The sequence below is a fragment of the Gavia stellata genome, chromosome 12, assembly GCF_030936135.1.
Source record: "Gavia stellata isolate bGavSte3 chromosome 12, bGavSte3.hap2, whole genome shotgun sequence".
Classification (NCBI taxonomy): domain Eukaryota; kingdom Metazoa; phylum Chordata; class Aves; order Gaviiformes; family Gaviidae; genus Gavia; species Gavia stellata.
Genome location: NC_082605.1, coordinates 20,606,365 through 20,657,526, shown reverse-complemented (window position 1 = coordinate 20,657,526; position 51,162 = coordinate 20,606,365). Strand labels below are relative to the sequence as shown.

The 51,162-nt window shown below is 45.0% G+C and overlaps 1 protein-coding gene across 1 annotated transcript; it reads left to right on the top strand.

Annotated features, from left to right (window-relative positions):
* Positions 1 to 11,590: 11,590 nt before the first annotated feature.
* On the top strand, positions 11,591 to 34,058 carry EIF4E3 (eukaryotic translation initiation factor 4E family member 3). The gene is made up of 8 exons (XM_059823125.1): positions 11,591 to 11,629; positions 11,684 to 11,730; positions 21,539 to 21,611; positions 24,412 to 24,506; positions 26,513 to 26,573; positions 29,629 to 29,695; positions 31,971 to 32,126; positions 32,658 to 34,058. Exons 1-8 carry the CDS (start codon positions 11,591 to 11,593, stop codon positions 32,702 to 32,704), a joined length of 585 nt encoding a protein of 194 aa, XP_059679108.1. The 3' UTR covers positions 32,705 to 34,058.
* Positions 34,059 to 51,162: the final 17,104 nt, after the last annotated feature.

Genomic DNA, 51,162 nt, shown 5'->3' with positions numbered 1-51,162 from the left:
TCAGGAACCAGGGTGCTACATAAACAAAACAAAAAGCTGTCCCTTTTCCAAGGGAACTTAAAATCCAACTGTGAGATGGGAGGGAGAGCTGATACGAACTCTAGAGAACAGGGAGGATGAGCGAACGGTGAGGCTGCAGCCTAGGGAATGGCATCGGCGTAACCGTGGCCATCACTCATCCCTGCAAAGGGAGGAGGGAGTGCAAAGAGATAATGAGGTAGGTTTGTGGGTGTTCACAAGGATCATGATAATACTTTGTGACAACGACAGAACAGAAGATGACACATTAAGGTAATGTTTGGGCACCGGCTAATATGAAAAGTGTGAGAAGTTTTAAGTCTGCAAAATTTACAGTACTACTCAAATTACTTTACACAGGAGTCACGGTTGCCCTCTGTAATCGGGGCGCAGCCATGGTACGTGCCAGTGAAATGAAGACAGATTTAAACCGGTGCTGGAAAACCCCCACCCTACCTCTCGCTTGCAGAGGGTCCACATGTCAGGTCGGGGATGGGACACTGGGGATTGCCATCGGACTGGGAAGAGCACAGGCAAGCAGAGGCCGGATCTGTGCTCAGCAAAACGCTAATGAAGCGTTTTGGATGTGTTTTTGTTCACGGAAGTATTAGAATGGTCGTGAAAAATGTACAGATGACACTGAAGCGGATGAGAGTATGAATGTCACTGTTGAATCCCGATTTCCTGGATGGCAGCAGAGGATCTGCAGGCGAACAGTCACATAGCTGCAGCTATCTGGCAGAGCGGTATCTGACAGCTAGCTATCACATTTTTCAAGGGCTTATTCCTAGCTGTTTAATACTTCATATGCTCTCTTGGGGAGGGAGGAGAGAAGAACGGAGGAGTATATTTGGCACAGCAGGGAAGTGGACTCAGGTCTTTTCCATCCCTTAGTGCTGTGCTGTTGCAGAGGGAGAGAAAGCCTCCTTCCACAGCGGTACTAATCCTCCTCCACAGCGAGCTGAACATTTTGAACTTGAACAACTCCTCTCATTTTTCCCCCATGTGATTGTGAGTCAGGCTGAGCTTCTCTATTCTTCTCCATAATTGAGTAGGAGATTATTTTGACTGGAAATAACCAGACACAGGTATCATGGCTGTGAATGCCTCCATGCATGCCACTTGCTAAAAGTTCTGTAGCCTTCTGCAAAGGGAGCTGGTCTTTAAAGACTCTGCTCAATGGAGAGGGAAGAAAAGCAGAGGGGAAGAATAGCTCCTTCCTGCTCACTTCTATCACTGGCTCTGCTAAACTTAACCCGCTGAATTGTTGGTGACACGCTGTTCTTCAGAAGCAGCTCTTTTGTGGAAGAGCTCCCCTGTCACACGGGGAATAGCCGCAGTGAGACAGGAAATATCCCTGACATGATGCCTTTCTACAGGAGCTTGTAGCTGCAATTCCAGTCCTACGGACATGCCAAGAAAGTTACGAAAAGCCATTCCTCTAAAATCTCACGGGGAACGTCCCCAGGCACAGATTTTCCTTTTCCTTCTCTTCCTCTCTCCGTAGTTCTCTCTCACGGGATACAGACCATCTGCTTGGGTTGCATTCCCACCCCTCTGCCCTGGAGGCAGTGGGTGACCAGAGGAGTGCAGGGCAAGGGAGAAGCATTTGCAATGTGAGGCCATGTCAGGGCATGTGGCTTCCTCCGCTGCTGTGGCAGGTGATGCTCCGAGATGCCATGCCCTGCCAGTTCTGGCTCTCGGTGGGTACCAGGGAGGCGGGTGCAGCCCCTCCTCAAGGCTGAGTTTTAGCTTTGCGCTCTCCTACTAGCAAAGCTGGATACTGAGGAGCGTTTCACAAGATCAGACTTTCTCCACTTTATACGTAAGTGGGATTGCTTCAGGCTGTTGAACGAGCCTGCTGCAGACTAGCCAACCCCAGAAGTTTTATCTGTGCTCCAGCAACCTCAAGCCAGTGCTGTTCTGCTTGTGCATCTCATGTCTCGGCTGCTTACTGAGGAGCTAATGAGCTTTTGGAGATACATGGGTGCTGTAAACTCCTTAGGCCAGAGATAAGCAGCTTATTGCCTTTAGGAGCACTGCCAGCCCTTGGCTCTGCTGCTGTGGTGCTTCTCAGGCCCCAACTTCTTCTTCGTTAGCAGGAAGGGTTATAACATCTTGCAGTAAGTGAGTGTATTCCTAATTATATGCGTACATGCATGTGCTGCAGCCATCTCCACGGGCTGAGGTAAAACCTGGCAGCAGGGCAAACAGGCAACAACAGGCTTTACACGCTGTGTTGTCACATCTCCCTGCATGACTGGCTTCAACCCTCGCAAACTGCCTTCCCTGCACAGGGGCTGCGCCATCTCGTCAGTACGGGATGACTCCACCGCCCTCGTCATGGTGAAATGGCCTTTGGCACCCAACAGCAAATTCACCGTGGACAGCGTGGGCAGCTTCAGAACAGAAGGTGACTGTTTTGATTATGAAACAACTTATTTCCATTGCTTTCCTTTGCTTTCGGATAGACCTACTATGAATGCCTGTCTAGAAAATTCACTGGGTAAAAAAAAAAGATTAATGCACAACTTAAAGTTCATTTTCAAAGTCACTGGGAAAGCAGGTTTTTACTTCCTTAGTATAAATTCAGACCTTGCTGTTCTCTGCTCGCTGTCTACATTGTCTGCCATCAAAAGCAATCCTGCTGCAAATGGTCAACAGGCTGCAGTTGCTACTCTTACTAAATGCTAGAGAGAGCCTTCAAATACAATCTGCTTGGCTAGTCAAAGCATCTTCATCTTTGTTGTGTATTTTACTTTTCCCCCCCTTTTACATATTACCCAGCTATAAATTAGCTCAATAGCACTCTTTCAAGGTAGAACTAGGAATATAATTTGGTATGCAACTCTCAAATTTTTGTTTAGTTGCTTTCCTTGGAGGAGTTTTGGAATTAATCTAATCATCAGGGAGAGTTATTTGAGGTGCTGGAAGTACCTTCTGATACCGTCTTTTAACTTGAGTAAATAAAATCTGAAAGCTGATTTCTTTGCTTCTCTGTTGTCCTTATATATTACCTTTCCTGTTGGTTTATACCTGTGCACAGTGTCGACTGAAGCCAGAACTACTCTCTCATTTTGTCACTCTGTGCAAATGGATATCCCCCCCTTGCCTATGGCTCCTTGCCCCCTCCACAGCTGGTTGAAATGAAAGGATGAGCAATGCAAAAACCTTCGATGTGACTAAAACTGTGAGATTTAATAATAAAAGAGAGTCCATGAACACTAGTTGAATGCTAAATTCTTAGTTGTCTGTTTAGACAAAGCCCTTGCCAAGGTATTGGAGTGGGATGCTAATCCAGCAGCGTATTCCCGTGACCGAGAGCAGCGGTTCGGAGGTCAGCTCAAGGCTCTCCACCACCACTGCTGAAGCAGTACAGACGGTTCAGCATTACATCTGGAATTCAAATCAAGCCATCACCGGCTTCATGTTCAAGGGCTGAAAGTCGCTATCTAACCCTTCTGTATTTAAATTACTTCTTCAACAAAGGCGTTCTCGCGTCATTTAATTCTGAACTATAGAAATAGCACGTAAAGAGGTTTTGCAGTTTAGAAGTGTTCGTGGGTCTCAACCAACTTTGTGGGCTAAGTAAAGCAGGAGAAACATTTTTTTACCATACTATGCTATCAACTGAGCTTTTAAGGCAGGCTGATGAAAAGGAATCTATTATTTTAATAGCGCTTTCTCTCTGGTAAAAGGTCTTGCTAACTTACTGAAGCAGAGCTTGAAATAACAGATTAAAACTGTCAGAAAAGCTGTGATGTAGTTCGGAGCTGCGTGAAAATTGTGACCAAAATCTGAGCCTACCCAAACCCTGAGTTAAATGCCAAAATGCCCCAGGATTCCTCAGATCACCATGCAAGCTGTTAAGGATAACAAACAGCTTATTTGTTTGGGATTGGGTTGGGGTTTTTTTAGTTGGTTGTTCCTTTTGTGCGAAGGGGTTTTCTTTGGGAGGATTGGGTGGTTTCATTTTTTGTTTATTTGGCCTTTCACTCTTGTATTTTATCTAATAAAGTTCACTTCAGTGATGCAGGGCTGATGAGGGAAAACCTCCCGGAGCTGTGCTAAACCTGAAGTCTTCATACCTGAGAGGAGCAGGGTATGGGCTTTTGGGAAAATCCAAGGGGATTTCACACGTTTTGTGATCTTGAAAAAAATTGTTGCGGTTAAACAAAAACAAAGCTTAGGAAAAAGAAAAGACATTGGTTATGTGCATGGTACAAAAGCCATGTAGAAAGCCTCTGTACATCATCTGAATGCCAGTTGAATTACCTTTACAATAAGGACATGGTGACTGGGATGACCATGGAGAGCTGTATGAATTTCATCCATGCAATGTGTGAGTCCAGCCTGGGAAACAAAATTCATCTGCCAAGTTCTGTAGGGCTGTTGGCAGCTTTTTTTCTCGAAGGAGGGACCTGGTTCTGCTACCTATAAAGTGAAAATTTTGACATTGATTTCAAAGGGAGCTAAACCGAGCTCCAAGAAAAGGGAGCGCTAGCATGCGATGCTGCTTTTCTTTTTTTCCTATTAATGTGACTAATTAAATGTTTGTATTTTTTAAGCACTAACTGGTTTTTGATGGTCGTTTAGAGACTTTGAGAAAGTCAATAATTTTGATGAAATAAGGCTGTAGACTCCAGAACAAAGTCCACATGGAATCCGTGATGTTGCTAGGATACAGCTATTAGTATTTTCAGTGGCTGGGGTATTTTTTTGGTGTGGTTTTTTTTAACAGAGTCGGCCTAACCTCTCTTACAAACAGTAGAAGAATACGTGACTGCCTGATCCCATTTACACGACGTTCCCTCAATTTACAGTAACGAGGCTAAACTTGACCCATTAGTTTCAGTCACTTTTATTTGTGGAGAAGAAACACAATGAGCAATTTTGACCTGCGCTCTAGGGAGCACATTTTATCTGAATCTTGATTTTTTTAAATGATGTGCAGGATTTTCTCCCTGTGGGTGTGACATTGCTGAAGTCAGTCTCCCTCTAGTGGTTTATTTCCAGAGGGGCCCTTGGCTTTCCTGGCTTGGACGGCTACAGAATTTGCTGGAGATTGATGCAAAAAATTGCGTGACACCTATGAGCTGAACCCTAGAGCAGCGCTGAACTCATAATTTGCAAGAGGTGAGCATAAAACCTATAAAGGTATTATTTTCTGTGTTTTTTTCTATTTAAGATTTTATTTGGTTTTTACAATATCAATAGTAGATGAGGCTCTCCATCCCAGGCTTACTCTGCGGTACAGGCTATCACGGATTGCTCCATGTGTGGGATGTGACTTTTGCACATTGTTTCCTTCAGCTGTATACTGGGATGCCTGTAAAAAAAGATCAGTATTTAAGCTCATGTTCCACATGAAAGCCAATGCCAGATGTGGTGCCAATAACATTATTTTTGATTTAATATAACACAGAGTAGCATTGTGGATGATGCTATTTTGGGATGCCCATGTTTGGGTAAGCGATATCTAAGTGAAACACTCTGCAGATATTTTACTGGGTGTGCTGGTTTTGGCTGGGGTAGAGGTAATTCTCTTCACAGTAGCTAGTATGGGGCTGTGTTTTGGATTTGTGCTGAAAACAGTGTTGATAACACAGGGATGTTTTCGTTATTGCTGAGCAGGGCTTACACAGCATCAAGGCCTTTCTGCCTCTCGCCACCCCACCAGCGAGTGGGCTGGGGGTGCACAAGAAGTTGGGAGGGGACACAGCCGGGACAGCTGACCCCGACTGACCAAAGGGCTATTCCATACCATAGGACGTCACGCTCAGCATATAAAGCTGGGGGAAGAAGAAGGAAGCGGGGGACATTCGGAGTGATGGCGTTTGTCTTCCCAAGTAACAGTTACGCAGCCCTGCTTTCCTGGGGATGGCTGCGCACCTGCCTGCCGATGGGAAGTGGTGACTGAATTCCTTGTTTTGCTTTGCTTGTGTGCGTGGCTGCTGCTTTACCTCTGAAACTGTCTTTATCTCAACCCACGAGTTGTCTCCCTTTTACTCTTCCGCTTCTCTCCCCCGTCCCACCAGGGTGGAGTGAGCAAGTGGCTGCGTGGTGCCTAGTTGCCAGCTGGGGTTAAACCACAGCGCTGGGAAATAAGGAAAAGCAAGCTGCTTGGAGTTTGTTTCCAACATATAACTCAGATTTGAGGTCCGTTAGGTTTCTTGCATTTATGCCTCTGACTTCGCCTTTGCTGGGCGTCTCTTTCTTTAGCACCTAAGATAGCTCCAGTGCCTTACAAGCATGGGGAATGGGAAGGTAGAAGGAGGAAAGCAGAAGCCTCGTATCCAAAGCTAAGTAAAAAAATTGTTTCTAATAACCAATGCATGGATTGGATACTGAGTTAAGTCATTTCAGCTCCCTGAAGATGGCTGGGTAAAGAATAAAGGTCTAATCTAAAGCACATTGAAGTCAATAAATGCCTTTACTTAACTGTAAAGGGCTTTGGATGAGGCTCAGCCTTCCTTCACAAGCAATGGTAACCAAAGAGAGCTGTGATTCTGCAATGCATCAAAGATCCTGAAAGACATATCTTTCAAGCTAGCACACTAATCTGAGGTAGGTAGAGGGGTGGTACTGCCTTCTTTGTGTTCACATCTGGCAGAAGTCCGTCCTGTGATTTGCTTTTTCATATACCAGAGGAGATATTTGGCCTTGGTTTTTCCTTTATAAACTGTAAAGAGAGAAAGCTTGGAGAAATTTAGGATTACCAGCCCCAGAAGTGAGCAAGCTCCCATTCCGTTTTCACAGGCCCCTGGACCCAGAGATGCCATCACCTTCCCATGAAGCATTTTACAGTGTGTTCAGTTATGTAACAACTTTAAGGGTAAGTTTTTACTTTTGTTTGACTTTTACTTAATGCTCAGCTTCTATTGGGCAGTCAGGAATCTTGATCCCTTGGGAGACTGCTTAAAACACTTTCCTTTGGACGCTGCTCTGTAAAAGCTGCACAGTGGTTCCCAGGATAGTGATTTTGGACCCAATTTTGTCTTTCATCTTTGTTTTCACTTTTCAGGCTGAAGTTTCCACACAGTGTCCTGGCCAAAGGCAATTTGATTTTAGTTTATAACCTGAGCAAGGACTATCCCATTAATTTTGTTTATATAAATAATATGCATTTACTCCTAGAACATGGATCAAAATTCTTGCACTTTTTAACAGCTCCACAGCTAAAAAAGCAGACGTACAAATTCAGTATGCACATCATCCTCTCTGAGATTTGTTCTAGCATCGCTCACAGACAGTGAGTTAATAGGAGTCCTATGTTTACGAGGAGGTCGTGGACACTTCTGGGATGCCCATGAATGCATGAACTGTCTTTACTTTTATGTAATTGCATAGATTTCTTTTTTTAGACTTGCACAATGTGTACGTAGGAACTTTTTTAGTAAGGAAGGAAAGGATCTAGTTGAACTGCACTTCTTTTTGGACCAGTGAATGGTTATGTCAATTGTACAAGCTAAGGAAAGTTTCCTCTGCTTGTTTGACTTTGGTACGTTCACGCATTTGAAGGAAGACTTCAATGAACGGGAGCTTGCAGGAACCAGCTGTGTGAGGAGCCTTTCCCAGGGAGCGGTGCTCAGTCCTGTGCATGAAACTTTCCGTCCCAGGCAGGACTGGACGCCAGCCTGCCAGAAAAACAGGGGCAGCGAGCCAGTTTGTTTTCAACAAAACAAAGTTATGCAGTATCATTTAGTTCTGACATGTTCCCAGTATGCAGCAAATGAAGAACTCACTAAATACAGTATATCTCTGGCCATATCATTTGAATATAACTTGTTTCCATGACAACCTCTGCTTAACAGCTTGGCTGATATGAAATCATTCCTAGATGAGGGAGCTTTTGCCAAAAGCACTGGGATTCAACACTTCGATATCATGTTTTAGGTTTTAAAAAACATTTATTTAAGCCTCTGGAAGCAAATATCAAATAAAATCCCTTCATCCTCACCTCTACTTCAGCTCTCGGTTGATCAGTTTATCTTCCTGGGAACCTTTCAGAAGCAGCTCTGGTGTTACTTAATATGCTTCTGAAGTCCCAGGCAGTGTTTCAAGAGCAAGTGATCGTGACACCAGCGTTTGGTAGAGAAATTACATTTCATGGCTGTTGGCTCAGTCTGCGAGGCAGCGGGGCAGCAGCGGTGGCAGCTGGGCACAGCAGCCAAGGCTTGTCCTCGAGCCATCCTTCAAGTCCGTGAAGGTTTATGCTCCAACTGGCTCTGCCTCGGAGTGAAAAAGAGGAGCTTCAGCTGGAGAGAGGTCTAACCCAACATTTCCCGCACTTCATTTTGTATCAGGAGCACTGAACAAACAAAACCCAGTTATCTATTAAATGTTTCCAAAGGTGTCATACCTATCGCCTCGGAAATAGCTGTGGAACACTTCCAGTGTGGAAATAGATATGACTGCTCATATGGTGTTTGTTCCCTTCCTCCCTTACAGGTGCTACATTGCATTAGAATATAGCTAAAATAAGCCTAATGCTTTCCTAATATTTCTCATGTACGCAGGCATTGCAGTTGCCACAGTGATGGTACACAACTGTCAGCGGGAGAAAGGATGGTCCTGACAGTTTTAAGCAGTCTGCCCCTTGAACGGCCGTTGATTTCACGGGGATTCCCCACAGGGGCTATGGGAAAAGCTACCAGAACAGTCAAATAACGTTCCAAGCACACGTAACGTACCCATTGCTGTCAAGATTTTGGGATCAGCAAGGATTATAAGGGTAGGGATTTAAATCTGAAGTAAAACCATGGAGAGATTTATGAAGTATTCATTGTTTCTTCCGGCTATAATGTGCCTGCTTCAGCTCTAATTAGCCCCAATGTGGAGCTATTTGGGCCTTTGCTGTGGCAAAGAGGTTCAGGTGCTTGAAACTAGGTGCAGAAAAGCAGTGCTAGGAGCACACAGCATGGGGCAGAACAGTTTTTCCCACTCCAGGTTTTTCTTTTCCCCCACAATTGTTACCTGGAAAATTTTCAGCTGTTACCCATCTGAAATGAGCTGAGCTAATCTACTGGCTGACTCCTGCTCTCAGACACACAGCCCTGCTTTATAAGGCCTTAGCAGAAAATTACCTGTTTACCTGGAGAATTCTGCAAGGAAAAGGAAGGGATGCCTGGGAGAAGGTGTAAGGAATGGAGTCAGGAGCCTCTTCCATGGTGGTGAGCTTTAAGCAACTCATTTCACCTTTACAGCATCTTGTAGCATAGGACTGTACCATAACACAGTTTGTTTACGGTAAATCTGCTTGAGAAGGTACAAAAGCATAGCAGAAGGCATCACCAGGGTTTCTTTAAAAAGGCACCTTCCCGATATATGGCAAATATCAATAAAATAAATTTTTAATGAAAGCCATATAAATATCTCTCTGAAAATGCTAATAATTTCCTGGGACTTTTAATCTCTGAACTGATTTTATTCAAGGTGTGCTGGCAGCAGGAGGTGGCTAAGCAGAATCAGGAGGCTGTTCTCACCATCATTTTTCCTTGTGAGCTCTATCTCAGGAGACTCATTTTTGCTTCTGTGTCACGACTTCTTAGAAATATCTGTAGGCAAAGGATGTGCTAATTCAATGCATCCTGTGATTGCCCTTCCTCCACAACCAGATTAATTTACTGTTAGTTGAGATTCCCACAACGTACCTTGTGCCACTGTGAAGCCTGGTACTTACTGATGTAAACAAGAAATAAATGGAGGCTTTACATGTCTCATTTGGAATAATGACAGGCTCTGCCGCCTGGTACTCGCTCCGTGTCTCGGAGGTGTAGGGATTGCACTTCTGTATTGTTCCTTGCAGCTCAGATTGTTTATAACAGAATAATTTGTTTTCAACCTGAGCTATAATGTTTTAAATGATGAGCAGCTCTCTGATAATGGATTCTGGAGGTTTTCACTGAAGCGTGTGGTTCCCGTCAGAGGCAGGTGCTGGAGTCAAAGTTAGTTAGTTTTTATAATATACTCCAGTGGGTTTGGCCTTAGTTCCAGAGCGATGCTGCTGCATAGCCAAAAATTAGTATTTTGTTGATAACCTCAGCAGAAGACACCAAAAATGTGTTAGGCATGGAGGCTGTCAACGGCAGGCATGGAGGCAAGCCGTGGCCCTTCAGGGTCACAAGAAATTAGCACTCCCCTCCTCTCCTCCTGTCTTCTCCAGCTCTTCTGAGAAAATCTGTGCCTAGATACAGCCATTTACTGTGGGTTTTTTTCAGGATTAACATTTTTGCTGGGCTCACCATTAAAATAGAGAGAGGAAGCTTGGAGTGGGCATACCAATGAATTTTTAGATTCCAAGCTCTCCCAAACGGTCATTATCTTGCCTTCTATTTAAAGAGGAGTAAATTAAATTGCAAGAGATGGTGCCACTCATTTTCCAGATCTTATTTAATTTGGCTTAGCAGTTAGCATTTTCCATCTGCACAACATAATCATTAACTTTTTTGTTTCTTCATTGTCACTGTACAGACAGCTTCTTATGGGTGATCTCTGCCCTTTCTTACTGCTAGATTTTTATTTCTTTAAAGGAGTGTGTCTTTATTGATTTTTCTTTTAGGATGAAGTATATATAAAATTATTCATCCTACTAAATGTGCTTGCAAGAAAACTTATGTGATTCATGGTCTTTGATCCTGCTATCGCTTATGTGGGTGTTTAACTTTACTACTGTGCATAGTCCCACTGGGGAGAATCTTAATTTAAAAAATACTATTATAAAAATAACGTGGGGTTTTTAGCACATGTCCGTGCTGGATTATGAGGAATATCTCCTATAAAATCAAGCATGTAAATTAAATAGGCTGTAGAGAAGATGAGAAGACAAATAAATTATCCCTCCCCAGGTCTGGGAAGGTTCATTGTTGCATTACTGTCTCCATCCATGGTCAGTTTGCACGGTACTCATCCTTTCATTTTGTGAACGTGCAAAGGTTTTGTGTCCTGAAACTTGGATTTTTAGAGCGATTTAGTTTTCCGGTCAGCATTGCCAAGCCAAACTGAGCCTGAAAGGTTATTCTCTTAGAAAGGCAGCCCCAGAGCCTCATCAGGTCTGCGGTGCGATCCATGCATGTGCGGAGAAGGGCCCGCTAGCAGCGTGCTCCGTGCAGGATGGTGGCATTGGGTACCCTGCCCGCCTAAACGCCTTACGGCCGTGGGTGCCCGTGAAGGTGTAACGAAGCAGATCAACGCTTCCCCTCTGCTGTGCCCCCCAGGAGGGGCAGAGACGTGGCTGGGGGTGAGTCCATGTGCTGGGTCAGGGCCCCTTCTTGGGCCACCCGTGCTCCCAGATGGGCCCTTGGCCGTGTCCATGGCTCCCTCCTCCCCTCAGCCAGCCGTCTGTCCGCTCCCTTGGCCCTGTGGCCCCCTTGTCCCTGCGGATCTGTCCCCTCCCCTGCCTGCGGCTGTGTCCCTCCCCTCTCCCTCGTCCCCTTGCCCGAGCCCCGCTCACCCCTCTCCAGCGTCCCTCCCCTTGCCCGGCTCCCCGTCCTCCCCTACCCCCTCGCTGCGTCCCTTCTCCCCTCCCCGCCTTCCGGCCCGCCCCTCGCCCCCCCCCGCCCCGGCCAGGGAGATGGCGCTCAGCCCCCCCGAGGGCCGCGAGCGGGAGGCGGCGGGCGGCCGGGGCCGGGGCCGGCGGCGGCGGCGGGGCGGGCAGGCGGCCGAGCCGGCGGGGCTGCCGCTCCACTCGCCCTGGACCTTCTGGCTGGACAAGTGAGTGGGGCCGGGGGGCGGGCGGCGGCACTGCGGCACGCACCGACCCGGGCGGGGAGCTTAAAGCGGCGGCGGGGGGGGGCGGGGGCGGAACCCCCAAAATCCGTCTGTGGAAAGCATCTCTGCGCTTTGCCAGTTTCGCTCGTCGAACAGATTGGGCACCGGGAGATTGATCTTGCGCTGCCGAGGGGAAAAGTGGCTGCGTGAGGGCGGCCGGCGGACGTCTCTGCCCAGCGTTAGCCTTCTCTGGGAGGCAGTTCACGCAGGGGGGTTCGGAAACGCTTTCGGTTTTGTAGTTCAACGGACGCGCGTTGGTTCAGGCCACGTCCGTGGTGGTTTAAACTCTAAATTTAGACCTGGCCCTTGCCAGCCCCGGGAACAGAAGGGTAAAGGTTGTGCTCGGCTGCTGCAGGCTTTGGCCGTCGCTGGGGAGCGAGTCCCACCGACCTGGCCGAGACGTGTCAGGCTTTGTAACTCGTTAATAGTCAGGTTTGACTCCTGTGGACGATCAGTTCTTAAAATCTGAGGTGAGCTGTTTCGAAGGACTAGCTAAAACTTATTAATTAAATGCAATGTTCATCTAGTCATGTTGCATTTCACGTGCTTGAAGTTTTAGTCTCTAATGGCCACAGAAAGGTGCTGCAAAGGGAGCTCACCCCCATGGTGCATACTGCTAGGCACAGGGGAAAAGTACCAAAGGCAAAACTGAAATAGAAAGTTTAAAACCAGAATTTGATATTGTTTTTCTAGTGTGTATCTTGTTTTTAATCTTCTACCTTTCCTAATCTTCTCTAATCATCTTCTTTTCTCAATTTTCTGTTGTATTTCTCCTCTCCCCCCATGCCAGAAGGAAAGTTCTCTCCTTCATAAGCCTTTCTGCCACTGAACATACTGCCTCAGACTACTGGTAACCACCCCCCCCCCTTTTTTTTTTTATAACTTCAACTCATGACACAGAAATGGTGAGAAACTGTTGAAAGTGCACAAATATTCTCGGGTTCTGCAAATCAAATCTTATAAATAACCCCACAAATTATTTCTGGTTAATCCTTTTGAACCCATGATGTAGTTATGGTTGGGCTTTCTGTTTGTTTGTTTTCAAAAAGCACCATTCAGACTGCTGCTTAAGCAAGCTACCATCCAGATCTGTTTGTTTACACAAGCCACATGGAGATAAGCATCTTTTATAATCAATGTGGGAACTTAAAATCCATTTCAAGTTCCTGAGTTGCAGCATGATTTTTTCTTTTCCTAAGTCTTGCTTCCACTGTGATTTAGACTCTTAAAAATCCAGTTATTCTATACATTTTTTCTTTTTCTTCTTTCTGATCACATATATGTGCATTTAATTAGGTAGTATTGTTGTACCTTAACTTAGAAAACCAAGAGTGTATGTATAAGAAAAAAACAGTGGGACCATATATATACAAAACTCTGTGTTTTGTCATCAGCAACGGTGATAGAATAATGTCAGGGAACAAGAATGACAGCAAACAAGGTGTGCTTCATACATTTAAAAAAAACACTTAAGGCATTAAAAAGCACACAAGAGATACAACCATGAACTTCATTTACTGCAGCATGTGGAGGTTCATGTCTCTCTACAGAGTCCTACAGAAGTGGCTGTGACATTTGTTGGTACACCCACGTTGATTTAATGGAAGGATCATTGCTTAGAATCATTAAGGTTGGAAAAGACCTTTAAGAGCATCAAGCCCAACCATAGACCTAACCCTGCTAAGTCCACCACTAAACCATGTCCCTAAGCACCTCATCCACAGGTCTTTTAAGTACCTCCAGGGATGGTGACTCAACCACCTCCCTGGGCAGCCTGTTCCAGTGTCTGACAACCCTTTCAGTGAAGAAATATTTCCTAATATCCAGCCTAAACTTCCCCTGGCGCAACTTACAGCCATTTTCTCTTGTCCTATCACTTGTCACTTGGGAGAAGAGACCTGCAGAATGGACAAATGAAACAGCAGATCTAAGCCCCTGGTGTCAAAACTTCTAGCACATGACCTTAAAACATTTTAACGGTTAAAAAGGAAATCTTTAGGCTTGTATACGGTGGACTTTCCATAGAAGATAACTGTGGGCACTTTTTTATCTAACTTCAGTAATACTTAGCATGGAGCAGTGATGTTTCCTCATGAGATGGTATTGACTTTTGACTGCTACTACATTTTACCCTGCACTTGGACTGAAAAGCAAGAAGTGGTGCTAAGGATAAATAGATGTTGAGATGGATGTGTAGTTATCTTTTTCTATTACATTACTGTGAGAGAGATCCATGACATACATGCTAACATCTCCAAAATGTATCTTTTCATTAAGTCACACTGTTAAAATAAATATCCATCAGCTAAGCAGTACTTTCTATGGCAACTGGTGATATGCTACCAAGGGGTTCCCTTGGGGTTCATGATCTTGCTTTTATCATAGTGTCACTCAATACATCTCCTGCTTTCGAAGTAAATGCCTTTGTTTTATCTACATCAGCACTTGTTTCTCTGAATGCCTGGCACAGGCTTAACATCTGGAGGCTCAGATCCTGTGACCGGGTTCTGGTTCATTGCAGTTATCTCGCACGTGTCACGGGGCATCAGCGTTTCCTGTAAGTGCTAAGCCTTTCTTGGTATGTGTGTCTGAAATAGTAACCATCTGATACCGCTCTCTTGTATCTTACCCCGTATATGCTTTAGGAAAGTGAGCATGATGAAAGCATTTGGGAGAATATTATTCACCAGTGTGACAAATAAGATCCTATCTATGATCTTCAAATGCTCGCAGGTCAGTAGTTTCAGAGAAGCTGTCAGGTGTTTTAAGAGAAATAAGATTTCCTTTTTAAATGTTAAAATGTTTTAAGGTCACGTGCTGAAAGTTTTGACACCGGGAGTTTAGATCTGCCATTTCATTTGTCCATTCTGCAGGTTTCCAAGTTCATACCTACATGTCTCATTTGTGGTGCTTTTGCATGCAGTGACGTTACTGGGCGTGGGGAATTTCAGCAAGTCTTGCAGATGCCTTTGCTGCCACCTTGGGAAACTGATCCATGCTGGTGGCTCTTCACACTCTGCCTGTATCAGTGAGGCTCTGCGCTGCTGCAGGGTCCTGCTTGTAGTGGCCTCTGGCTTTGAAATGAAAGGGTGCCTTTCTGGTTTTTGCTACACTGCCTAGTCCTTCAATTTCTTACAACCAAGTGTCAATATGCATCACTGAATATAACAAATTAAAAACAAGGATTACAAATCTGGTCACTGTATTCATGTTGTGTAGCGCATTCAACACAGGGATTGCACAAAAGGAGAAGTCAAGTGAAATGACCATCAAAGGCTGGACTGTCCTGGATAACAAGCCACGTTAGGCGCTTGAAACCACCCCTGAATAGGATTTGGGGTTGTGGATCTGGGTGTGATCTTTGTGTAAGTACAAAGCTGGGAAGCTGATTATGCTTTTTGATTTATGTATGGGCATGATGCAAACATCCTACTTTGTAAACCTTGCAAATCATGACTGTCACTTAGCCTGGGTATTATATGCCATCTGATGTTTAATGCTACACCAAGTAAGCCTTCCCCTATCAAAATAACGCAGCGAACATACTGGTACTAGTAGCTGTATGATTTTTTTTTTCAGCCTCACAACGAGAAGCCTGAGGTTTTGTCAGTGGGAACAGTTTTCGGTCCAATGTGTGTGCATGCACATGCAATAATGAAGATCTTGCACGTTCTTACACAAAGTCATCTTTTGAAGATCTAACTGCATTTGAGCTGCCAGCGTTGCTGACAGACCGCTTTCAGTTAACAGCGAGGAAGATACCAGCACCCTTCTATACAAATCAGTGCTGTCAGAAATGAAGCACAATCACACAAAAGCCTAGTACAGAAGTCTCATTTCTAGACAAACCTTGTCAAAGATGCACTTGCTTCCGTGGAAGTCTGAGCGTGCAGCAGTGCAGATCGCATTGCAGGGTAGTGGCCTGCCTGCCTTGTCTTCTCGCCTGACTTCAACAGTGCTTTTTAGGTAATTTTGTTTCTATTGCAAGAATAGTTTAATTCTTCTCTGTCTTTGTGAGGGGAAGAATATGCTTATAAACATTGTCAAATATAATGTAATGTTATTAGTCTATTCCAGGAAAGTGAAAATATTCTTGCATAAACGTATTATCCTTATGTGCTCATTTCTCTCTCTCCATGTTACACTGATGAGTTCTATATAAATAAAGTTTGGCAGATAAATTCTGATAACCAAACCATTTTCATAATAATTGTGAATCTTCATAACACATCAGATATTTGAAACTAAGCTTAATAATTTCCCTTCTGCCCTATAGCAAAATCTTATTTATCTAGGATCATCTATTTCATCTATTAAAGCTCATGAGTAGGTGGCTTACAACAAAAAATGATGGTTAATATTGTAAGAACATTCAACCCAGTAAATGCATTTTGACAGGCTTTGATGGCTTGAAATCGGTACTTTGTATTCAGAATGGATTATCAGATTTATTTAGTTGCCACAGCATGTTTTTGAGTTTATGCTTTGTAAGTAAATATTTTGCTTATTTATACCAAAAGCAGTTGCAGCTAAGCACTTACAGTGGTATTTTCAAAAGTGCTCGGCAGCCTTTAAAGCTCCCGCTAAAGCTGTGATGAGATTCCCACTGGGAAACAAAGGCCAGTGTGAGCATGTATGAAAAAACTTCTATCCTTAATTCTTTGCAGGGAAACAGAAGAGCTATAGTTCAGCATCAGACATTAACATAAGCGCAACCACCTGGAGGTTTATTCATGGACAAAACAATGGAATTTATCTTTGTATCCTTTGTTATGTATTTGTGCTGGAATAATGAAAGAGTAGCAAAGCAAGCTGGCATTAGGATTCAGTTCACGTAGGTTATCCCTGTTCCCATGTTCCACTTTTAACTGATGCACAGGCGGTTTACTGTGAGATGTGGCATGATGGGTCTGGCCTGATTAGGCAACTGTATTATTCCTGATATTGAACTAAAATTTCTCCATTAGAGATTCTGAAGATGCAGCAAAGTGGCATCACAGGGCACAGAACTGGTGGGCCAGGAGAACTGTTGAATATTTTATGTGCAGACCCTCCGTGGGGAGCCCAGATGTGCACTGGCAGGTGGTGTGGCGACAGACCAACTATCTCCATCCCCAGAAGAGCTGTTGGTGTCTGGCTGTTGCTTGTGACCCAGCTGGGAGGACCTGTCCCCTCCTGTTAGTATACTCATGGGGATTTACAGTGTCTGTTGAGTTACTTGGAAATTAATTGCTCACCATGGCAATAATTGACAGTTCGGTATGGCTTATCAGATTAACTTGATTGTCGATGGGAGTAAAATTATCCAAAAGGGAGGAATCCTGTAATAGCTTCATTTCAAGGGTCAGTATTTGCAGGGTTCCTGTTTTGTAGTAGCATGTGTATTGAGGTTTTTAGCAAAGTACACAACCCTCTTACTACTCCTAGCTTGTAGTGTTTTTTGGAAGAGTTACAGAAATAGGAGTTTCTACAGATGCCTTTGATTGGAAGTCATCTGCCATTTCTGCTAACTTAATCTAAACCTATTCTGTGTACTATGCTGGTTTTGGCTGGGGTAGAGGTAATTTTCTTCACAGTAGCTAGTATGGGGCTGTGTTTTGGATTTGTGCTGAAAACAGTGTTGATAACACAGGGATGTTTTCGTTATTGCTGAGCAGGGCTTACACAGCATCAAGGCCTTTCTGCCTCTCGCCACCCCACCAGCGAGTAGGCTGGGGGTGCACAAGAAGTTGGGAGGGGACACAGCCGGGACAGCTGACCCCGACTGACCAAAGGGCTATTCCATACCATAGGACGTCACGCTCAGCATATAAAGCTGGGGGAAAAAGAAGGAAGGGGGGGACATTCGGAGTGATGGCGTTTGTCTTCCCAAGTAACAGTTACGCGTGACGGAGCCCTGCTTTCCTGGGGATGGCTGCGCACCTGCCTGCCGATGGGAAGTGGTGACTGAATTCCTTGTTTTGCTTTGCTTGTGTGCGTGGCTGCTGCTTTACCTCTGAAACTGTCTTTATCTCAACCCACGAGTTGTCTCCGTTTTACTCTTCCGCTTCTCTCCCCTGTCCCACCGGGGTGGAGTGAGCGAGCGGCTGCGTGGTGCTTAGTTGCCATCTGGGGTTAAACCACAACAGTACGCAGTTAAAAAAAAAAAAAAATCACAATTTCATGGTTTTTCAAGGCACAAAACCCACTCAGTTGTCATTCGTGCTGATCTGCTGAGTTTTTGGATAGCTATCGTGGGATCACTGCGGTTCAGATTTGTCAGCAATCTGTAACTTTGCAGGAAATTCTGGGATTTTTTCCTTCTATCTGTCTGGGTGTGTGGCTGTGATTAAAATACTGTCTTTGACTTACCCATTAAACCAAATTATTGCAGATGTAATTTCTGCTGCAAATGATCCCGAACTTTTAAATTAATGCGTGTCATCATTTTCTCACTTGCAGTCCCTTCAATTTTATTTTTTTTAAATAAAAAAGTTTGGGGGTTCATGCTCATAGCTATAAATCAATGACACTTTCCAGAGCTGGGTGAAAGGCTGAAATAACGCCATGTAATCTTGTGGGCATGGAGCACTTGCCAGGCAGGTTATTAGAAATAAATGGTCACTCACCTTTTAAAACAGATAATTTGCTCGTGGGCTGGTGTTTTCTGCCAGCTGGTCACATAGTTTCTCTGGAAAATGTTATTTGCAACTATCAAAAACAACCATTTTGTGACCTCAGAGTGGAATGTTCTGTCTGTCTTTCTTAGCTGCTCTTTTAAATGGCATTGAATTTACTAAATGGCTACCATGATTATCTAGATAACCTTTGAAGGCTATCGTTAGAGAATAGATTTTAATCTTTTATTTGAATAGACCTTACTATCTCAGCATCTCCATGGCAGTATCAGTGTGAATATAGGGAGTGATGATACTACGCGCTGTACCACAACGTTAATCCCATATGCATTGGTGACTACTAAGTTAGCAAACTGGCAGAAGTAGTGCCTAAGAGACATAATTTCTTGGACAGTGGTGTGAGACATGAAGAGGCAAAGTTACCTCAGGTTTTGCTTGTTTGTATTCTATAACATGTGAAAGGAAGCTTAGTAGAGAGGTGCTACTTCTGTCAGCACCAAGCTAAAAACAAGGGGTAGTTTGTTGCAAATCCACTACTCCCTACTGACAAACACAGTTATATCACCTGCAAAGTTTTCTGTCTGTTTCAATTTACTACTTTTTTTTTTGTGCATTCAAAGGCCATCTAAAAAAAAATAAAAAATCCTTACTATGATAATTCCTTTTGAGCACATTGATGAAAGTTTTGGTTGTTGTTGTTTTCAAGTTATCAGTTTTCCCATGGGAGTTTTCCTAGTTCATGAGCCCCAGGACTAGAACCTCACCATAGTGATTTCTTGGGGGGTTTTTTGTTTGTTTGTTTTTATAACCACTAGTTAAATAGATTTTTTAAATTTGGCCATGTAACACTGTTTTCTCATCACATCCACCGTTGCAATGTACTCTTATGTCTAGTGATTAACAGGCAAGTAGTGAAGTAGGTGTTAGTTTGGCTGTTCTATACTGAGGAAGTTGAGAGGGCTTTCTCTGCTCGTTTTGTATGTATTTTGAAAATAACTTACTTTAATAGAAGCCTTCAAAAAACCTTGGCGCTATTATAAAAGTTTTGAAGTTGTGATGCTGTTTCAGTAGTTTTGCATATCAAATTTCGCCCTTTACATGAGTATCTAGTTTTTGCCTCAGAGCCTGAATTGTATCTGTAACAACTGGGAGTTACTTCAGTGTTTTCCTCAACATTTCATGCTGATCAGATGTATCAGGGCAAACAGTCACATTCATGGGAGGGTTACAGAGATCTGGTTTACCCTTATCCTTTCAGGTACCTGAGCAACAACTGTATTTTTTTTCTCTCTGTTTCCTTAAATCTGCTCTGTTGCTTCTGTTTCCAGATTTAGTCGTGTTACACGTTTTTGTTTCCTCTTCTGAGATGCAATGGGAGGTTGCTTTGTCTTTGATTTTCATTTTTCTTTAGAAATCCTACTTCAGCTTCTGAAGGGGGGAAAAAAATGTTTCCAGTTCTAACAAACGGAATGCGCCTTAGCAATGTTGACCTCATTGCCCCCAAATTGTGCTTGTGGGGGCGTGTGCTGGGAACGGTAAGGTGGGTGTTACGATGCGGTGACAGGAGCCAGCGGTGTCTGGGGATGTGGACGCACCGTCCCACGTCGCACGCACCGAAGAGTGGTGACGAAGGTTGTAATCATGGAATCGTTCAGGTTGGAAAAGACCTTTAAGATGGTGGGGTGCAGTCGGTGCTGTGTGTGCCTCAAGGGAGCAGCTCCGGGTGGGAATTGGGAACAGGCAGGATGAGGGGGAGCTAGAAAAGTTAAACTGTGTAACGCTGAGGTCTGGCGATGAAACCGACCCAAGGACCTCTGGCTTTCTGGGAAGTGCTGGTAGCAGACGAGGCTTGAAGAAATAAATGCTGGTGGTGGAAGAGCGGCCTGAGGCCTTGGGGGTTTCCTGCGCACGTTGGGTTACACGGCTCACCGCGCCAGAAGAGAGAGCCCTCCGTTGGGACCTGGGCCTCTCCTCAGCCCCCACGCGTGTCCCATCCCCCCGGGGATCCCGAGGAGCCTCTCGCGGGTGCGACCAGGCCCTGCGAGCGCGGGGCCGGGCCGCGGGGCTGAGGGAAGGGCCGCCCGCTCCCCCCCCCCGCCGCCGCCCGCCTCTGCCACCTGGCGGCCTCTGCTGCGGGCGGCGGCGGCTGCGCGGGAAATAGTCACTCGGTAGGCAAACCCCCGGAATGAGCTGTCCTTTTAAAAGTATGAAACGCGGAGAGGGTCTCGAAACGCCCAAAGTGGGCTCTGGGTTGTGTTAAATGCAATTAAAAAGAAGGCCGGGATCGGAGCGTGGCCCTCCCGTACTGCTGGGCCTTGGCCTCGGAACTGCAGGACTTCTGTGGACGCCTGACAGCAGAAGGACCTGGGGTGGCTGTTAGCAGGAACACTGTTACTCTTGGGTTAGAACTCCTAATGCACCTGTTTAATCAAAACATTTAAAAAATATCTTAATTTATCCAAAAGTATAAAAGCACTGGAGTTCCTATCTTTAAATGATTCATGATCCCCTCACTACAAGAAGGACATTGAGGTGCTGGAGCGTGTCCAGAGAAGGGCGACGGAGCTGGTGAGGGGTCTGGAGCACAAGTCTGATGCGGAGCGGCTGAGGGAGCTGGGGGTGTTCAGTCTGGAGAAGAGGAGGCTGAGGGGAGACCTCATCACTCTCTGCAACTGCCTGAAAGGGGGTTGTGGGGAGGTGGGTGGTGGTCTCTTCTCCCAAGTGACAAGTGATAGGACAAGAGGAAATGGCCTCAAGTTGTGCCAGGGGAGGTTCAGGCTGGATATTAGGAAAAATTTCTTTACGGAGGGAGTGGTGACACACTGGAACAGGCTGCCCAGGGAGGTGGTGGAGTCACCATCACTGGAGGTGTTCAAGGAATGTGTGGACATGGCGTTGCGGGACATGGTTTAGTGGGCATGGTGGGGTTGGTTTGATGGTTGGACTCGATGATCTTACAGGTCTTTTCCAGCCTTAATGATTCTGTGATGATAATTGGAATTGGAGTTTATTATGCAACTTTGACGTGTGACTATTTCAACTTCACAATCATATGATTCACTTTCCCCATCCATCTCCCTTCTACCCCCTTGATAAAAATCAATATTTTTATTAATCTCTACTTTGTTGTCAAGGTCACTGCCTGGGACGACAGCGGCTGAATGTGCATCAAATTTGAAGATGATTTATACAGTACAAACAGTGCAGGTAAGGTGTGTAGCTTTGCTATAGGAGTTGCCACACGTTATTCATGTAACTTCACACCTTACGTTTCATTTTTCCTCATCCGGATGAGTCACAGTTGCAGCTTTGCTTACCTGTGGTATGAAACGTGAGTGTTACTTGGTTGTGTGTGGTATTACTTTGTCATTGTTTGAATTTCATTTGGCTTTCCAGACCAGGAAAGGAGGAAGCATATTGGATTGATCAGGCAAGCCCCCACTTCTTAAATCTTCCTGAGTTTCCACTTCTGCCTCCACTGGATTGTTAAGCTGATGTATTTTTAAATATTTTTCCTGCCTTTTTCTCCTTTTTTTTTAAATACAGAAAATTATTACACAAAGACTAAAACTTACAGCTTATGTGGGGTTTTTTTTCTTCTTTTTCTCCTTGAGCATGAATTTAAAAAAGATTCTAGCAAACTGACTTGAATTCAAGTACTTTTAAATCATGCAATACTTGCAGCAATGAGAGATTCTGCATGCCTCTGTATCATCTGCCAGTGCCAAGCAGTGGGCATCTCTTGCAAGTAAAATTGCATTTCTGTTTTAATACCACAGTTAGCGTGAAGTGTAGTGATTTGGAATTTGTCTTGCCTTAATGCGAAGCTGACTCTACTTCACTAATTTCTGAAATTCTAAAGTAATGCCAAAACCTTCTCTTTGAAGGAGCCCAGCCGAGTGATCTACTAAAGTTTTAAATAAGGCTTTCTCATTAACGTCTGCACAAGTTGTTATATTGCATGAGATATTTCTTCCCAGCTAATTGGCCTAAGAAACAAATTGGCTCTGGAGACAAGGTTATCAGTGGAAGTACTTTGGCATGAAGGATGGAAGTGTCCTGCAGACCCCTGGGAGAGGGTCCCTCTCACCTCTCCCTATCAGCAGAATGTCCCCATCGGTCACGCAATGAAGTGACACTCTGAAGTTAAAGTTGACAACAGAAGTGGGTTTGTTTCAAAAATGGCTGCGATGGTTGCTGTTGAAAAAAGGACAACTTAAGACCACGGACTGGTGTATGCAGTATCTGGTGTTACTTGTTTTCCCACTGTGAATCTAGCCTTCATTATTTCATAGAATCATTTAGGTTGGAAGAGACCTTTAAGAGGATCAAGTCCAACTGTAAACCTAACCCTGATAAGTCCACCATTAAACTGTGTCCATAAGTCCCTCATCCACAGGTCTTTTAAATACCTCCAGGGATGGTGACTCCACCACCTCCCTGGGCAGCCTGTTCCAGTGTCTGACAACCCTTTCAGTGAAGTTGTTTTTCCTAATATCCAGCCTAAACCTCCCCTGGCGCATCTTGAGGCCATTTCCTTTTGTCCTATCACTTCTTACTTGGGAGAAGAGACTAGCACCCACCTTAAATGGTAGGCTTTTTTTGGCTGAAGAACTTGACGTTTTTTTCTCGTCGGGTTAGGGTTTAAAACACAAAAAACTCTTTCAGGTCCTCTGGGAAGACTCATGGTCTGGATGAGGTTATCGGAAGCTAGCAGTGTGGCCCGTAACATGTCTTACTGTGCTATCATATGCATATGATCTTCCTTGGGGAAGCAAACCCAAAATCTTCATTAACTTCATCACTGTCCTTCATGGGCGGTAGCTAGTCAATGAGGAATGCCAGTCTGTACCACCTGAAAGATGTTTGAAAACCAAAACCTTCCAATGTCCCTGGTTCAGGACACAACAGCTTTCAAATATTTTCACAACCATCTGCTGGCATAGCTCTGCTCCTTCGACTTCTGTCAGTAGCTTTAGGGGTTGGGCACACAACTAGGTAAAAGTCAGATGAAAGTTGAAATGGGTGTTTCATACCAATTTTTTGTATTTTTAATAGTCTTCCATCTCTTCTCATGACTGGGTAATGGTAACGGCTGGTAGGTAGACTTGCCAAGAGCCACAAAATTTTATCACATAATGTTGCATTCTTTGTTTCTAAAGTAGTGCTAATGATTAAGTATTAGATAATACTTAATAAGTTGTACTAATGCTTAATATTGCATCACTGCATGTTGATGCAACACAAGTCTTTAAAAATCCTTTCTTATTCCCAGCTGTTGGATAAAGAAGAAAGGGGATTGGGATCTTTCAACAATCCCTCCCTGTTGCTCACCACTGCTTTTGGATGCCTTTTATCCACCCCAAACATACATGACAGGTTCTGCTTTTACCAGCAGAAACGCTGGGAAGTAATCCAATGGTTCCTGGTAACTTGGATCTTCTAATTTCTCCCCCATTCCTGTATTAATATGTGCGTCTCAAGTTCTTTGCATCTGGTTGAAACGTTTGACTGTGATCTAGACAAAGATTGCTAGTTAGGCATTTAGTTCAACAGAATTATTGTTCGTGGTGTTTTTGTAACTCAAGAAAATAATGAAGTTTTAGACTAGTCTGAAGTGAAACAAGGTGGATATTTGATGTAAGTATATATTTTTAATATGCTAAGAAAGTTTTATGTACTGGTTTGTTCTGCTACACTTAGCGTAACTCTGATTTTGATGATTTTTTTTTTTCTCTATTCCTAAGGACTTTGATTCTAAAGTAATCCATAGTTCAACTGCTTCCCTTCTTTCTACCTCCGCCTTATGCTGAATTGGCATCTGGAAAAAAAAAAAGTAGAAGTGAAATTGCAACAAGTTCTTTTCAGAGCATTTTGTTATAACGTTGAAGGTGCCAGTTCTCTAGGAGCGGGATATGTAATTGTTTTAGAGAAAATGAACAAGGAAGTAAATCTGCATGAAACTTACTCTTTTGTGTTAATGCAACTAGTATTTTTTCTTTTTAAGGATTTCTGGAGTGTCTACAACAACATTCCTCCTGTGACAAATTTGCCTCTGAGATGTAGCTACCATTTAATGCGGGGAGAAAGACGGCCGCTTTGGTATGTATGTTATCATTAGACATTTCTGGGAATGGGCAGTGAAAAAACCTGAAGTGGTGAAAGGAGGCAGACGTGGGACAGGAGTGTCTCATTTCTGTTGCCTGCGAACAACACCTGAGCTTAAGAGACCTATGAAAGAAATATCTTGTTAAGCTTAAAAGTGACTTGTACTAAAGAGTCTTTATTAAAAACACAGACTGTAATTTAATTGTCCACTTCTGAACATAAATGTAAGAAGGAAATTTAATTATGAAATAGAAATTAAGAAATTAAAATATGCTTCTGAATTTCAATTCAAGAATACACAGAATATGTTACTTCTATTTAAATTATTTTTAACTTGCAAACTTTCTTCTTTCCTTTGAAGCTAGTGTAATAATGATGCAGATGACCGATGGTCCTTACCTGTTATTCACCTGTGCAAAAGCGTATAAATGCACATATACCTTGGGTTAAAACTAACTTAAGGCATTATGAAGTGATTTGTTGCAGCAAATTGCTACTTGATTGTAGGATAGTAATGGAATAAAGTATCATTTGTAGAGGTTTCCCTTTCAGAAATTGAGTTTTGCATACCTTCTTCCTGGTGCAGTTCTGTCACATCTTAATTAGATAGCCTAAGCACTTTCTGAAGAGTTTTGATCTTTTTGGCATCGTTTGCATAGATTGTGATTGGATTAGAGTTCTTTAACTTGATCGTAGTATGTCTAACTGGGTGGTGACTTATTACGGGGGGTTTCTGTCCTAATCTACTGAAGAAGTAAGTAATTTCCTCAAGTGAAATGCATCTGAAGTTCTACATTATTGTTCTAAAAATACTGTGACAGGTCAGGACAGCTAAATTGGGTTTGAAAGAAATATTGGTGTCTGTGTAAATCAACTGGGCCACTGTGTGCAGGTCTTGATATCTTTGTAAGGATGAGTGAGAACATTTCGGGTTTTGTTTTTTCTATTTTTAGTTTTGATTTGGCAAGTGACTATTAAAGGTGTGAAATGCAAAGATCTTTTCTGAAAATACTACATCGGTTTTAAGACTGTCAAAGTAAATGTAGGTGCTATATTTTAGGAAAGGGATTGCAAGAGGTTGATTGCATCAGTAACCTGCTAATGTTTCGGTAATTACTGCCAAGAAGCTTTTTCTCAGATTACAGTTACAGTATACTGGCTAATTGTGGCATTGTTTTCTAGGAAGAAAAACAAATTCTGAAGTAAGAATTGAGGACTGCAGGTTTTGGAAGATGTCCTTCCAAAGTTTTGCCCCCCTTTCCTCAGTCTTTGTCTGGATTGGTGGGAGCCCGTTGACCCTGGGGAATCTCTATAGGTCTCATACTGGGCTTAGATAGTCCAAAGACTAATATTAGGTTATTCCCTTAACTTCACTTTTACAGAGTTTTAACAGGAAACTAGAAGCCCTAATTTAAAATGCTATAACAAGAATTGTGACAGAATAAACTTGAGAAGCTCACAGGTTTGTACGTTGTGCTTTGTCATTGTAAGGCAGTTTAATGGTTATGTCTGCCCTGACCCTGGGCAGCTTCAGCCTTTCTTTTAATAAGGGCAATTAATTTCTAGCTGTCACAAAACTAAAATGAAGTGCTCTCATGTTCTTTTGTTAAACTGGATAAACTTGAGAGTAATAAGCTGCTTCTGTGAAATTATGCCAGAGTTTTTCCAAAATAAAAGGTTACCATAGTAAAACGTAAAATTGCTTTGTGGCTTGTTCCCATATAGTGTGCAGCCACTTCAAAGATGGTCTGTAGTCAGGGAAAATGTAAGTATTTTCCAACACACAACACTCAGGAAAGGGATTAGGTGTTGAGAGATACACTTCATATGAACAATGAAAGAATTATCTCTGATGTCAGAAGTCATAGCTTGAGTCATGCTACCTGGAATTAGTAATTGTATTTCAAACGGGATTTTTCTGGGAAAATTAAACCCCAAACATAGCTTTATCTAGATGTGGATATGAATGTTTATTTTACTGATCTGTTTTCCATAACCAGGGAAGAGGAAAGCAATGCCAAAGGAGGCATATGGAAAATGAAGGTCCCTAAAGAAAGTACGGTATGTAATATTGACTTTTTACTTAGACATTGTTTAGTAAGGGGGTTTCTTTAAACCCCATCTGATAAAGCTGTTGTAAAGCTTTTTAGTTCTGACATCATCCAACACAACAACCAAATACTATTTTAACGTCTATAACCTTTTATTTTAAGACCATGAGCAGAAGTTTATTTTCGGCTAATTCCATATCTCTTGCTTTTGATAACACTTGTTGATGTATTATCAAGCAAATGAAAGCTGCAGTGTTATACTCCATTTCCATTTGGAAACACAGTGTTTTATAATCACCTTTTTTCTCAAGACTGTTTGCTTACAGGCATGCAAAGAAAAATCTTTTCCTGATAATATTATATGCTAAATTATAGCCGGAACTACAGTAATGCTCTTCAAAAGTCCACACACGCAGTCCAGCACAACTTTCAGCGTTTCACTGAAATGGTCCTAGACTCTCTGTCAAGCTCAGTAGGACTGTTTCTGCTTGGCACTGCTTGTTTGCTCCTCTATATGGCTGTGAGTAGCGCTGTGACTATCTGTAGCTAAACACGGACCAAGGCATTGTTTCCACCGATAGCTAATCCCATCTCATAGTTTGCTCCCACTGGAAGGGGGAAGATCTTGCTCCTTCTCTCCTGATCCCTCTTGCACTGCCACTCATCAGTCTGTATTGTGAGCTTAATGCACTCTGATGTCAGAAAGTCACCTATTTATTTTATTTTTAATTTGAGTGTATGGCCAGGAGAGTTTTTTGATGGGCGTAGGGGTTAAAGGAGAAAAGTCAAGTAGGATCATCCCCTTTGGCATCAGTGAGTTGTCAGATTGCTTTGTGTGCATCTTGTGAAACTGCTTGTATTTTTTCCCCCTCTTTTTTTTTGAATTTAAAAATGTGAAAGATACAGTCTGTTCAGGCATGTCGTCTTTCTAGCCCTGCTGAAATAATTGGGTGTCTCTTTGCGTCCCTAATCAAACGCATGTGACTAACTTCTCCTGTGAACTGTCACAGTGAGGATATTTGACCTCTTCACACATGGTGTTTATGTGTGTAAGTGTGTTCTGGGTCAGGCCTCTAAACTCAAAAAGTGAAGTGTCAGAAAAATGTGACAGCCTTGCAGAAGGCATTAAATGGTGAAAGGTGGTACTTGAAATTTCAGCCAAAATTTAATTGATTTTTGCCTGTGGGCTTTTTCCCCGTATGTGGATTGCAGCTTTCCCCCTCTGCAGTCCCAAGGGATCAGAAAAGACTGAAATTTTCTTTTTCCTCTTATAATCCAAGGTGTGAAGATTGTCAGAAGTGACAAGTGGTTTGGGGAGCCTGCATTACTGGGTGGTGAATTTAGGGACCTCAGAGGCCTTCTTTTTCAGAGGCTGAATGATAGCCCCTTTTTGAAATGAAGGTACTTTTTGATCTCTCAAACCACACACCACGCGTCCCCGGTCACTTCTGAAAATTTTAATTGAAGGTGAACTTCAGTCAGCTTTTAGTGCCTCTGTAAATAGCATAAATAATTCCTTTATGCCTGTTTCTCATTTTTTGGCTTCATTCTTTGTCACATGTGCACACAGCATCTCCTTGGCTAAGATGAACCATCATGTACAGACCTAACTCAAAAAGATGATATGCTATAGCAGCTCTTGGTGAGGGTGTGGAGGGAGGGAAATGTAGTTTTTTCTAAAGATACCAGTCTCTCAAGTGGTATGAAAAACTGACCGACAAAATACTGACACTTAAATGTTGTTGCATGTGTACAGTGACACTTCTGTATGCCAATTTTTAATATGAAAACTAATACTTTTTAAAAACTAATACCTTTTAGATCCTCATAAGCCTGATCCTGCAACTGCTTACTACTGGATGAAGTGCTTCCTACCCTTGAGACCGTTAGGACAACTGACAGTAGTGAGCACTGTGCCTGGTAACAAGAGTGTGCGTGGTCAGTCCCATCATCAATATACGAGCTGTTCCACTGGCAGGCGAAAGGCACCATGTCAGAGGCTGTCACGCTGATGTCATCACCCTGCCTTGGGAGCCATCGCATTAGGTGGTCCTTCCCGTAGCACAGCTTTATATGATGCATTGGATTAGATGATAATGAGCCACAGAAATCCTTTGTATCCTAGAAGATGGCTTAGGAGTACTCAGAAATGCCATTAAAGCAGTTTACTTGTTTGCCATCTTTGTGGCGGCTTGCTTTTTGTTTTAAGCTGGTGCATTTGATATGTTGAGTTATTAATACTACTAAAACTCAAGCTAACTTCATATAGCAGAAGAGACATTCTTTAAAAGTACTTTATCATGAAGTCATTATGGTGATATAGACCAATATACATATTGATGTGTTCTCCTAATAAATAAATAAAATATTCTGTCCCTGTAAACCCACAGCTTGGAGCATTATGTTGGTCCAGACACATTTGAAGTTTTGTATGGGCTTTGGCTTAGGTGATAACAAGTGTCAAAAGCAAGTAACAGTGTAATTAGCCTCATAGCCAAAGAAAAGTGGCAGATAGCTTTTTTCCCTCTTTTAATTTTCCAGTGAGCATTTGAATTTGTTGAAAGATGGACTTATTTCATAGTCAAGGCAAATCAGAGATGATGTGTAAATATAAATCAATTTAATTTACTGGTGGGGTTTTCAGGTACTGTTCTTAAAGTGATTAGTAATTCTTTCCTGTAGAAACAAATGATCACAAGCAGAGCGTTCTGCTTTTTTTTTTAATGGGAAATTCTTGGGAGAAATCTACTTTCATGCTTTACATTAACTACTGCATTCAGGATGAGTCATGGACACAGATATAGAGAAGTAAACTTATTGTTAAATATTTAAAATGTTTATTAAAACAATTCTGTGTAATAGTATGTATTTTCAGGGTCTAGATTCTTGCCTCAACTGTATTGAAGAAATTAATTATATAATGTAAGCATGTACTTACAATAAATACTCTTCTTTATCTAAACAACCTCAGAAAGTTGTTCTTGCACTCAAAACTGAGCTAGCAAACCTAACTTTTAAATTAAAAAATAATAATGCAATTGTAACTTTTTTTTTCTTCTCCTTAGGCTACAGTTTGGAAAGAGCTACTCTTAGCAACTATCGGAGAGCAGTTTACAGATTGTTGTGCAGCAGGTAACTTTTAAAAATGATTGAGGCTAGCATGACAAACACCGAGTTTGAATGCAGAATATGGAAACACTGCTAAAAATAGGGGACAGGGCTGGAAATCATATTCATACCTGTTGTCATTAGGAGGAAGACGAGGTATTCTGATTGTCTTAGCACAAGACTCGAGCTCAACAGCTTGTGCATCTCTGGGAAGCCAGCAGGTTTTCTAGTTATTGAATGTCTCTGTTACCCAGCATTTAAATGATTAATATTAATTCTACAGTGCCAGAATTCTGGAACGCCAAGTGACACTTCCATACTATCACTGTTGGAAGTAACTAAATTAGATAGATGCTCCCATTAGCCCTCACGGTCCCTTCTGGTTCTCCTAACAGGGTTAGGAGTTGTCAGGGAAGCCCTAGTGCAGACCTGAAGCAGAGGGAAGCTGTGTGGTTTTCCTGTGGTGACATTAAAAGCCCAGAGTCAGGCCATAACACAAACCTGGCTCTCATGAATCTCAGGTTAGCAGTCTACCCTGAAGCAGTATTTTCAATATTGCTTAAAAATACTGCTTAGGTCAAAGTGATCTTTAATGTAATTGAATTTACATAAATATTCTTAAAATACCTTCCTGGTTTACTGGAAAACAGGCATTAATCATCCAGAAGGTCACGTGTGATTTTCGTCAGAGGTAATAATTTAATGAAGTTGCTTTCAGAATAAATATCATCTTTACGCTTGCAAGCTTGCATGTTTCATTTGGAAATGGACTCCAGGAAGGGACTGTGAATGCTAGCTGGCTTTAGATAGATCATCAGACACTACTTCTTAGTCATGAAAAGTGAGTACGAGTCTGTGGCCATTTAATTCATTAAGGTTTGGTTACAGAACTGTTTCTTGTTTCTGGGTGAAGCGAATGACAAACTTGCTGATCCATTGGCCTAGAGCAACGGAGTTTTGGGAGCTGGTTATTAAACTAACTTTTCAGTTTAACATGACATTTCTCCATCACTTCTTTTGACCATATTGACTCATAAATGTGAATATCTGATTAAACTGGCTGTTGCAGTGATGGTGAATATCCCGTTAGGAGTGTTCCTCCACTGCTTTAACATTCCAGAGAAAAGATTGAGTTTCTTGAGTTTGCAGAGCAGTTCAGCAAAACCTGTTCAAACAGTTTCTCTTACACCTAGTTAATATGGTAGTGCAGGCATATTGCAGTAGGCTGCTGCTGGTATATTCACCTTGGTGGCTTTGGTTTTCTTCTACAAAAATTTTGTTGAACAAGTTTCTCAAATAGCATATTTCTCATTGCAAGAAACAGAATATGAGGCTCAAATCCTTGAGCTTCGAGAGACATTTCTAACAGTTGCTTTTTAAAATCCTTAATATATGTAATTGTGCCAATACAAGAAGGGAGTGTTCCTGCCCTTGATACTGACAGGGTGGATTTGGGGTCTGTTTAAACAAATACATGATATTCTGCTGTCTGCAGAGGTGTTCTTTCCCCTAAGCTGTGTGTTCTTGACACCACCTTTGCATTATTGTTGCTGACCCCTTCCTTGGGATTAGTGGTGCCCAGCTCACTGTGCAGCTGCACCATGGAGGTCACTGCCGGCAGCAGCCACCGCTCCCAGCTGCGGCATGGCCTTAGGCTGACCTCTCTGTAAAGCTGTGTCCTGAGAATCTCACACTGAAGAGGGCTTCTTCAGCGAAGCACGGAGTTACCAACACTGGCGGCAGCAGCCTGACTGGGGCTTTATTTTTTCTTCCCCTCCCGCCCCCCCCCCCCCCCCCCCCCCCCCGTTGCTGCCTTGGCAAAATGTGAAGGAAAAAGAGAGCAAAGTTTGGAAAAGTTGGTGTCTGATCTCCACCAGGTACTCTTTCTGGGGTTTTGGGGTTTTAGTAGTTTCACCCTCACCCCCCACCCCCCCATTTTTGTTTATAGACATTACTGGAGGTAAATTGCCTTTAGTAGTTTATACTGCTAACCTTACTGAAGGGAGTCTTGTGATTCCCCTCTCATCAAGGATAAGAGTGCTAATAGCAAAGATGAATGGCACTTCATTAAAACCACTGTGAGGTAATATTTCCAATAGTGTCTATAAATACAGTGTTTGTTTCTTTCTGGTAACTATTTTGTCTGGTTTGAACATTGGTATTCTCCTCACTGGAGATTGCTCTTTTTCATTTTTTCAGCTTGTTCAGCTTTTGGGCACTGTTTCATAATACATAAGTATCAAATTAGACATGTCTCACTTTTAAAGTATTCTTTAATGATGCTTCCTCTTCTGTGCAGATGATGAAGTAATAGGGGTTAGTGTCAGCGTTCGTGACCGTGAAGATGTTGTGCAAGTCTGGAATTTGAATGCCTCTTTAGCAAGTGAAGCAAAAGTTTTGGAAAAGATACATAAACTTCTGCCAGACACATCTTTTAAAGCAGTGTTTTATAAATGTAAGTATTTTGTACTGTTAATTTCCACCTTCAATAGAGAAACAAGATGCTGGTAGGGTATTTCCATGGGAATGTCCCGCCTGATTCATCATTAACCATTTGGAAACGTAGCATCTCTCATTGCATTAAAATTATTACTTAAATATACATGTTTTTGTCCCTTCAATGTAAAAGTTAGTTACCATTCAAAATATAAGATATTTTCAGTTCAGTTGTAGAATGTATTTGGTTTCACGTTTAATATGCCTGATTTGCAAAACGAGTGAGACAAATCTCTTGATAACTCTGAAGACTATGTGCTGTTCAACTTAAGTATTCATTTAGAGGAACCATTTACAATCAGGATTTTAAGGGATCTCTTCTCTTAGGCGCTGTATAAATGTATTATCAGAATAGTCTATTTCCAAAGATCACTTGTTGGCATGTTGTGTCTTCCTTGACTGCTTATATATTGTCTTCTCTTTTAATCTTTTCAACTCCTCAACAAAGTTTACATGTTCTTTTAATGTTTTTTCCTTCTCTCTTCCTTAGCACACAGAGAGCATCACGCTTTTGAAGGTCGATGCGGAAAACATTAAGAGCAATCTGTGCCAAGCTCATTAGTTGTTATTTGGTGTTTTAAGGTGGTCTGGACAAGGAGAAGGATGGTAGGAGCCCTGCAGAAGTGCTACACGCAGTGGCCCTTTTGCATTTCTAACATTTCAGACTGGGAAACTGAGGAAAAAACAGGTGCCTTGACTGCAATTCATTACTTCTTGTTTGGTTGGGTTTTTTTAGTTTTTCATTGTTTCTTTAAAAAGATATCTTGGCCACTTGTTTTTTTCAATCAGATTATATTTGTTCCTATTTCATTAGGATAGCAGGCTTTAATTTCTTCTGTACTGTACTTAGTTAAATGCAAACGTGCACAAAGATTCACTGGCTTGGTGAAGTGTGTTTTCAATTTTCATTTTAAAACATTCCTATCATGTTAAGATTTACTCACTGGTTTTGTCCCAAGAGAGAAAGAAATTGCACTGCATTTATTCTAATATTCAATGTAATCTGGTCTTGCACTGACAACGGCACACAGGCTGTAAAAGTAAATAGTGACGTGTTCACTAAACAAGTGACTAAAGAGAACACATTTATATTGGGACTAACCCTCCGTGGGATGATGTTAACGAGTGTTTTAATTGTAGTGATTTCAGAAGAGCCCCTGTTCAGACTAGAATGAGAGATCTGCAAACTCCGCACCTCTCTTATTTAAGAGGGGATGGGTTTTTGAATTTTTTTAATAGTATGCTGTCTTATGATATTTTTCTGTACATTCATGATAGTGTCATGAATCATTTCTAATGCATTAGACTAACTGGATCCATCCCTCACACTTCTGTGAGTATTTTAGGGCCCATGTCTGCACCCACAAAGGTCAGTATCAGAATTGCTGTTGACTTCAGTGCAAAGGAAGAGATCCCATCATACGTAGTTTCAAGCCATCATGGCTTCCTAAGTGACCTTTTTTTTAAAAAAAAGTACAGAAAAGAAATGGATTTTGTGTTAGAGCCTGAATATGAATATACAAAATGTGTTAATCTTTAATTATTTGTCTATATTACTTATTTGAGGTGTTGGTTTGTTTTAATATACTACCAAAGATTGCTGTAGTTCCTTTTACAAGAAGAAGCTGCAAGGTAGAGATGAACGTACACTCCACTGAGCATTACTTCATTGTTAAGAGGTTTTTGTTTGGCAACTGTTCAAGTTGCACTGATTTCCACATCTTTAGTATATTAAGAGGCAGCGATTAAAATCAAATAAATTTAAAAATAAGAATCGCACATTTGTGATTTTTTTTTTTACAACTTCATTTGTATTTATGAATTAAAACTGCACAGTTAATGAGCATTGTTAATTAAACAGATTTTTTAAAATCCAAATGTCTTGCTTCTGTAATTGCTTTCTGAAATTAAATGTTACCAGACCTGCTTTTTTAAAACCTGTGTATTTTTCAGTAAAACTTATTTTGTAAGAAGCTATCTATGTTTTGTTCATAGATTAAAAGTATTTTTACATATTTTGTTAAACCAGAAAGGAGGTCTAAAATTTATTAGTAGTATCTCTTGTATGTATTCAGTTCATATTCAAGGTATCTTTTGAGATGCAGTTAAATTGAGGTTTCAAAGTAAAAAGCAGAGACTTTTTACCAGTTTAATTATATTACGTTTTTCAATTCACACTATTGCAGTGACAGTGTATGAAATATCCCAGCTGGCCTTACTGAGATTAATTTTTACCACTGTGACTTTCCAAGATGCATCTAATGCTGCAAGGATTTCTTTTTCTAAATATTACTCCCTTTGAATTACCTCCAAATTGTCTGAGATCTGTTTAAAAAAAAAAAAGAATTTATGTTTAACTACAAACAGGATTGAACCTCAGTGTAGTTTCTCTTGTAGGTCACCCATGGGCTCCCATGCAGAGATACCCAACCTCCTTGAGAAATAAGGGAATGGAGGAAGGTGCTTTCCCTGCAAGGTGAAGTGAACTCATTGCTGTGACCCTCATTTTTTATCTGCAATGAGTCACGTTCCCCTTTTTCCAGGGAATGGGTAGAGGGAGGCCTCAGGACACCACCTACCCGTGAAGTGCTAGCTGATATTTGCAGGTGTGATGGGTACGAACAGCCTCCAGGCCTGCGTGATAGAGTCAAAAAGTGACTTTGGAGAAGTGAGGCGTGGAAAACTTTGAGGAAAACGTTTTCAACAGCTTGATGAGCAAGATTTCTTGCTTGAAATACTTTCCTGTCTTTGGAGGAAATGTGACTGGAATACTAATGGGGAATTAATCACATACCTCACCCTTGGCTTACTTTTACTTTTGGAAACAAGCCAGAGCCTCTCATCTCTCATCCAGGTTCATTTTTGTGCACAGACGTTGACTTCAGTAGAGTTGGATCTGCTGGCAGAAGTGGCTGATCTGGTGATGTCACTGGAACTTGCTCATTTAAGATATTACTTTATTCATCCTATTGAAGGAAATTATTTTTATGTAGTTGCCTTGCATGGCATTTTTATATTTGAGACCTCTCTGCTCGAACATTGGATAGAGGTTGAGAGAGACTTCATCCTAGCCATAGGATAGGATAGCTGCACGTTGACCACAAAAGTCCACGTTATGAACTGTTGTCAATTCTTCATTGTTCTAAATCCCTAGTCTATAAAATTAGGGATTTTTTTTCTCTATGGCTTAATTCTGATGATAACTGTTATTATTACTTAGAATCTGGGTTGATGGCTATCTTCTGACTGAAATTCAGCGTATCGTATGCCACAATCCAAAACTGGGCTTGAATCAAAATGGGTAATGCACGTTTACAGGAACATGAGAAATTGCATATTGGAATTTTGCAGCCATTAATTTAAAGACTTCGTAGAATTCAATTTGAACTGTCCTTTCATCCCTACTGATCTCAGTAGCACAGATGTATTTATACCAAATGATGTTAAACAGTTAATTTTTTTAGTCTTTTAAATATTTATTACTTTCACATGGCAATCTGCTTTATTGAACTTGATTATATGACACCCCCCCGCCCCCCCCCCCCCCCCCCCACTTCAAAAATCATAGAATGGTTTGGGTTGGAAGGGACCTTAAAGATCATCTAGTTCCAACCCCCTGCCATGGGCAGGGACACCTTCCACTAGACCAGGTTGCTCAAAGCCCCGTCCAACCCGGCCTTGAACACTTCCAGGGTTGGGGCATCCTCAGCTTCTCTGGACAACCTGTTCCAGTGCCTCACCACCCTCATGGTGAAGAATTTCTTCCTAATATCTGATCTAAATCTCCCCTCTTTCAGCTTAAAGCCATTACCCCTTGTCCTACCCCTTCCCCTTGTAAAAAGTCTCTCTCCAGCTTTCTTGTAGGCCCCCTTCAGGTACTGGAAGGCTGCTCTAAGGTCTCCCTGGAGCCTTCTCTTCTCCAGGCTGAACAACCCCAACTCTCTCAGCCTTTCTTCACAGGAGAGATGCTTCAGCCCTCTGGTCTTCTTCGTGGCCCTCCTCTGGACTCGCTCCAACAGGTCCGTGTCCTTCTTGTGGTGGGGGCCCCAGAGCTGAATGCGGTACTGCAGGTGGGGTCTCACAAGAGCGGAGTAGAGGGGGAGAATCACCTCCTTCGACCTGCTGGTCACACTTCTTTTGATGCAGCCCAGGATATGGTTATTTAAATGGATGTCAAAGAGGAGCCTACAACTTCGTCTCAAAATGAATTTCTGCTGGCATTTCAACATAAAATTAAAACATTAACTTCCATGGTGACAGACAACAAAGAAACTCCAGATTGCTGCATTAGCTGAATTAAAGAAATCTGCTTCTCTCTTGGGGTGGTAATGAGCCCTGGCTGATACCTGCCCACACTGGGGCAGTGCCCTTGCGTTTTATCTGGTGTCTGCTGGTGGAGCAGGTCACACTGAAGCCTTTCATGTAGCTGGAGCACTTGTCTTCTTTACCCAGGCTGGTTTTATGAATTTTGTAGGAACTTCATATCCTTGATACCCTGGTCCTGCCACCCAGGTCAGCTGGGTGCGGCGTTACTGCCGCATGGGGATTGTCCTCTGTTCTGGGAAGCCAGGTGAGATGAGAAGTAAGGGGAGATCTCTGGCTGGCTTTAGAAATGTTCATAGCACCTTGTAAAAGGTACTCACAGCATCTTCCCGGGGAAAGCTGTGATGCTGCGTGGTGTTAAGTGGAGTATGGTGGCGAGCTGGCTGAAGGAGAGTTGCTGGCTCTTACGCAGGACTGTGCGGAGGGAGGGAGCACAGGGATGCAGCACGGGGATGCAGCGGGAGCACCAGCCCGGGGAAAAAGGAGGCGCGGGCCAGGCTGCGGCTGAAGCAGCTGGGGCAAACGGAGCCAGGAGGGACACCTGGGAAATGGTAAGAGGAATGAATAGCTTTTTACTTCTCAGTATTGCACTTTTTGTGCTGGTTTGCACCTTCCCAGGGCTGAAGATGGCCACTAGCAGCAGGCGGGGGCTGAGCTCTGACTGTTCCTCCCCAACTTGGGGGCATCTCTAATAGCTCTCTGTGGCTCCCCAGGCTGCAACACAACTGCTGCTGGAGGGATTAGTTGGGAATTTCACTTAACAGGGATGAAGGGCTGTCTTCTGGGGCTGGCTAATTAACAGGATTCTACTCTGGTAATTAAATAGCAGTTTGTTAAACATAACTTAGTTGATTAAATCTTTGGAAAACATAACAATTAGCAGGCAAGGAATGGCAGCTTTGCCTCAAAAGCCTATCCCCAACCAGTTGCTGGTATGGTTTTAACCTTTCATTCCCCATCAGAGATGGTGTTGACTCTAATTTATCTGGCTTTGCTGCTGTCGTTGGACAGCTTGTTCTCTCTCTGCTCTTGCAGCAGCTGGTTCCTCTAGGGCTTCATCTCAGCTGCAGGGGCTTGAGATGTCTCGCTTCACTTGTTGCTCTTTCAGAAGACTCTCTGGTGCTGATGCCTTAAAATCCAACGCTGGAGGACAGGAGTGTTTGCCATCCCCAGAATAAATCCTTTGCCCTCCTGCTGCGCCGGCGGTGCTGGGGCTGCCGGCTCAGCCATGTGTGCCTTTGCACAACCCGGTTGTGCCTCCTCTGTGGGGAGGAGGGTTTCCATGATGGTGACACCACGCACAGCAGCATCTCCCTCCCCTCTAAGCTACATGTGTTGGAGAGATCACACAAAGCATGTGGGGTTTCCTCACCAGGCACTCGCACCTCTTGCATGGACTGAAATGAGCTGCAGCTGCATATTAAGACTTCACTCTGCTGGGCTCTCACTTTGTACCCTTTTTTTTTAGCTGCCTTTGCAAAGTGGCCCTGGAAATGAGAGACATACCAGAATTAATTATTTTGGTCTATGGCTTATTTGCACCATGGGGATGGTTGTGGGGTTTTGTTTTGGAGAGTAGTGTTGAGAGCATGGGGGGAGCAGGAGCAAGTAGAGGAGAAGGTGCTTTTACGTTGTGTCATGTGCCTTAGCAATGCTGCTTGATTACTGCAGAGAAGCACATCAAAGCATCTTCGATTTAAAGCTGTTTCACGCTACGGGCTTTGCTTGGTCTTCTGTGCGCTTTTATTTTAGTGTGGCAGGTTCAGGCCAGGTTGGCACACTCTCCTCGGTAATAATTAACTAACTTAATACTTCAGAGCGAGGAACACAAAAGCTCTGCGGGTCAGAAGGGGCTCAGTCAATGCTCTGCCTTTGCCAGCTGATGGGAGTACAAAGGAAATCACTTTTTATATTCTTCCTATGGCAGGATTGACCAGAGGGGATGAAGCTTAAAAGTTGTCTTAAAACACAAACGTGACTGTAACAGAGGAAAATTACTGATCCCGAGCAGCTTATATAAACCCTCTCATTGGCACCCGCACACGGAAGGGAGCTGCTTTCAGCTGGAAAGCGTTCATGTCTTCATCTCTCCACTTCTCCCTCTCTTTCCTCAATGATTCTCTTAGGACAACAACGACAAGGAAATTATATTAGATAAACAGTGGGAGATGCCACGGCTTGCTATAAAAGCCACCTCCAATCTTCGCTAGGCTTTGACAGCTCTCAATTTCCTAATTTGACAAGTTGATGAAGACCGAATTGTTGCCGAAGCCATGTGTACCACGCTGCCGGGGAAGGGGGCTGCGCTCTGCACCGGGACTACCCACCCCAGCACCTTCCTCCCACCCAGGCTGCAAAATCCTCATCCCTGGGAGGGAGGCAGTATGTGCTGGAGCCCGGGTCAGGAGCCGGCGTTTGCGGCCGCGGTGTTAGTGCAGGGCTCTGTGAAATGCTCCTGTGCCAGGAGACAAGCGGACTTGCCTCCGGTGCGTGTGTCACCTCCGAGAAACCATGCTGCAGCGTTTGACCTCCGGGTGTTTGGCTTGGCTGGCTGGTATGTTGTTGCCTTCCACCCTCCCTGGGGCTGTGTGGAGGCAGTGGAATGGGCTGGCCGAGCCAGCCCAGCTAAATACAGCAGGAGACGTCCTGCTCGCACCTCCCAGGTACAGCATCCCTGGAGCGGGCGGGCGGGAATCCGTGCACCCGCATGGCCCTGCGTCCAACTGGTGCTCTGCTCCGAGTCACGAGGCAGAAGAAAGGGCTTTAAACGTGGTGGAGAAACTACCAGCTGTTGGGAAGAGTGTTAGTGGGAAGTGCAGCAGTTCTGGAACTGGCAGTCGCGGGTTGTCTTTGCACCACGGTGAGGCTGGGAGCAGTGTTTGAAGCCTTACTGCTCCCCTTCCAAACTGCCCATTGCAAGTCCAGTGCCCATGGCGTGCTCTGGCTCGTGGAGACACCGGCAGAGGAGGGTTTCCGTCAGTGCGCTGAGGCTCCATAAATAAGCAAATCGGAGCAGGCTGGAAGCGAAGAGCAAAGTAGGTATCATTCATCATGCAAGGGGGCCTGGAGTATGTTCCAGCTCATAATGCATAAGGGAGAGCAGTGTTATGAACAGGCATGGGATGAACCCCCTTCTTTTTGGATCATGATTCTGTGTAATAAACATGCAAGACATTTTGTATAAAATAGTGAGGATTCTTTCCTAGAGAAGTCATTTAAAGCTATATTTACACATCAGAGAACAGTTCGTAGGAACATTGTGTAGTTAAATTTCCATACAAGTGTGCAAAGAGAAAACAACATGGTCAGCAAGTGATGGATGGTGCATGTAAACCTGTGCAACGCTGTGCTCTCCCCCGACTGGTAATCTTATTGCACGGCCTCCCATCGTACCGGGGAAGCATCCAGCCTGGCACCCTGTATCCCTGCCTCCGGCTGCCTTCTCCCGCTGCAGCCGTCAGAGGCCTGGGGTGGATCACATCATAAATGCAATCTAAGGTAGAAGAGATTTTTTCCTTAGTGTCTTTTGGTCAGAAAATAGTGGTTTTGGAGTAGGAGAATCCTGACCCAAATGCATTAGCACTGCTGGCTCTTAGCAACCTTTAAAAATAATATTTGCCTGTAAAAGGAGAGGGTGGCCTGCCAGGTAAAATGCAAAACGCAGGCACAATCTGCACGGAAAGTTTACTGCCTTTCTTTTTCTTTGGGATAATTTTTTGGGGACCTTTTTTTTTGTTTTGCTTTCAGTATTTCCCAACTAGCCTGTTAGTCACTCCCCACACCCTGCAGCCGCAGCTGCACCACGCTTCTGGCTTTGTGTCTCAGATTCCCCACCCTCTCGCTGGGGCTGTGTCGCAGGGGGTTACTGGGTGGCTTCCCCCGGAGTTTCTCCCAGTGGGACACCCAACCGGTGGGCCCAGGGGCAGCCCCTTCTCCAAGTTTTTGGAGGCAATCAGCGTGATGTTTCTCCCTCTGGAGTCAAGCCAACGGCAAAGGGTGATGTGAGCATCCTCGTTGTCCTCGCCTCCATCCTTCCTGCTCCTTTTTCATCCTGCTAACAGCCTTCATCCCCCTGAGCACCCCTCTGTCCCTCCTTTGCACGTTTCTGGAGTCAGCCCGAGGTCTGCAGGGACCAACGTGGCAGCTGCTCCTCCCCTGCCTCTTGCAGCATCTTCTTCATGTACAACAAGTGAACAACAAACCCTCTGCTGACAACCGCGCTGCCCTGCTGCGCTTCCAGGAAACCTCTCGGCCTTTTTCGGACATCCAAATTCTACCGGACCCACAGTCTTGAGAGGATCAAACCCAAACCAGAGGGATGGATGTGGCCCTGGGGGCCGAGCCCTTCCTCTGCAGCGTGGAAAATACCTGGAGGGGAGCTCCAAGGGCAGGGTGCTGCACCTCTTCCTCTGTGGTTATTTTCTCTAATTGTTTTTATCAGGCATAGACCCTGGGGTTTTCTCATGAGGGACCTGTTGCCCTGGCTCTGGTGTGGGGGGCAGGAGACCCTCCACAGTGCTGACAGCCCCTCTCCCACCCTGGTGTTGACCTTTGCAAACGGGGTCCTGAGCTGGTTGGAAAGAACATCTGATTTTCCTGGGGTTTGCCTGCTAAAGCAGAATCCCCTCCAAGCTGGTGCTGTGTCTGCTGCTGCTCCAAGGAGCAGAAAGCTTCCTTCCGCCACTTGCATCCAGACCTTAATCTTTGGGATTAGGCCGCCCTCTGATCCTCCTGCAAGCACAGGATGAGCTGCAGCCTTGAAGAAAAGGTCTTTTGAAAGCGTGGCTTTCCTGGCACACCTAACTGGCTTGCCGGTACGCCGCAAGACAGGGAGCAGCGTCTGCTTTCAGTGTCTGCTCATTCTCCTTCTCCTCCTCTGCAAAGGAGCCGTCCCCGACTGCCCGGACGGAGGTGCTCCTGCTGCGCACCCAAGGGTGCCGGATGGAGCCGAGGTTGCTCTTGGCATTTGGTACCCCCGGGGCTTTTACTGCTGGAAACTTCTCAGCGCCGTGAGGAGGTGGGAGGGCAGGTTCAACCTTTGTCATAGTTTTACTGTTCGAAGCCTGGAATGGCTTCCAGATTTAAGTACAGTTTTTATCTTCTTTTTTTCTCTCTATTGAAATAAAGGAGCCATTAGAGATGGCCTGTAATATGGGAGACACATGTTTGTATAGTGTTACCACTTATATAGCAGCAGTCTGGACTGGAAAGCTGATCATCTTCTAAGAAAATAAATTATTTCTTCACCTCTTGTGCTCCATCCCGGAGCTTCCTTTGAAGGCTCTTACATTTTGGACATAGAGCTTTTGGTAATGAAAAACTTATTTAATCTTTGATTGTTTTTTTTTTTTTGGGGGGGGGTGGGGGGTTATGAATCTAAAACCTTAACGGCTCCACAAGAAAATGACCTGCAAGGAGTTGAAAGAAAATGCCTCTCCTGTGCCAGGCTGGCGCTGGAGCTGCCATGAGATGGCACTGCAACATCGAGCATGGAGCAGCTCTGCGCTCCGCCGCAGCGCCCGGGCGGAGCTGCGCTCCTCCCGCCGGGCTGCGCAGGGAAGCACCCTTCCCGGTGGGAAAAATCCGCCGAGGGGGAGAAGGGACTTATGTAAGGATAGTTCTGCTATTAGTCAGGGGGAGCTGTCATGGAGCCGTGTCTGGACTGGACTTTTCCTGCTTACACAAAGCGCATAATGCTGTAGGAATTCATGTATAAACAGTGCAAATAAGAGAGGGGAGGCTATCTAAATTATGAACCGCAGTAAGGAAATGATTTTCTTTAACTGTTGCTGGCAAATTCAGAAACTCTCTGATTTCTGGGGGGTTTCTGAGCATAACTGCATGTTAAAAATAGTTACGGTATAACTTTCTACTAGACGTGCGTGTTTCTCCCGTTCTTTGAGCGCACAGAAGCTTAAAACAAGCCGCAGGAACAGGGGAGAAGCCGTCGTGGCTGGGCAGGTTTGCAGCTGAGGCGGGGGCTGGCTGCGCTGCCCGGGCATTGCTCCTTGGGGATGGGACAGGGTGCCTTCCCGGGGGTCTGCGCTCCCGGCAGCAGGTGGGAGAAGCACTTTGTGTCCACGCTGGGGCAAAGCAGCATCCTCATCACAAAGTGCCACAGAACATATCGCTAGCAAAGCCCCATCGTGTTGGTGACATCTCTGGAAATGAAACACTCTTGAAAAAAAAATTTTGCCAACTGTTTTGCTCAAAGCCACATGGAAAGCATGGGGCAGAACATGATACAATTTCTAATTAATTGTAATTAGAAATACTAAACCATGGAGGGGGCCTTTTTATGTACTGTGAGTGGCTTCTTCCTTCTCTTGAGCTGAACCAAATAGCTGCCTTTTCCCCTCTTCTCCCCACCCAGCAACATGCATTTTCAGTGCTCAGACGGGGCCTTGGCTGGGTCTAACTCTTGGAAAGTAAACAGCAGCACATCAACTGCATTTCTGCAATCAGAGAGGGAGAGTGGGCTGTGTCTCCACTGCTCCCCTATGGCACTGACAGGGTCAGGAGCAATTCTGGAAAAAACTGGCAAAACCCCTACCCAGGAATGGGCTGGGGGTGGTGATGCCCTTTTCCTGCTCCACAGCATGAGGCTTTGGTGACCGGGGCCAGCAGCGGGATTTTTCCCTGCTGCTGCGTTAAACCGCCATCCTTAGCTGGTGGTGCTAATAACCTGCTGTGCTGCCCGGGCAGCAGCAGTGCCAGGGTGTGGGCAGTGCTGGGGGGCAACCGGCTGTGCTGTGTGAACGTTTTTTTAATGTGGTTACAACTTCAGCATCCCCCCGGTCGCTGCCCGCTCCACGGTGCTGGACAGACCCCTCCACCTTGCACAGCGTGGCAATGAGCACCCCAAAACACCCGACGAGGGGTACTCACACAGACCCCCCGGGGACCTGCATTGTCCTGGGCTCCTGATAGGAAAAGGGCTTTGGTAAGGGGTAGCCTGGTACTGGGGCCAGCTTGTCAGCAGGGAAGGTATTTCATGGCTGTAACAGGTTCCAGAAATCCACCTGAGCTCAGAGACTTCATTGCTGCAACTGCGGATTGAGGTCTGCTTTTCCCAGGCACCGTGACCTCTGTTGTCCCTGCCCGTTACATAAAATACAACAATTAAAAGCAGCTTCTTGTACTTGACCCACATTTCTCTGCAGTTCCTTTTTCTTCCCTTTTTTTTACCCGCCAATACCTGTATTTCAGTCCAGACAAGGAGCGGAGACAGGACATTTCTCCTTCCCGCGCCGCTCCGAGCCGAGCTCGGCCCTCCAGGCACTACTCTGATGAGCAGCCAGCTACAGCATAGGCAGGAGTGTTGGGCTGTTGTTTTTTTTTTCTCCAAAGGCACAAAACTTAGTTTTTAAGGGTGTTTTTCAAATAGGACTTTGGGGAATAATTAGCCTTTATGCTACTTCAAAGAAGTCCCAGCACGCTTAGCACTACCCTCAGAGGACCGTGCCTGTTAGGAAAATGCACTGGCTTAAGCATCCTGTAAGTAATACGAACTTTGACTGATGGTACTTAGTGCAAATGGGCCAACGGTCACATGGCTGAGTCTCCTAATGCCATTCAGGATATTTTTGCACCAATTGCAGCCTATTCATCAAAATAAAATGCCAATAAGTAAAGCATTACAATGCTTTCAGAGGGGAGTGCGCAAAGGAAAGTAGGTGAATTCTGCCCCCAAATGGATATTCAATCTTATAACAAGCATTGTGTATTAACAAAAAGGGAGCGCCTTGGCTCCTCGCCACGCTGCGATCGTAGGGCTAATGCTTTATCTCCATTATCTTTCAACTGCGCTCCTGCCTCTGTTGCGTGCGGACACTGAAGCGAAGTAACTCACAGCCAGCTCATCAGGACCTATTTCATTAGGTTGTCCTCTAAAAGTGGTAGTCTGTGTCCAGCGCCCTGATAAGAGCAGGGCAGGATGCTGCAAGGACAGGAGCTGGGGCTGCAAGGGCTGAAGGAACACACTGGGGCATCTGAGTTTCCCTGGGAGGTTGCTTGCCTTGGATATTTTTATTTAGGGATTGTAAGGATCAGGGTGGGAGAAGCCGAAGACGCATTAAGGGTACCTCCTACTTGCACGGCTGTGAGTGGCATCACCCAGGCCGGTCCTCCCCAGGACATGCTGGAGCTGTGCCGTGCTCAGCCCCTCTGGTGAATGAATTAACCAAATATTTCTCCTCTCCTTTCCATACAAGAAGGCAGCCATGGTCCTGGGCTGGGCTTGCGCTGTTTGCTCGTGCAGTGCATCCTGAGATGTCTGGTGGGGCTTCCTGATGCTGCAGGGAGCTGAGGGTCTCACCTCAGGGTGATGGGACCCACAGCTCAGACCTGTTACAGCCAACCCCAATTGTAAATCATTTTTAAGAGAGTTGGATTTTTGCTGTCTACACCCTGAGCTCCTGAGCTTATGTTTTCCAGCTTTTTCTCCATGACTCGAGGGATGCAGCAGATACCCTTCCTATTTTCACCACCCCTCCCAAGTCTTTTTAAGGGGAAACCAAGAGCCTTGGCCATCTGACCCCAGGACACGGTGCTTTAAAGAAGCCAGTTACCTGCAGTGAAGCCTGCAGGAGCTGGCAGCACCATGGTGGCAAGTTGTGCCGTTGGGATTCACCCATGGGGAGCAATTGTTGCATGCAAGAGATCTTTGGCGTCACTGCTGAGCTGCCTGCATGTACCTGGCAGCAGCTCTCCAGAAGTCAGCATGGGGATTTCTGGCCGCCACGGCCACTCCACGGGGGAGCTTATAGCACCGTACAAAGGACTGGTGTAGAAGGGCCACCAACAAGACACATCTGGTATGGCGGGGGGCCCAGGCACCCATGGGTGCCAACGGCAGGGAGATGCTATGCAGCCCATGGTTGCAGGGATGCTCGGGAATGCCAAATTAAACCCCACAAGGTTTTGGGATGGGAGAGCAGGAGTGCAGTGAAGCTCTCCCCAGCTCCAGACCGTTTCCATCCCAGTCAGTCCCATCCCTGCCGCCGCTGCCACAGCAGGGCCCTGGCTCATCACACCCCTATCGCTGTGTATGTTTTTTTGTTTAAACTATTACAAATGTAAATGATCCTTCTCAATTACAAAAGCCTGTGCGAACTGGCATCTTGAAAGGAAACTCTGAAAGAGCTCCTGGCACGGCTCTTCTTCAAATATTTGGAAGCTTTGCTAACTCTCCTGAAACAAAGGCAGGCGCAAGCTCCGGCTCCTCCAGCACCCTCCCTCCAGCAAAGCAGAGCACTCTGCGAGCGCACACCGAGAGGCCGTCGCTGCTTGAACGGTAACTGGGTGACACGAGGGGTGGCAAGGGACGGAGAAGCCACCTGCCTGGGACAACAGCAAGGGCTGCGGCGGCCCCACTGCAGCCCATCTCCTGGCTGCCCCGCTCACACAGCACTGCCACGGAGCGGCACCTTATGAATTATCTTCCCTGCTTCAGCTCCTGAGTTTCCCTCCTGATTTTCATGGTTTTTCCCATTTTCACGGTTTTTCCTTATTTTCCAACACAGCCTCTCTCGGGTAGCTAATTCTGCACTAGAGATGCCCTGGGACAATGAGCTGCGGTCGTGCTGCTCCCCTCCGCTCAGGCTGGACTGCTCGTGGCCAGGTGCTCGTGCCGAAAGGATGCACGCGAGCCATTTGGACAGCACATCGCCCAGCCGGATTGGACCAGATGGAAGTGAAATGAATGGTTAAATAAATGCGGTGGCCGCCTGTACACAATGTGCTAGTACTTCCAAAACAATGAAACACATTATTTTGGATTTGATATCTGCTATCAATTGAGATTGAAGGTATTGATCCGGGCTGATTGCTGGGGACAATCAGAAAGTGGAAGGGTAATTGACTGTCATGTCCCTCATTGATTGGGCACCACAGTTCACAGCAGCCAACATTATTTTCAAGTACTTTGCAGCATGTCCTTTAATAAAGAAATACAGACTTTAGGTAACAAAGTGACTTACATGCGCTGCCATTTAGAGGGTGGGTGAGGCTGTTCTTAGCCAACATGTCATTGCCTCAACCAAACTGAAAGGTGGTGTGAAAAGGAGAGTGCCAGGGCAGGAAAGCATGGATTTATGTTTGCGTGTGTGTCCCTGTGAGCCAACACGGTGCTGTAGGACCATCTCGCGCCTTGCTGCTTGGCTGCAGCAGATATTAAAGGAGAGCCTCCGAGACAACGTGCCGGGAGAATGTGACCCCCTCTCTCTAGGTTGTTTAAAACATGAAAGCAACAAATATTTTATACCATGTGTTCCACCAGGGCTCACTAGCAGCTGATCCAGAAAAACTGTCCTGGGAGAGGAGCAAATTGGGAAACATCCCAAGTTGCTGCAATCAAATCCACGAAAAGCTCATATAAAATTTTTACATGTAATCAGAAGGATGGAAAAATTACCTTATTCCCTGCTGTGCACTTCAGATTAATATAGCCAAACATTATTCAATCCTAATACTTACGGTGACCATGAAACATCTTCCTGTACTTACTAGGAATAGGCAGATAAAACGGCTTTTCTCCTAGAGGACATGTATCTGCTGTTGGTTTTTAATAATCTGCTGTATGTGCTGTTGGTTTTTAATAATCCATACTACCCAACATTCCTGCTCCTCACCTGCAAGCTCTTTCGGGTAGGGACTGCTCCCTGTGAACAGAGGTCCAGTGAAATCAATGGGATTTAGTTGTTCAGTGAGATTCTTGTGCCTAAACGCCTTAGTGAACCTGACCACCAGTCCCTGTGGATTCAGGGATAAAGGTCCTACTTTTGACTCCCCAAAACCCCAAGCCTTGGGGCACCTCATTTTCCCCAGCTGTGATGCAGAGGGATGTCTCAGGTGCTGCTTGTCCTGGATGTGCTGTGCAGGGATGCTCCCTTCAGGTATGCTCTCTCCAAAATCCCAAGCCCCAGACAAGCCTGAGCTCTGAAGCAGGACCCGGTGGGAGCGTTTCTAACTAGCAGTGACTGATACAGTACTAATGCCGGGCATTGCCACGCTCTTGTGCTCGCTTTGCTCCAGCAGCATGGCCAGACATGCACAGCATGGGGGCTGCTGTGGTTTGTATCACAAAAGCAACATTTGGCCGGTCCATAACATTCAGCTCGCGTGGCTGCTGTCTTCCCACCACAGCCCAGCGCAGCTCCTGGCACCATCTCAGAACTGGTTGCATTTCAGTCATGGCTAAAGCAAAGCAGGCTGCAGAGCGGAGGGTTACCATATATGTTTCCCACCTGAACGCTGCATGCAGGCAGATTTGGAGGCTTTTGTGTGTTTGTCTCAGATTTCCCAATGCCTGGCAGCCTGTTGGGAGCTGCCAGATGTCCAGAGACGCTGACCTCGCCCGCTAAGCATGCATGAGCTCTTCCACGGCAGGCTCAAAGCAAGTCCAGTGCCTCCAGCACCGTGGGGCTGGCCGCGCACGTGCTGTCTGGTCCTTTTCAGAGTGTGTAGGGAGCCCAAGAGATGCCAGGGTTTCTGCCTACACACCGTGCCAGCGGTACAGCCGGCTTCGGTCGGTGTGATGCATCCTGAAGTCCTTGTCCTGGTGTGCAGCACTATTTGTTCAAGTCATTTTAGCAGTGTTTCAGGAGCAATATGTTGGTGGAAAAACATACGCAGGAAGAAGCCAGTGGATTTTGTGCACATGCATAAAGCATTGCCTCTGAGAGAACCCTGTCAGTGCGTAGCCTCTGCTCCTCGAGCACTTGCTCTAAGCCCCAGGGTTAGCTTCTTGCTTACAAATGGGACGTAATGAGCTGCCCTTGACTGCACCCAGACTTCTGATTTCCTTCCCAGCTTTCAGATGACCAAACTCCATTGCAGTGAGTTTTGGGCACGTTTCACCCGCTGAAGTTGCTAAGCTGAGCCGAGCTGCGTTCCTCGCCTTGGGTTTCGGTTTGTTAAACAGCTCAGCCCAACCTGCTTTTGATTTGCTTTGTCTTGACTTTTTGGTGCTGCTGGTGAACCGAAACACCCATCGCTTGCTGGCGTTTCAGGGCGCAGGCAGGGCTGCCCGGGGGAAGGCGGCTGAGCCACCAAACTTTCAGAGCGATGGGCGGCAGCCCCGTGGGCATCGCCCGTGAGTCAGCCGCCGCCGTGCTGGGCAGCGAGAGCGCCTGAAGAGGTTTCTCATCCCACCCGAGTTTCCTTTCCTGGGAAGCGAGGTGGCTGCGCCGGGGCGCGTGGGCTGCGCGAGCTCCCGGGGAGTCAAACCCAAACTGAGCTGACGGAATAGCTGTAGTCTCAAGCACCCAGAGCAAAACTCTCCTGTGTTGGAGGCTTAAAATGCTGATTAAACAGAGCCAGCTGGCCCCAGGTCACAGCCGAGGTGCTGGCTCAGTCCACGGTTAAATGTGCAAGAGAAACAGAAAAAGTGCTATACTAGAGCGGGTCAATGGATCAGTCACTTCAGAGAGAGGTAAACCCTACAATTATCACCCATGTGCTGCTTACCCCCCCTCAAATTTTGCTACTAATCCCAACAGTCCCATACTGGTGGGTTTATGGAAGTGTGAGACTGGGATCCCCTCTGACCCCTCTTAAAATAACTTCTATGAGGGCTCCGTGCATGCTTCTGAGTGAAGAGCAACTGCACTCTTCCCACTACATCTGCTGGAGAGAGGATGAAGAGAAGGAGGAAGAGGAAGGTTGGCTGAACCAGCAGTTAGCACTTAAGGACAAAAAACTAAAAAAAAAAAGTCACAGCATTAAGTTACGCAAAATAAGAAGCATTTCTCCTCAGCGAGTGGATATATTGCAGGAATATATTGCAGAAGAATCAGGGCAAATGCATGCCACAGCTTAGTGAAACAAGAGTTAAACAACATCAAATCATTCCCCGTGATGGATCATTAAGAATGTGGAGTCTAAATCTGCGGTAAGATTACAGCATCGTGCAGATGTTCCTACACAGGCAGCTTATTTTGCATACTGCAAAGTATATAGATAATTCCTAGTAGCAAACGCACACAAAGACTAGCCCGTCCTACAGCAAATACACATTTGGATTGTTCTACAAGGTGAATTTTGTGGGCTGGAAAGGACTGATCTGAAGTGCTGCCTGGGATTACAGCTGTCTTTAGCCGGCAGCGGGACGTGGCTGCCTGCGACCTCTCCACCTTTACCCAGGCACGGTTTACAGGAGGGACAGATGAACAGGGAGTGAGATGGGTTAAATAAATAAGAGAGGGGGACTAAGTAAGTAAATGCCCAGGATTTCTATTTTTTTTTACACGTATATATTGTAATAAAATTTAAGGCAACATTCCTCCTGCTAATTAGTGTTTCCACAGCACTGCAAGAACTACAGCTGTAGGAAGAATTCAGGCAAAGTAATCAGCAGCACAATTAAGCAATCTGCCATAATGACAGAACACAACATTAGGGTAGAATAATCAGAAACATATATACTTTTCCTTCTTGATTTTCATTTCCCACCCAATGATTTGCTTTTGCAGGGTGTATATAAAGCGATGCCCGATAGAAATGCCGGTATTTATCTGCTACAGCTTGCAGATCTTGCTCCAGCGAGGATGCACATGTTAATTCTCGCCAATCACTTGCAACTGATGTTACTTTTACTGTGTTTTTTGAAAACCCAATGTTTGACCTGCTTTAGTCCTGATTTTGCCACCCTGTCTGTCTCACGTCAAAAGGGTCCAACTCCTTTAACTGGAAGGTGTCGGTCCAGCCAGGAAAGCCTGGAGCTGAGGTCCCTGTATTGCTGGCAGCCATCCCACCCTGGGAAGCAGAGCAGGGAGATGGTTCACACAGTGTTTCTGCAACCTCCAGCTCCTGCTCAGGAGAGGAAAACGCCTACACCTGTGAGCAGACAAGGAGGGAACGGGCCTGACCTGCTTCATCTGCACGAGCTGTTTTCCCAGAGCTCCCCAAGGCTATAAGAGCCCACGAGGAAGGTAAGCTCCCTTCTGAGGGGGTGGTTTGGGAAGGGAAAGACAGCCCTGGAGAAGGGGGTCCCACACACTTCAGCTTTCTGCCAGTTACGCATCAAGGCTGGTTGGGCTGAAGCCAAGGGAGAGAGGGAAGGTCTTGCGTTGCTGCGAGGAGGTAGGTCTTCTCCTTGGGCTCTGCTCAGGGGGGCTCACGGGCTGCTGGGAGGGGGCTGCTGTGAAAAACTGGGAGAGAAGCAGCTTTGGTAGAGCCAGCAGTGATCTGTGTGCCCTGGGAGGCTGCGGGGTTAGCAGTGGGACTCGGCGAGTTTTGCGGGGGTGCTTCCCAGGTGGCTGGGTGTTGGTGGTGGTCCTGCTGGAGAAGACCGGTGGCCTTTCCCTGGGAGGTGGGAGCACCCCGGTGGCATTGCAGGGCCCTGGAGATCTGCCCCGTGGGCATCGGGGGCTTGCGGCTAGGAGAGGGACCCCGTCCCTCCGGGATGGTGAAACGTGGGGGATTGCTGCTGAAGGTGTCTGGCTGGAGCACTCAACATGTGCTTTGTTCAGCAGGGTCGTGTTGATGCCCCGTTATCCTCCCACAGTCGTGTTTCCTCTCTCTTGTTCACAGATGGACCTTTTCCTTATTAGTGCCCCTTACGGAAAGGGTTTGTTGGCCCTAGAGGTTCCTGGGAGACGTGGCTTGAGTTTGTGACCTCTGGTGCAAGGGAAGGCCTTAGGTGTTTGAATTCACAGGTGGCTGCTAAAAAC

Excerpts from the sequence above, each read along its gene's own strand:
- EIF4E3 (XM_059823125.1), top strand. The coding sequence starts at position 11,591 with ATGGCGCTCAGCCCCCCCGAGGGCCGCGAGCGGGAGGCG. Across the intron at positions 11,630-11,683 it reads AGGGCCGCGAGCGGGAGGCG|CCGGCGGGGCTGCCGCTCCA; the intron begins GCGGGCGGCCGG and ends CAGGCGGCCGAG. Across the intron at positions 11,731-21,538 it reads TGGACCTTCTGGCTGGACAA|GTCACTGCCTGGGACGACAG; the intron begins GTGAGTGGGGCC and ends TTTGTTGTCAAG.